Source organism: Dermacentor variabilis, chromosome 5 (genome assembly GCF_050947875.1).
Source record: "Dermacentor variabilis isolate Ectoservices chromosome 5, ASM5094787v1, whole genome shotgun sequence".
In the NCBI taxonomy this organism is placed as follows: Eukaryota; Metazoa; Arthropoda; class Arachnida; order Ixodida; family Ixodidae; genus Dermacentor; species Dermacentor variabilis.
The window spans coordinates 137492286-137564374 of NC_134572.1; the positions used below are offsets into that span (position 1 = coordinate 137492286).

Consider the following 72089-nt stretch of genomic DNA (forward strand, 5'->3'; position numbering starts at 1 on the left):
CAGTCATTCTTCAAGATCAATTTTACTCTGAGCTTTCTTCACTTCAAAACTTGCCCAGCCCATCTCACGCCGCACAGCTTCATTTGCAGTCTCCCTGTGAGCGCCCAATGCGAGGCGTCTCACTGACTTTTGGCTGCTATCTATTCCTGATTGTACCTCTGCCTTCAAGCATATAACCGCATTTCCATATGTATACCGCGGTACTATATATGACACCTTTTCAGATACTCCGGAGCACCTCGTACCTACTAATGCGTAGGCATCCTTTTGGGAGTACCCTGTAGAAACCGCGTCTGAGCGGTAACCCCTTGTAACTGGGAAATAAGTGCGCTATTGGTCAGGTTAAGGCAGTTCGTCGTTGTAATAGTATCTTCGAAATCGATAAAAAATTAAAAGAACTGGTAACGTCGCCCTCAATTTGGCATAGACATTTGATGCAGTTAATAAGTATAGAATGAGAATAACTGATTGGAAGATGTGGTTTGGTAAAAAAATTTGTTGTGGTAGTGGTTAGGCTCAATTTATTGATCTCCGTGTGGGCGTCGGAAGTACAGAGACGAGGTCTTGCAATGGCATCAAAGAAACGTAAACTTGGTTAAGCGGATAAGCGGCGTGGAAACAATGAACGACAACGAGAATATCATGGTCGACAGAAGGAACAACGAAAACAGTGACAGAAACGCCAGGCAAGGTTAACAAGATAATTAACAGCAAGAAGCGGAAAGAAGGCAATCAGAAACGGATCCGAAACGACGTTATATGGCGATACTCGCTAAAGAAATGCTACAAAAATTCTGAGGTTTGTCCACTAATGAGAAATCATTATTTAGTCCCGGAAAAAGCGATGGGTAGATATGCATAACCTAGCAACATAGGTAAGCAAAAGCAACAGCTGAGCCAAATAATGTTATGCATTAGTAGACGATTCTCAGACTTTCTGTAGCATTTCATATCCGCACAACGTTCTGGGATTCATTATAGCCGCCTTTCAAATCCCCTTTTGCTAATTTTTCCCTGTGTTTCCATATATCTATTGTATTAGCTTATTTATACACCAAAGTTTTCGTATTTTTTTACCCGATGTATTTCCTGGCCCTGTATTGACATTATCTTTTGACTGTTTTCATTGAATGCCATAAAACCTGATGTTCTAGCACTGAATTTCAATCCCAAATTCTCACATCCATGTTCACAGGTATAAGCAAGAGGTTGCATATCGCTTTGCCTGTTACATAAATCTCCTTCTAAAGTTCTATACAGTCGCTGGCTAAGCCTTCCCTTCCAGAATCTCCCACAATATATTGCGGCCTACGTTGTCATGTGGTAATGTCTAAAAAAGCCACATTCAGTGGCCTCCTTGCTTCTGTGGATATTTCAGACACGCAGGATCTATTTGTTTCCTGCCCTTTATCTTCGTCGTCTCGCGCTGCCCCTTCAAGATGTTCAGCCAGTACCAACTCGCCCAAATGTCGATCCTCCTATATTTCAATACATTGAGTCAGAACGCATATGTTATCATCCAGACGACTACCAATGCTGCAGCCATTCTGAAGTTCTCCCGCTATACCACTGTATTCTGCTTTTGCTTGCAGTTTTAATCACCTGAATTGCAACCCGGTATATTACCGACGCAGTAAAAACGGTCGGTATGAGGGAATTGTATATTTTACCCCCTACCTTAATAAATTAAGTTGAGTGTACTTCGTCGCCAACTGCCTGGTATTCACCTATCTTGTAGGCGTTGTTGTACTGCTTTCAGCACAGCTTCCTTACTTCCAAGTTCATTAATTAGCCTAACGGAACCCTCGCCGAACCCTGTGGCTGTGCACTTAGGAATTTTGTGTTCGGCTTTCTTCTAGTTGAAATTATCAGCACCAGCTCCTTTTTCATCTGCTTCTCATTCATGCTCTTCTTTTTCTAAAAAACAACCTCGCCATCGCCTTGAAATGATTCAGCTGTTATTTGTCGGGTGTAATTTATTGCCGTGTCCCCTTCCAGCTTGTTTCTATCTTCGTCTAGGATGTTGTTGTATTGTACCTGACTTGTGGTTCATAAATAGTCTAGGTGCGGCCTTCATTTTCTCCCCTATTTCTGGCAACCAACGTTCACTTCCTCATTTATTCCTTGCTTGAACCAGTAACTGAACTATCGATTTTTTCTTCCGGCATATTTCCATTTTCTGTCTACTTCAGACTGTGGCAACTACGTTTTTTCCCCTGCCTATGCTCTTGTGTCATTGTAAATCGATTACTTCCCGTGTGTCTACGTTGCACTAACCTTTCGGTTTCTTTCACTTTTTCCAAAAAAAACCATGTTGCTTTTCTTTTTTTCTACACTTGGAAATTCACTATATTACCACTCTTTCCTTGGACATTTACCAAGTACTTTCTCCACTCTTGTGACCATATTTGTTATTTCTTCAGAGTTCAGAGTTAGACTGGTCATTCTTCGCTTCTTGCTCTCTTCCCTAACGACATATCTCACTTTCAATATGATGCGTTTATGGTCAATCCCTACGCTGCTATACCCTTCCTCGTCAATGATAATTTCACATAACATCATAAATTTCTTCTCTCATCAGAGAATAATCAATGGTCGATTGCCCATTTGTGACTTCCTGTTTGATCTGCCTACAACATATAGATCCCTTAATTATCATCATACTCATCATCGTCATAATTTAGTTTCCCTAAAGGACTTCTGTCGAGATATTACAAGGGCGGCGGATTAGATAAGGTGATAATAGTAACAAAGACATGGCTACCGTTTCCTACAAAACTCTGCCTGTGGATTCGTTAGAGAACAGAACTCAAAAAAGAAAAAGAAAACTAAGAAGCACATTGAATACAATGCAAAAGAAAATCAGCAGAAAAGTCGTAATGGAAATCAGCAATCGCAAAAGAAGGAAAAACAGAGTAAGGTCATTGTAAAGGTTAGAGCTTGAGGCCATCAGTAAGCAGTTGTTTGAAGATAGTGGGCTTACGCTCGTTGACAGCTATATCTGGTAATTTGTTCCCTACTGCGACGGCGCCAGGCAAAAACAATTCATTAAAAGAAGATGTTGAACCACTCAAGCGCTAATGAGGTTACGTTGCTCACAGAGATCTAGCATTACCTTCCATGGTTGTCGGTATCGTCTAGACCCTGTATGTGGGCGTTGATGTCACCTAACAGGATAATCTTGGCATAATTCCCGAAACTCTTAATATTAGCGCTTAAACGTTTCGCTAAGTCTTGATTCTTCTCTTTAATTTTCCCCGTCCGCAAATACGTTACGCCCAGCCAAGTTTTCTTCCCACTCAGTGTGCCTGTTAAGCAAAGATGCTCTTTCACTTTTTTGAATGTACTATTTTTCATTTGATTGCCTGATATATGAGCATTCCGGCTCCTCATCCCTTTCTTTCGGATTTAGTTCTGTTGCACCTTTCCCAAGCATAATACCCAATCACTGGCGCCCCTTCTAAGTCAATAAGGTGCGTTTCTGTAACCGCATACACACCTGTTTGTTCTCTGTTTAGCTGCTCCTCAATATCTAACCACTTTTCGGTCTGCCGCCCTGCACGTTTAGGTAGCCTATTACACGGCGAGCTCTCTTCTTTATTCTTTTCCTCATTTCCTGTTACTGACGGTCAGGCTAGTATGAGCTCCTCCTACAGGACCTCCTTCTTCATTACGGCCTACTCTGGCCTCCTGAGCGCCCGTAGGCCTCCACAGAAAGCAAGTGCGCGACCAGCAAGTCGACAGCCACATCTCGTACAAGCCTGCGATTTTGTTGAAAATCTACTTTCCTTGATTTCGTCTCGTTGAAAAGCACCGTACCTTTTCACTTCCCTGCTTACTTCCACAACCTCGAAACTTTTCTGTCGGCTCACTCTACATATACTCTCATTAGCGGCCGCAACCGCTCTTTGTGCGTTGATGTCACGTAAAGGTTCTTCCGGCACCGCACACACCACAATCTGCCCCCGAGGGGACATCTCGCGGAGGTCGTTGCACCCTTCGGGTACAAGGTTGCGTTCCTGTGCATTATACGCGAGCTTTTCTCTAGCTCTCTCCATGACCCAATGTCTGCCCTGGAAACATTCATACCACCACTCTTTTGTCGCCTTTCACCCGCCCGACAATCACCTCTGAGCACCTAGTAAGATTTGCATCGCCGGCGATTATCACCTTTTCCCTCTGTCATACCACCGATACCTTTTCCTGTCTCCCTTTGTCATCCTTTTGAGTTGAATCGGATTTGACACGGGAGTCTGACCGGTTCGTTCCTGCCTTCCCTGTGCGGTAGCTTCAAAGTCGGTAAATTTCTTTCCAGCTGTCCAAACCGCACGTTCCACGCGTACCACACGCTTTGCCGGCACTCCCGATCCTGTCACGCGGGGAGACGGCATTCTATCTAATTACATCGCCACTACCATTTTCTTTCGCGATGGCGGCCCTCCAGTTTTTCCTCGGCTGCCCGAAGTCTTTCTTCTACCGCCTTCCCTGCATCTCACTCACTCTACATTCTATTGTTTTTAAGCACTTAAACCCGCTTCACAAGCTCAGCCTGGACGTCATCCATGTTATTTGGTGTAGCACCGACATTGCAGTGTCTGTCGATCCGCTCGATTTTCCCTTCATTATCATCCTTCCCTTCGTGTTTACCTAGAGCGACGAGAACTTAGCCGCGTTAATCCATTTTGATTTCCATTATTTATCATTTCTTTATTTCATTTATTGAGTACAATTAATTTCCCCTATGTTGTCCTTGGTGTCGGGCACCCTCGGTTAACCCCTTTTCTTCTCGTTTATTACATAACGAGGGTTTCGAATCCGGAAACATCGATGCGTTCAGGTAGCATGTGTGGGTTTATTCACCGGTTACCTTCACCCAAAAGATCACGTTCTCGTGACGCCTGCGGCAGGAAGGATGTTCCACATCCACCACCAAGGTCTGCGAGTGGGGGCGCTGGTTAACACTCCCAGGTTTCTACTAGGAAACATAAATGTCCAAGGAACTGGATGGGGAAACGGCGCCGCGGTAGCTCAATTTGTAGAGCATCGCACGTGAAGTGCGAAGGTTTGGTTTCGGTCCCCGCTTGCGGCAAGTTGTTTTTTCATCCACTTTCATTTCCATTAATTTATCGTTTCTTTATTTCATTTATTAGGCACAAGCAATTTCCCATATGTTGTCCTTGGTGTCTGTGTTTGCTGGCGTACGATGTGACTAATAAAAATCTGGCCCCTCGGTTAACGCTTTTCTTCTCGTTGGTTCAATTTAAGTTATTTCTAATGTGTACAACAAGGCATGACAAAATCTAGGGGAAGGTTGTTTGGATAGTGCGTACTAGTATTAGAATTAGATGTGGTTACGCGCATTATTTTACGTTTGTTAACTACAAAAAGCTCAGGTACGGTTTGCATGAAGTAAATGAGTAGACTAGTCCTGCACCGTAAGAGGCAAGTTCGCACGACCGACCTACTCCAGACTTCTAAAACATGACAAATCACTAAAAACAATTATTCTTTCTCTTCAAACAGTAGATGACAAACTTGAGCATAGTGTGTTCCCAGAAAGTTTTTGAAATATACTCGGAGTAAGTTTGGCTTAAAATTTAGCCAATAAAGAGTGGACGAGCAAGGGAAGCCTCAGCGTGGGAACTTGTCTTCGTCATGGCAATCACAAATATGTCTGCTTGTTGAAAGGTTGGCTCCAGGCTGACGCTTCTCTTGCTCACCTCTGTTACTGAATTGAAATGTTCATTTCTTTGCAACTTCTTTGCCTTGTTTGAATGCACAAACCGAAATGGTTTTTTTACATGAAACCATAAATTGCGCTTCCCAAGCATCCGTGAGCATTTATTGGGCTCACTTAAATATTTATTTAGTGTCCTTGTTTATTCACACAATATACTCAGAGGTCATTTGAAGAATTTTTGTGTCCATAATGTTCCTCGCTTTGCTACGAATACTCAAGTTGTGTCAAATCCTTTACTGACACTCCTGAACACCAAATCTGCAGCAGAAATAGGAAGAGCGGACAGCATAACTTTTCCCCCCCTACACTTCGTGCCTCTCGCCACCGTGTTATGACAACAATGGGACATTGCAGCTCGAGCTTGTCCTGCTAACAGTACATCTTTGCCTAGCACTTATATTTCTTTATTTACTCTAGCTGAATCAACAAACTCAGACAATGGATGTATAGTGTGAAACACCTCATGCAGCGCTGTACGCAATACAAGTACGAGGGCAGCCCAGCATAAATACCGTTGTCTGAAGCTTCATTCTCCCTGCTTTAGTGGCACGCCGAACACGATGAGAAAACTTCCCTCGATTTAAGCTTTCGATTCCATTAAATAGATGACTATCTATGTTTCTGTTGGTTGTAAACTCTCTGACTGACATCATTAACTCCACCTGACATGTACGAAAATTGTGGGCATGTACTGCTTCATTCACCATTGACAATAAACAATGTAAGCTTACTTCTTTCAAGTGTTTGGCAGTTGAGGCCTTTTGGTCACCTTAGTAAAGATACATGTAGTCATACCGTACACACGAATAACGCCCCGACAGCTGGAACAAAACTCCCAAAACCAGCGAGAGAGCTGCGCGACGAGCCCCGTCAGCCGCTACCGTAGCGGCCATATTGCTCACTACTTGATGATATTAGTTTTGATTTTGCCAGCGCCGCCTCTCGGTCGCATACGTTAGTTGACAATGCTACCGCTACTCTTACTGCTTTTGCACTGTAGGAGGGACAGTTTCCGTTCTCTAAGCTTATATAGGTGTTCTGTGCTGTGGCGCTTTGGCGCGTTTCAAAGTTCAGCACGTCGTACGTGTTCTCAAATTCAACGCGTTTATATGCTGATAAAACTTGAACTTGCTCTGCGAGTTTTGCCATGGTGGCCGAGAGAATCGGCTGAGCGTCTCTTATCGGGCCACAATACTGGAATCTGTAAATGAACTGTTCTGCACATTCTACACAAAATGTGTCGGGATTAAACGCACCGTTCACTAAAGTAATGTAACATTCGGCTGGTCCCTGTCACGCTATGACTCCATGTGCAACGACGTGGAGCACACTCATCATCTGACCCAGAGAAAGCATGAGCAAGCGGAACTTGCACCCTCTCGCCAGAGCAGTCGGAGTCTGGAAGAGGAAACGTGTTTGCATTTCATCGTTTGTAAACAAACAAGGGGCGAGGCGTGGGAGCATGTCCCCGCGGCTGACGCCATGATAAGCATGGAAGCTGCAGGACCCACGTGACCGGAACTCTATCTTGGTCGCGTTCCCTGGTCGGACGTGAGACGCCTGCGAGAGCTCCGAGCTGGAGCACGGTGCTCAAAACGAAGCAGCTGAATGTGTTCAGAAGGCTTGATTTTGACCAGTAGAGCGTAATGCACGCTTCCAGAGGGCTCTGGAGTGTTCGAAAACAAACTGCCGAGTGTAAGAACAGGAAGCTTCGCTTACCTGCACAGACACTAGGGATGTCTTCTACAGAATTTTCTTTCCCGACTTTTTTCTTTTTCTCCCTCAACTCCTCGTGCTTCAAGATTCGATGGCAGTAATTAATACCGCCTGATTTAAGCGCCTCTTTCCATGATCAATGGGTGTGATAAATGAAGCTAGTAACCCTTCGAACATAATGGAAATCCTCGGAGGCAAGCGCCCGCGAATTAGGCAGTTACGGTGTGGTCAGCATGCTTCCCTCTTCTCTGTCAGTTATATTTGACTCTGTTCATTAATAATCCATTATCCAAGTCAACGAGACTTATTGCTGCAGACAATGCAAATCTTTCCTTTCGCATAACATTACGGTGACCGAATATTTGTCCGCGTCCGTGTCTCATTGTAACTGCAGAGGGGAATACATCGACACGTGTGTCGTGTTCCTGGTGTTGTTTTCATTCAGACACATACGTTCTTTTCAATAAATTTTATTTCTTGGATGTTCAGAACAGCGATGACGGTCGTGCAACGTGGTTGCTGGCCAGACCGTTGAAGCTTTAGTAATCCGCAAGATTTTTGTAATCAATGCGCGAATTTCATTCGTAAACAGGGAAAGGGCTCGAAGGACATAGCCGACGTTGTCACGACAATCACGTCTTCGTCTGAAACATTGAAGCAGCTGCTGGCGCCGTGTTACCATGAACACATGCATGCTCATTGACGATTATGCGTGCCGCGCTTGATTCTGTTCTCCTAAGCGAGGTCTTTTACGCAAAAAGTGATGTTATGTGACATAACAATGTGTCCTTTTTTCGTGCCTTTACAGCTGTCGAACAACGTAAGTAGCCGTGTGAAGAGTCATTTTGTGGAAAACGAGTAAAATAACGCCTGATACGTGTGGTTCCGTTCTGCATTGACTGTGTACAAGATAATAGCATCTTTATTTTCTCTCTTCCTCCTCTTTCCAATCTCAAGGCGGATTGCGTACTTCAAAGCCATGCAGCATACTCCCATTCCCATTTAGACAGGGAAGGCTGAGTTAGCATTCAAGCGAGAGAATTATTATGGCTAAAGCGAAAATTTTAATGAAATATACTGTTGCTTATAGTCAGCATTTTTGTATGGAACTATTGGCGTATTTCTATTATTTTTTTGTAGATAATAAGTCCACAAAATTGAGACTTCTTTAATTGCTGCACTTCCTATAAGAAATTCACCTGGCATAGTATAATGCGGTAATATCCTTGCATTTAATGCAAGGAGATTAATGAATGAATTAATTAAGTTTTAATGAATGGAATTGCTTGCCATAATACCAGCTGCTTTTCATAACGTAATACACCGCACTGCTGAATTCTTTGTTCCCTATTGGGTGCCAGCTACACTTGACAGCCAAAGACGCGCCCTCTTTCAGGCTTTACAGTTCTTTATTATAATGACGGTGATAATGGAGTTTATTTCGGTTGAATGCATGTAACTTTGACAGAGGAAATAAAAGGTGCCATGAAAAGAAATCCGAATTTCGTTTTCCATTTTTTTTTTACCCGCCGTGGTTGCTCAGTGGCTATGGTGTTGGGCTGCTGAGCACGAGGTCGCGGGATCGAATCCCGGCCACGGCGGCCGCATTCCGATGGGGGCGAAATGCGAAAACACCCGTGTGCTTAGATTTAGGCGCACGTTAAAGAACCCCAGGTGGTCAAAATTTCCGGAGTCCTCCACTACGGCGTGCCTCATAATCAGAAAGCGGTTTTGGCACGTAAAACCCCAAATATTATTATTATTTTGCAAATTTTAAAGCACGAGCCGTTTTGTACTGCATAAAAGGCGGTTTGGGAGGGAGAGGGTTTATCAGAGGTGATGAACCCAAGACTAGTGATACGTTCACCAACCGCAGAAAGTTTGTTCGCAATTGCGAATGGCGCAGTGTCGACCTGCAGCTCGCGGATAGTCTGTATAATAACCGAGTTGCACATCAAACTGTCATTCTAGAGATCATGCGGACGTGAATGGCTTTTTTCCTTTAAAAATTATGGGGTTTTACGCGCCAAAACAACTTCTGATTATGAGGCACGCCGTAGTGGACGAATCCGGAAATTCCGACCACCTGGGTTTCCTTAGCGTGCACCTAAATCTAAGTACACGGGTGTTTTCGCCCCCATCGAAATGCGGCCGCCGTGCCTGGGATTCGATCCCGCGACCTCGTGCTCAGCAGTCGAACACCATACCCACTGAGCAACAACGTCGGGTTTTTTCCTTAGACAAATGCGGCAATAGCGACATTTTTTGTGCCAGCCATCAGTCTACAGCTTTAAGTGACGAAGGCAAAAACAGAGCTAAATTAGATATCAGTGAAGAACCCTTCGCTAGTTTCACCACGTCGACGTTATGGTAGTTGAGGAAGGCGATAAAATAAGCGATGGGGTGCAATGTAGGTAAAGGGCTTTGTGAACTTCTCCCGCACGCCCTCACGATAAAGTGACCACGCATTCCATTATGGGCAATGCTAAATCTAGTAAGCCCCTAAACTCTAACATCCGGACCTGATCCTGCGCTTCCGCAGAGCTGTAATGTAGTGCTGAATTATTGAAAATTGATTCCATCAGTGGGCATAAAAAGTTATGCTGACGTTGATGGCTTTCATGGAAAAACAATGAAATTGTGAGGTTTTACGTGCTAAAAGCACGATCTGATTATGAGGCCCACCGTAGTAGGGGACTCCGGTATGACTTGGACGTCCTGGGATTGTCTAATGTGCACTTAAACCTAAGTACAGGGGTGTTTCCACATTTCGATTCCATCAAAATGCGGCCGCCGTGGACGTGATTTTTCTTGTAAGCGGGCATTTCACCTTTGAAGTTCTTTTACAACGAGAGACAAATACGGTTTTTGGTCTTGAACCATAGTGGTTTTGTCCGTGGCTGCTTACCTAATGAACACGTGGCTTTGAGAGACAGGTGTGTGTTCGTAGTTTTACGACAACGCACAGTAATTTGTTACTGTAAATATAAAACTTTGCGAGTAGCAAACTCTATTGTTCTACCAAAGTTGCCCTAAGAGGACTTTATTTTCTTGTGATGAAAGTTACTTTTCTTCGTACGTTTTTCATTTCACGACGCAGAGACTGGAGATGGTAAGAATCTAATCAAAGTTACTCATCGGTATAAGGCTTTGCAATGTTTCTGCTAGAAAATTAAAAGGTTAACTGCAATTCAATAGACGTGTAGGTAAATTTCAACTTTTTCTTGCTACATACTGAAATTGCATGGAAGGACACTGTCACGGAGCTATAGTGCTTCCACTAGGTGCTATGTTTGTGCCAGCAAAACATATTTTCTAGAAGCACTGCGTAAGTATTTTTCCGTATGTGATGCCGAGCGTGCCATCCTGCAGGCTAATCTTGAAGCCACACTCTGAACCACGTGGCTGAATTGCAGCAGGAGTAAAGATTGCTTGGCGCATCTAGCAGTTGTACGCAGTCATACGTGCTTACGACAATATTTTGGCTTATGTTCGGTGAACACAGATTTGTCTCTGAAAACGCTGAGAAAAAAATCTCGAACAATGGTAGTCCATGCAGCGACTGAGAGAGAGTCTTAAAGAAATGCGCACCCTTCATCATATCCTGCTTTATGTACGCTACAGTGCCAATTGTGATTAGCATTACTGTGAGGACTAAGACCTTAACACAAAGACAACTTCAAGCCTACAGAGGCCTTATAACATTTACCATCAGTTCGGTTTTTTAGCATTTCCGTACATGCCTCCCTGTTGCAAATGTTTACCTGACATTTTAACTAACAAACTCCTTTGAACTGCCTCTGTTTCCGCGCCTTCAAGCGTCAGGGTCGTAAGTGCACCATAGAGACAAGCGGATGTATGGTTTTAATTATTGTGTGCATATGGAATGTCTTGTGCACCTCACTGGGGGGGGGGGGGGGGTAATAAGCTTAAACTACGCCTTTTTTGTTATTCTGCGCTAGTTTTGTAGAAATAAACGAAGGTTTCCACTTATACTTAATATTTACCTCTCTGTCGTCTGGAAACGCTGATGAAAACATGCAGTTCAGAAGAGCTTAATCGGGGTTGTTTGGAATATTAGAAGCGAAATAATAAAACAATATATTGACTGCAGCGCACAAGTGTGGGAGTATTGTTAGGACACAAAAGAAAAGGGGTTTATTTAGCAGGCTTCTAAGCGAGCCTCAGACGGGTCAAAAGGCCCACCTTTGCATCCTCCTTTCTGCCGCTCACACTTTCTTCTTCCGCTCATGTAGCTACAGTTACTGTAACATTTCTTCGTGGGGGATCCGTCTTAGGGTCGACGCCAGGTGAAATGAAGAGCTCATGTTGATACTGGCCACAGTGGTAACATTGCCAATCGGCCAAAATGCGGTGTTGTTCGGCGCATATTCAAGGCTTAAAGCATGCGGCAGTGCTTCATGACGCCAGACCCTGAAGTGTGACTGGCCTTGCCGATTAGAAAATTGTACAATTGCTCCGGTGTGCCCTAAACAGATGCGGGGCATCGTCTTTCTCGGACATTCTTGTGTTGGCTTGCTTGCAGAATTTCAAAATATCCTCAATGTAGGTAGGAGAAGTCTCACCTCGTAGCTGTGCTCTCTGTGCCAGGCTGTGCTTGCGCGTACCTTTCTTTTTGCGTACGAATCACCGAAGCGTTCCTATAGCTAATCGGCGAAACTCTCCCACGTCACTAGTATTGATTCATGACTTTCAAACCGCATTAGGGCTGTGTCAGTGAGTACGAACTCAACGTTTACTAGTCGGAAGTGTTCCAGTCGTTGGACTTGCTCACTCGTTGGTAATGCCTAACCCACTCGTCCAAATTTTCATCAGCTTTCCCCGTGAAAACTAGAGGTTCTCGGTAGTAGTGCCGCCTACCATCAGGCATTGATCCCAGAGCGGCAGGCATCGGTGCCTGAGCGTTTCCATCGTTGGATACGTCAGCAGGCGATGGTGGTAGTCCGGCGAGGCGACAGTGCGGCGAAGAATAAATGTTTCGGGGTCCATCATTACTTCCATTACCCCGCCACCTCTACCCAAATTGTTACCACACGAAAGAAACGAGGTTTATTTAACACGCTTCACACTTCTAGCTGAGCCTCAGACAGGGGCAAAACGTCATGCTACCTCCTTCCCCCCGTTCACACTTCGTCTTCCTCTCATGCGACTGCATATGCTGTAATAGCATACCAAATTACTGCGTGAAAGGGAGTCTCTCTAGGCTTAGGCTATATTTACGCTAATTTAGACTTCAGAATAATGTTTAGCACCCAGAGAAAGCAGGCGTGTACACGGCTGGATATGATGAAGTACGCGATAAGACACTGACGCCCATTTCAGGACGTGCTTCGTAATTTACACTACAATCGTTCATCGCAGCTGTGTTCGCTTTAAAAAGTTTTATTGGAAGTACAGCTGTCCCAAACATACGTAACTTGTTTTTATTATTTGTATGTTCCCATGGCGAACGCTATTTATAGGAAACAACCAGAAACCGCCTTATCTCTACACTCTCCTAAATTGTGAGATATCATCGTTCCATTGAGTTGCTTCCTGATTATTATTTTTTCATGCATTTGTGTCAGCAAACTTGAGCTGCACCGGAACCCAAATCCTTGAAAGCAAGAACCCAATACTTCATCGAGGCATCCTATCACATTCGAGATCCTTTAGAGAGTATGTCACGTGCATGTCACTGTAACCGAAAGCGTACAGGCGTGCCGCTGCAGCCTAACGCCCGTATTAAAAAAGTGCTCTTTCGCTAGAATTGTTCGTAAGTAAAAAAAAATTCAGCCGATCATGATGCTGTACATATTAGCGAAAGTGACGCGAGAGTGGCAAAGAGCAGTTACGAACGAAAAGCTTCGTGAATTTCGTCCCTGTTTTCTTGAACATCACTATCGCATGTGTGCAACAGTTGTTACATTGAGATGAGCAGTATTTTAATGCACAATGTTACATTTACAGCTGACGACGAGTAAGTTGCTTAACTTTGCCTAGGTAGCTAAACCTATCGCGTTTACTGTTTTCGCGACTGCAGTGTTATTTCGGCATGACACGCGGTAATGAAAAATGATGCTTTCATTTATTGTTATTTTGTGCAAAAATCCGCAACATACGAAAAGGTACTTGTAATATCTAAAAGCCTGAGAAATGTTGTAAGCTAGCTCTAAGGGTTCCGGACGAAACTTCAAGCCCGAAAGAATACGTAATTTTCACCATGACATTTGCACGCTGAAGCATTGCATAACGTTTGCAGTCATAGTGCTTGAAAGCATTACTTTGCTGTTCGCGCAGGCATTTGGTCTCTTCAGGGCGACTGGAAAAGCTTGTATCATTTAGGAGATGGTGATTAGCCTAACATAAGCACGACCTACAATAGCGGACGAACTCAGGCACCGAAAGACATTTTTCAGGTGCAACATGCCTCATTTATTTGACTCGTGATCTAACCTGCCCGTAATTCATCACTAGACCAGTAATTTGATATGGATACGCGCTTCGGGCTTGTGATCCGTGACTTATATGCCATATGGCAGTGGCAGTCTTCGTAGTTTTGAATTTCAACTGAACACTGGCCCCGAAAACAAAATTGCACAGAAAACAAACAAGAAGAGAAAGCAAAATTTAGACTCCGATATGAAACGTCCACGAATATATTACTCGTAGCAGGTGGAATCGAGAACGGGGTCCTTATAAGAAAGCAGCGACAGCGTTGGGCACCTGTCTTCGTATGCATCTCTTCGCGCTGCAACACAGCATGTTGCACTAAAATCTCGCCCACCTGTCCATCTTGCAACAAAAATTGTGAAAAGGGCCGGAGCAGGGAGGAGAAAGCAGTAAAGGACGCGGGGGACTCCGGTGTTTACGGTGGTCTCTCGAGCTTTCTCTACGGGGTGGTAACTTCTAAGCTTTCCGGCATTTTAAAGAATCGCCTGTTGCAGACATCATAATTCTAGTCCTCGAGAAGAATTATTCAGAGAGGCTGACATTACTTACATGAGAAGTCGATACATACATTCAACTAATTAAACGAAAAAAACACTAATAACTTATTACAGCGCATATTGCAATTTAAGAATTGTAGCCGGTGAGTTTAAAAGGCGTATCCACTTGAATTTACAGAATGACAACAGAATATAAGCGCAGAAATGTGCTGTGCCGCCTACTTATTTAACAAAACGGTCTCTTGTGCATTAAAGTACAAAAGTAACTGGAATTTTTCACGTATTTTCCGTGCTTTAAATTGGAAAAATCAATAGATGAAGAAAGAGGAAAGGACAGGTGGGACGCTGGTGAACGAACGAGACAGCAAGAAAAGGCCCTGGGCGCTAGAAAGAGCAGTACTTAAAGTGGACAGCAGGGCTAGTTTGAATATAATTATTCTATGTATTTCCAGCGCTTTGAAGAAATAGAAACAAAGTAAGAGTACATGGAAGACGAAAGGACAGTACGACCTGTCCTTTCGTCTTCTCTCGATTTTTCCGACTTAATTAAAGCAATGTACACACGTAAAATTGTCGTTCTTCAAGCTAGCCCAGCTGTGCGCTTTATTTACCTCAACGCGCATGTATTTCAACTCGCACTTCGGTAAATAAGATTTCAAAACTGTTGTCATCCTGGAGATTCATTTCAAGTGGATACGCTTTGCAATATCGTCTGTTACAATTCATAATTTACTATATTCGTCCTAAAGTAATTTTTTAGGAGTTGGTGAATTTCTATTAATTGGTTGAATATGTTTTTCGGTTTCTCGATCGGGTAATGTTCACCTCTTCCAGTAATCCAGCTCAAGAGAGAATAGAGACGCTATCTGCAAAAGGTGATTTTTTTAAATTCCGGAAAACGTTGAAATGGTCGCCCCATATAGTCAGTACTCTAGTGCAGGTCCCATAGCCCACCCAAGTATCTCAGTGAAGAAACTTTCTGACCAACAAGAGGTTCGTCAGAAGTACCGGCATGCCTAGGTCGGTGGCGGGAGTGGGGGGCTCTGGCGCCGACCAGAAATGATGGCTCCGTGTAGTCTGTACTCTAGTACAGGTCTTATAGCCCACTCAAGTATCTCAGTGAAAAAAATTTTCTGAGCAACAAAAGTTGTGTCAGAAGTACCGGCATGCCTAGGTCGGTGGGAGGAGATGGAGGCTCCGGCCTCCACGAGAAATGATCGCCCCGTATAGTCTGTACTCAAGTTCAGGACTCATAGATCACTCAAGTATCTTAGTCAACTAACATTCAGAGCAAGAAGAGTTGTCTCAAATACCGGCACGCGTAGGCCGGCGGGAGGAGATGGGGCTCTGGCACTCACCAGGGATATTGTTGTGCTTCTTCCAGTGCCGCCACACTGCACGAAACAGTAGGCTTGAACGGCAACTTCCATCTACGCGACTAATAATGACGTAAATTGCATTTATTAGGTTTGCAAAACATCAACTCTTATATTAACCGTAAATGGCCTTTACAAACCTTTAGTTGGGTGTGAACGTCATTGATTATTTTGTCGTCGTGTCATATTTGGCTGCAAATTGGCAATCACCAGAATAAATCAAGGCTACTAGAAGAAAACTCGCCTCGCCAATCGTTCACCCACAATAGAAATGTTAGGTGTCACAGGAATTTTTCCACAATTTCGCGCGGGATTGTTGAAGATGCACGTAACCATTTTTAGTGTTCTTTGATGTTATGCTGTGCTGCATGCTAAGCTTACAACCGTTAACCTGGAGCCGTTAACTGTTATACGTTCACAGTCACTTCAGTTCATTCCGCTATTTCACGGTGCACACGCATTAACAAATTACGACTATTTCAAAACGCGTGTAGCTAAGTATAGGTGACAATCTCACGGTGCTTAATAATGTTTTGTATTTTACAGTACCCCTTTAGTTCTTTATTATCTGAAAACCATCGAATGGAATAAATAAGAGGCTAAATGGGACTACATATTCTCGCACAACAAAATTTGCTTAATATGTGAGACTAAACGTATGGTATACGGATCCATCTGGCTTGCCGGACAGAGTTTTCGTCAACGTACGAGGCGCCCAGTGACGTTCCGTACCGTGCAGCAGAATTCCCATTTCTATGCATGAAAACTGCGAAAATTTTCCCTAATTAATTCCTAAAATTCCCCGCAAATATCCCTGCATATGTATATATACCTAGGAGGAAACTGAAATTTTGTTTCAGTGTATAACCTTAACAAAGGCTGGTCCACCAGCCGAAACGTCAGCAATATATTTTGAAATAACAATCTCCGTCGTACTCCTTTCTTTAGTGAATGAAGTTATTCCTACACCACTAATATATATATATATATATATATATATATATATATATATATATATATATATATATATATATATATATATATACGTTCACTTCCATTAATTTATAATAATAATAATAATAATAATAATAATAATAATCTTTATTTCCATCGGGATGATGTAGGAGGTTGTGGGTAAAAGCTGCTCGTAAACAGCAGCTTGACAAAGGCCCACAGCCCCCTTCTATAGGGCAACAACAGCAAAGCAGGGAAAGACACACACAAGTATGCATATAATCTCTTCGCAATTTAGCAGAGCCAAAAATAACAGGACCATTTTATAAACGAAATAAAATAGAAACAAAGAAAATAGAACAACAATCAATACAATAAGTGCAGGGGGTATAAATCTGTACAATAAACACAGGATTAAGCATACACATTATAGGAATACAGGTGGAGTTAGTAATACAGGAATGTGTGCAGTGAAGCTGTCGTAATTCACGTTTAGATATTTTAAGTAGGTCAGTCCCGGATTTCTTGCAGTTGTTTAATAGAGTTGGAAGTGTGAAGGATAATTTTTCCATTGTTTAATTGGTTCTAGGACTTCGTACAATCCACTCCTCTTTATGACGGGTAGCGTAAAACACAGTGCTCTTTTTCAGTAATGACAACTCATGCAGAGATTCAAGGTGATCTTTTAGTTCGCGCTGGAATGCAAGTGCTAGCTTATAATTGTAAAGATTGAATACTGGTATTATGCATGCTTTGGAGAAAAGACCTAGCTAGTGACTGTCGTATGGTAGATTAAAAAGTACTCTGATAAGCTTTTTCTTGAAGTATAAAGATCCTTTGCAAATTTGTATACGTGGTTGTGCCCCAGACCAAGAAACAGTAATTAAGATGAGAGTAAAATAGGGAATTATAAAGCAGGAACTTTACTTGATACGGGAGATATGATCTGTAATGGGAAATAATGCCGACTGCTCGAGCTAACTTAGAACAGCATCAATGTTACTATCCCATAGCATTAAGTACAGTAATACCAGTAATACAGTAATTAAATACAAGTAATATCCCTTGTGCTGTCCTTGGTGTCTTTGTTTGTTGGCTTCTTACGATATCATCTATATCACCTCAAACACCTGTCGCAGTGGCTCAGCGGCTATGGTGTCGCGCCACTGAGCCCGACGACGGCGGATCGAATCCCTGCTGCGGCGGCCGCCTTTCGATGGCGAGAAATGCAACGTCCGTGTCACGTGCATTGGGGGCATATTAAAGGTCCATTCGTGGTCAAAATTAAGAAATCATGATTTTGTTGGGTGAAACCACAGAATTTATGCAAATGCGTTTGTGATTTCGAAAATATTAGAGTTTATTCAGCATTTCAGCTGAACAGCAATACGAGAACTCAACTTTGAATGTGACACTTCCGAATCTTGGTTCCCGACATACCTTCCCCGTAGACAGAGTTCCGTAGCACGAACTAACACTGGTGGCTAGCCCCTTTTTTAGCGATCCAGAGTAGGTTATCGAATATTGATGTAAGAAACTGCAGTTCGAGTTTTGTACTGAAACAGCAGACCAGATGTTCAACAATGAAGGCTATTAGAATTTGAAGCCGACCTGGTCCAAGTTTTGCCTGTGCACTGAAAACGGTGTGCTGCTGTTTGTCAAAGTGATTGCTCGCTGAAAGGCATCATTCTAATGTTTGCTTAACAATTATAAAAATTCCCTGCAATTTCGCAAAGATTCCCTTCCTCCTCTTCGTCCAAATTTGGGGAAGAAAATTCCCATAATAGGGGAAAATTGTCTGCGCGGAACATCAGTGCTGCCCGTCAGTCCCGCGCAGTGCCGCGCGGACGCCAGCGCCGCACTTCCCCCTGGCTGTCGTGGGGCGAAACTCGGCAGCTATCACTACCTCTCCCTCATAGATGGCGCAACGGTGGTGCAAGAGCTTGCGCGAGCTGGTGCTTCCGCACGGGACTTTCACGGTTGCGGATAGCAAATCGTAGCTGGCGCTGAGGGAACAGTCGCCGGGGGCACTGATGAGCGTGCCGAGAGAAGGGCGTATGTCAGGTACGGGCCGTCGATCGGCGTCGAGTGCACCCCGGCAAACACACGCACTCACTTTACGGCGCACAATGAAGCGAGCTTGGTGGAGAAGCCGTAGCGCTAGTAGCAACTAGTCAACACAATCGTTGGATATGTAGTAATTGCAGGAATTGTCGTATTTGCTAAAATATACGCCACACTCCGCGATTCAAAAGCTTAGGATATATATATATATATATATATATATATATATATATATATATATATATATATATATATATATATATATATATATATATATATATATATATCCGAAGCTATACTGCCATCCAAAGCCATACCTTTACCGCTCACCGAACACGGCAATAATTCGGAGAGGGTAATGTGCTTGAGTTGCCTAACGCCTTCTCTTTCCCTTCGGGGTCCTTTATTAAAAGCATTTGCTGAGTCATGCACACGCGTAATATTATGCCAACGCATTTGTTTCATTCTCGATAACTCGTCCCAACAATTAGCTGTTTTCAAGCTGCCAAAAGAATGATGAATAACGCGCTCTTTTCTTCTGCAACAAAATACGTAGGTTGGCAGTTCTTATTGGTCTTTCATAAGTGATACGTTATTCATTCGTAATAGAGCAACTGACTGCTGGACGGCCATCGGCGATGGCGTACCATGGTGTAACAGTATTGTTTAGGTATTCTATTGATGAGCGCGAGATCGTAGGTTCAATTTCCTGCCCTGGTGGCCGCTACCTTAAGGGCCACAATGCCACCATTGTCGTGCAAGATGGGCATGGTAAAGGCGCTGAGAAATTATTCTGACTTCTCTAATGCCGCGCCCCTCATTGAACCCGCGTCGCTTTGAGACGTTATCATCAATCGATGAGTCGGCGTGGCGTCACCGACATGAAATTTACTACTGCTCGAAACTTGGCCTGCTGTGTAATAATGCATGCAAAGTCCCGTGGCGTCGTTTGGACTTTATCAGACTTCATGTAGATATTCTTATTTAGGAATAGCGTATAGCCGTGTATCCCACATGTTGAACAATTTCACAGCACTTGTGAAAAGATCTGATTCATTATACAGGAGCCCACAACGCGTTCACAGGAGATTATAAGATATTAGGGTTTTAAAGGGTCTGGAGCTTTTTTTTTATATATGGTGTTTTACGCGCGAAAACCAATTTCGCGTTTCGCCCCCATCGAAATGTGACCACCGTTGCCGGGATTCGATCCCGTGACCTCGTGCTCAGCAGTCCAACACCGTAGCGACTGAGCAACCCCGACGGGTGGCCTAGACCTTTTTAACGGGATCAAAGGATATGAGGGTTGTAGGGCATCAGTTCTTTTTTTTTTTAAGCGAAGCTACCTTGGGATCCTGCCCCTGAGTTTTCGTGGTACAAATGAACTCATGACGGATAAACTGGGCCAACCGTGGATACATAATAATGTGATTAGGGTTCAATGTTTTCGGCCTTTATTTTCTTAAAATTAGGGGTCCTTTTCGTGCTTTTATTTCCACGCGGAAACTTTGTTTTTTTTAATTGAATATGTTTTTCAGCTGAATTTGGACCCACAATATTTTATCGATTTTTTTTTTTTTCGCGTCGAGCTTCCCGTTACTCTTTATTTCTGTCGAATATTGGCTTTCCGCATTCTTTTGTTGATGCTGAAAAGGGCTGTACAACTGCAGATCCTGCTTTGCCACGTGCTTTTTTCCTCATAAAATGCGCAGAATAACAAAGTTTTCCAGGAGTTGTCTATAAAGAGCCCAACACCATACGCTGATGTGTCTATGCAGGAACATAGCGCGAGTGCACTTGACATTCGAAAGCACACAGACACACACATAAACAGCATATCTGAGCAGGCCTCCCGGGAAGCTATCGCTTGAATTTGATAACCGTGGCCCGAACGCTTTTGCCAGGTGTATTTTTTTTTTCGTTTTTGATAAGACTGGTACAACAAGTAGCGCTGTAAGCTGCCAAATTGTTCTGTTCCCCTAATATCTTACGTGTGGCCGTATCTTCGCAGCGACGAGTCGGATGTGATGCGTCTCGTCATGTTCCTCCTCTGCGTTTTCGGCGTTGTCCTCTTACTCGGCGCCGTCCTCTACGCTATGGATAAATCGGGAGGTGAGAGTGGCATCAATTAGTGACGACCTTGATGCTGCTGCTGCTATTTTGCAAAACAAAAACGAAAGATGTGCAAACAAAAGATGGCAGCTTTGTTTTCTCCTTGATGCTCAGGGTTTAACGAATGCACGCCGGCATACGTCGCGTGATGTACTTCTACGATAACCAGACATGGCATATGTGCGACCAGTTGCCCATAATACAGCTCAAACTAGAGATACTGTATACTTATAAAAAACTTGAAAACGTCGCTAATGGAAGCACAGGAGTGAGCCACAAGAAGAGGTTCTTCTGCCGCGCTTCTTACCCTAACCTGCTTCTGAAGCCAACCGCACGTTCAATTACAGATGATTTTTTTTTCATGACTCACACTCTTCACCATCATCTGTCTATAGTGCTACTGTGCATTTGCGCATGCGCACACACTGAGTTTTAACCTTTTAGAACACTTAACACCCTTAAGACGCACGTTCGGTAGCACATTGGACATGCATATCGTCCTCTCGCTTTCTCGTTCTCTTTTTCTTTCTGTATTATGAAGCCGGAAGCAGGGCCTGTTCTGCCTAAGTAGACTCGCAGAGCACCTACAGTGGCTCGTTCCTGTATTACGTCTTTCTCAAACGGATCTCCAGTATTGAACGCACAATGTCGTGTGACGTGCTATGTGACAAGGGGCGATATTGACCTTTTTCGCGGAGTAGATTGCTCTATACAAACGAGATTGCGCCATCGGTGTCACGCCGCATATGTTGCCTTGGCGAAAGCGCGCGAATGCGAAACCATTGCCGTTTATATTCTGCTACTGTGCGATCAGTTTTCAGTATGCAACTGGGCGATCACTAACGCAATGTGCTCCGGTCACGTTCCAAAATGTGGACCGGTAAAGACGTGTGCAGTGGCTAGCTGCAAGAATAGCGACTGGAATATTAGGGAATGAGTGAATCAGTGTGGCCAAATTGATAGACCCCTGCTACACAGAGACTGCCCGAGTCGCTGGCCCTTCGCAATGCATAGCTTTCCTCAAGGATTAAAAAAAAGTCACTCCTCTGTCAACATTATATTGTGTATCATGCATTGGAGGCATGTTAAAGCAACGCGGGTGTTAGAAATTACTCCATAGTCTGCCATACAATCTGCCTCATAACCAAAGATTGGTTCTGTCACGTAAGACCCCAAAGTTTATTATTTAGCATTGTATCGCTAACCTCAAAAGAAAGGAGTTCAAACCCAGAGCGCCGGCGGGCAGCGTTCGTTAAATGGTGGCAATGGGAGAAGCCCCGCTTCCTGTCATATTTTCTTCCACGTTATCTACACACATACACCACAGCATTCAAAAGTACGGCCACACTATCGCCCACGTGTCGACATAAAGTGAATGGGCACAATCAGTGAGTAGACGGACTACACTGAAAACACACGACAGCTTGTGGCTGAACATTTCTTTACGATCCTCAGAGTAAGCGTGTGACTAGCGATAATGCGTCTTTGCTACAAGCTATTACGAAGAAGAGAATGTGTGCGTTCAATGCCCTTGTGCGCAGAAAGAACAAATCTATCGCAACTGAGCACACCCCCAAGCGATTAGGCAGAAAGTAAACGATCAGGTTGTGGCTGCACCCAGGAATATTATTGAGTCAAAAACGTGACAAGCCGCTGTCTCAGAGTTATTGGGAAACAAAGTACCAACATCACAAGACACTCATCCGCATTTAATTCCGAAGCGGAAGGTTTGAACGACTCGGAATACATTTCTAGCCCTGCTTTTAGATCAAGCACAGCATACGCTATTCATACCCCTTGGCCAAAGTGCAATGGCTTACGAAAACACTTGCATGTCCTCTGAAGGTGCGGTCAAAGCTTCTGTCCAACCAGTTACCTTCTATACGATATCCGCCGAAGCAGCGGTATGCTGAGCCGCACGGGCCTTATGCACATCCCTTGTAAACAAGGAGGCAATTGAGGCAACTGAAAAAAGCAATGGATGCCTCACCACGTGATTAAACATGGCGGCGCCCACGGGATCGCCGTGAAAAGGGCCTATAATGTACAAGTATTGCGCTCTGGTTTTATTCCAATCTCCTGGCGTCTAGTTTACGCAATCGCCGATGCAAGCACGGGCGGTGACCCATAAGGTCGTTTCAGCAGCCCACTCAAACGCTCTCCTCGTTTGTAGGAGGCGACCTTTATTTGGTTTCAAAGAGAACAGCATAGCCCACCATGACAAGTGTTTCTCATCTAACGGGCCGAGAAGAGGCGAAAAGTGCGCAGTTTAGCTGAGAGTTCAGAAGCGATGGAGCTAGCACGGTGAAATTATATAACCAGGTTAGAATAGTGGTGCCATTTACGCCGACTGGTCCACTTCCTTTTGCTTAGTTTGCGATGGCTCGTCGATGATTGAAGCGGCGCACGACGGGTCGCTAAAGGATGCCGTCAGGACGGATGCCCTGTGAAGCAGGTTTGGCAGAGTTATGTCGTATGTGTGCTGAATGAGCTCGACACCGTTATGCTGCCACGCGAAGTTTTTATCAGACGCAAAGAAATCAATTCACTCCACAGCTCCGAGCAGCCAGTTATAGAGTAATCGGTGGACAGCTATCCTCTCTTTCTTTCGAAACGGGGCAGTCTCCAGCTATGCACTCCAAAAAAAGACTTCACTTGTGTTCTACGTAACAATTCATAGTAGAAGCAGCGGAAGAATTCTGTACTGACCTGTACAGTACCCAGAGGAGTCACGATACCTCTGTTAGAAGCAGTAATGAACAGGCTGCAGAGACTCCTTCTATAACTAGCGATGAGGTTAGAAGGGCCTTGCAAGACATGAAACAGAAAACGGCGACAGGAGAAGATGGAATAACACTCGGTATAATCAAAGATGGAGGAGACATAATGCTTGAAAAACTGGCGGCTCTCTATACGAAGGGTCTATCTATTTCAAGGGTCCCAGAAAACTGGAAGAAAGCAAACATTATAAGAATCCATAAAAAAGGAGACGTTAAAGAATCGAAAAACTATATGTCCGTTAGCTTACTCCCAGTATTATATAAAATATTCACCAAGATAATTTACAGTAGAACAAGGGCAACACTGGACTATAGTCAACCATGGGAAACGGCAGATTTCAGGAAAGGATACTCTACAACAAATCACATCCAGGTCATCAATCAGGTAAACGAGAAATCCACAGAGCACAATCAGCCTCTCTATATAGCTTTCATAGATTACGAAAAGGCATTTGATTCAGTAGAGATACCAGCAGTCATAAAGACATTCCATAATCAAGGAATACAGGCCACTTACGTAAATATCTTGTAAAATACCTACAGAGATTCCACATCTATTTTGCTGCTACACAACAGCGGTAGGAAGATACCTAAAAGGAAATGGGTCAGACAAGGAGAACACAACCTCTACAATGCTATTCACTGCATGCTTGGAAGAAGTATTCAATCTAATAAACTGGGAACGTTTAGGAGTAAGGATCAATGGTGAATGTCTCAGAATGGTTCGGTTTGTAGATGACATTATCCTGTTCAGCATCACTACAGACTATTTATAAGAAATAATTGAGGACCTTAACAGAGAGAGAGTCTAAGTGTGGGGTTGAAGATTAATATGCGGAAGACAAAGATAATCATGAACAGCCACGTAAGCGAACAAGAGTTCCGGATTGCCAGTCAGCCTCGAGAGTCTGTGAAGGAGTACGTTTATCTAGGCCAATTACTAACAGGGAGCCCTGATCATGAGAACGCAATCCACAGAAGCAGAAAGATGGGTTGGAGCTGATACGGGAGACGTACAATATCAGCTCCTGACGGGAAGCTTACCATTATAATTGAAAAGAAAGGTGTACTATCAGTGCATTTTAACGGTGCTCACTTATGGGGAAGAAGCTTGGAGACTGACAAAGAAGCGTGAGAGCAAGTTAAGGACCACGCAAAGAGCGATGGAACGGAGATTGCTAGGCAAAACGTTAAGAGACAGAAACAGCGATTTGGGTCAGAGAACAAACGGGTATAGACGATATTCTAATTGACATTAAGAGAAAGAAATTGAGCTAAACAGGTCATGTAATGCGCAGGTTAGATAATCGGAAGACCATTAAGGTTACAGAATGGCTGCCAAGAGAAGGGAAGCGGAGTCCAGGGCGGCAGAAGATTAGGTTGGACGATGAAATTAGGAAATTCGCGGGCTCTAGTTGTACTCGGCTGGCGCAGCACAGGGTTGATTGGACATCGCAGGGAGAAGCCTTCGTCTTGCAGTGGACATAAAATAGGCTGATGATGATGACGCTTATGGATTCGCACACCTGCCTTCGGCGAAGTTTCCGCGGTATTGTAACGTCGCGTGACAGATAGGTGAAGTAGGCGTCGCCCGAGTACATTTCGACCAATCGCGGAAGGCTAATGGTGACAAAGGCGTAGAATAGGAAATGAGTGTTTTATTGCGGTAGCAATTATATGGATACTTGAGGCAAATTTTTGCAGTTGTCGCCGCCGTCGCCGCGAGGTTCCGTATATATTTAGGTGTGTGCATTCTATATGCCACGCCATGGTATATAGCATGCGGTATGTGCGGGTTATATTGCCACACCATTCTTTCACTAAAGTTACTCATACCAGGTCCTAGATTCTTCACAATATTATTCCTCATAATTTTGAGAATGGCAGTCCACAAACAAACGTCACGAATCAAAACACAGACAGCGCATGTATTTTATCTTAAATCTACACAGACCTAAATATTAAAGGTGCGAAACATTAGCAGAGCTCAAATCTGAAAGTGATGTAATCTTATAGGCGCAGCTGTGCACTACTTCCGGGATCCCCCCAGGAAAGAGGTTTGAAATACTCGGTACGGAAAAGTGGTCGCAAAGTCACTAAGGACGACGTTGGCGTTAATTAATAAACGTAAACGAAAATGTCTGATGACAGGATTCACACAGAGGACCGCTAGCGCAGCAGCTCGTTTTTAATTAGATTACGTTTACTTCATACTGTGACTACAGCTACGAGTCTTAGACTTCGTGTATCATCCTAATACGTTTCTATCGCATTCATTGCTTCGCCATTATGGCTAAGCTGTGAAATTTTTATATGCTTGGCCTAATCATGTCTGATCGGAGTGTACACACTACCTTGAGACGGGCAATTTTCGCGGTTTTCGTGACGCTTCGTGACTGGCAGATTTTGTGGGTGTGGCCCCAATAAAAGGTTTCACCAATCGCGGCGAGGTAATGAAGAAAATCAAACAGAAGCACTTTGGAATATCTTTGCGCTATATCGGCCAAGGTTGCGTCTTTTCTGAAGAACTTACCGTTTTTTAGAAAGAAGTGTTGAGGTGTCAGGCCAACCTTGGCGAGTTTCTTGCTCCACCATTTTTCTTACTCAGTGTAAAAAGCGTGGAAACAGTATAGAGCATATGAGAAAACTCCCCTAAAGGACATGGCTACTGTTTTTGTAGATGTCTTTCAAGAATGCGAGATAAACGATTGTTTACTTTGCAGATGACGCAAACGACGACTCGTCTATCTCTGGTGGCAAGAACTCCACCATGGTAAAAGGGGCAGGCGCAGGCCCGACTGGTAACGCAGTTAAACCCGCTCCACAACCGCCAAAGTTAGTCACCAAGGAGCCCATTTCACCTCGGACTTCGCCTCCTGCAGCGTGGTCGACGGCTTCGGCGGCTCAGCCACCTTCGACCAGTGCTGAACAGATACTGCCGACACCAATGAAACCCGAACCTACCTCATTCAAGCCTGCTTCCACACCCGAGCCGACCACGCCAAAGCCTACCATGCACAAGCCTACCGCGCCGAAACCAACCAAGCCGCAACCAACCAAGCCGCAACCCACTACGTCGAAGCCTACCATGCACAAGCCCACCACGCGGACGCCAACCACGCGGACGGCAACCACGCCGACGCCAACCACGCCGAGGCCTACCACGCGGACGCCTACCAAGCCGACGCGCACCTCCCCGACGCCCACCACGCCGACGCCAAGAACGCCGAGGCCCACCTCGCCGACGCCAAGGACGCCGAGGCCAACCACGCCGACGCCAAGGACGCCGAGGCCCACCACGCCGACGCCAATGACGCCGAGGCCCACCACGCCGACGCCAACGACGCCAAGACCAACCACGCCGACGCCAACGACGCCAAGACCAACCACGCCGACGTCAACGACGCCGAGACCAACCAGGCCGTCTCCAACAACACCGAAGCCTAGCAAGCCGAAACTTACCACGCCAGAGCCTACCATGCCAATGCCTACATCGCCAAAGCCTCCTACGAAGAAGCCAAGCGGGGATTCGAGTGAGCCACATGAAAGTGAGATGCCCTGTTTACCGAGGCGCTCTTATGGAGTGATATATTGCAGTCATTATAGACGCGGCAACAGCCAAGGCTGGCTGGTTGGTGCTCTGCTTAGATACACCTTTAGTTCAGAAATACTCTAGCCATCTTTTACTGTTGTTCACGGTCAAAATCATTCACCTCTTGGCGAGGTCTTTCAGAAATCCAGGCCACTAGAGGGGTAATTGCTTCATTATTGGCCCATACTTGAATTTGCTATGAAAACATGACGAAGAAAACTATTTAAGGAGTTGGTTTAGCATAATGAAAGCAAGATGCGCTTAGCATGTGGCTCCTCATTTTTTTCTCCACGCCCTTTAAGAACATGTTACATTCAGTAACAGGCGGAATGTTTATTGGGCATGTGAGAACACAGCCCACACATGAATAGTAGTCTGCGAAATTTCTCAAATAATTCCCAGGTACCTTGATCTGAGTTCTAAAGACAGTGCTGTTTATTTATATCATAACTTCTTCCGCCGCTCACTTCGTTTCTCTCGCCCTGTCGAGAATGTGTATCGCTCATTTTAGGTATGTTTTTTTCTCTGCCCCTGTCCACGCGGCAACTTAGCGAAATATCTACCAGATAAGTTTTCTCGCTCATTTTCTTATAGTGGTTCAGCGTTTCAGGTGCCTAAATAGCGTCGCTGCTCATGTATTTTGCCGCAGTACCTCCCAAAGCAATCTTCCGTTCGATAGACATCTAACCCTATCCACGGATAAGGGGGTGGACGCGCTGATGCAGTTGTTGGCGCTATGAGTCCAAAATGTTTCAAGCAATTCATGTTTAATGGTAACATCTAGTGAACCACCAGTTTGCTCGTTGAATTCTTCGCCTTGGAATATGGTTCCTAAATCATCGGCAGCAGATTGAATTCCACTGAACTGTATTTTTTTTATTATCAAGGGTTCGACAAAAATCCGTCTGTGCGTAACATGGAAAATGAAGTGGCTGCGTTCACTGAGCAAGTCGAGATAAAAGAATGAATGTAGAAACTTCACTGGAGTTGTCTTAATATGCGTAAGGATACCCCCGAGTTTCAGTTCGCCCGCCCCAAAATTTAGGTTGGTGGTCCGCCAAATTTCAGTTGGCGCAGCCAGAAACTTCAAGTTGGCCCACCCCTAATATAGGCTTCCCCGTGCATTTTCTGTGCAGCGCTGTGTATCCCTATGGGCGTTCTCTCTGATGAATTTTATTCTTTCTTGGCTCGAGTATTTCTTATCGCTTATAACGCTACCACTCTTAATACATGTACGCTATTATGACTATTGAAGATCCTAGCTTCGCAAATTACGGATTTTTGTGCAAATACAAGGCATTACTCTTTCAGCGTGACGAACAAATTTTGCTGGGGTACTCGCCAAAGAATGCTTAGGCATTAAACGTCTTACTTCCCCTCGAGAGGCGAAGCATTGACGACAATGGCAAGGTATAAGGCGACCATGCGAAGTAATATTCGTAGTTTTATTGACGGCACATATTTTAGCATACATTCGCTTACTAAATGGATTCAGAAGCGAGGTGTCACGCGCGCTCAGGCAGACACGAACAGGTCTCACTCGATGACCACGAACAGTCGCTGTCACAACGCATGCGCGATGAAGAATGCCGGTGGTGGGGAGCAAACACTTCGAGCTGCCTCTCGCTTCATGGAGCCTCGGAAGATTGGGATTATGTGGCTTCCAACACTGGGCGCGCGAAATATGGTGCGCCGAAAGCCCCCAGCCATATCGGCTCGGCCTTAGCCTTAGCATCCGCCGCAGATTACCTAGGTACAAGATAGGGTGTGTATGACCGCGTAAGCGCTCAGCCACGCGGACAGCCAATGCGCTGTCACAGCTGGACTTGAGCAGCTCACGTGCCCATACTCTGTAATTTATGACTTAGTGAGCGAGAGTAGATAGCAGATGCAGTCTTTGTCAAAAGTTTCCAGGCCACAGCGTGCACGAACACGTTGGATTTGGTGTGCTGTTGCGAGACTTGTATTTGATTCTAAGAGCTCCAAAGTTGTGAGGAGGCAAAGGGACACCATTTGTCACCACCGACATCATTTGAGTGGCAGAGCTGCTTCAGGAGTGTGTACCGTTTGCGTAGTCCTCAACGTGTTCGCGCCCAATGTGGCTTGTGAATTTTTGATAGGGGACTGTTCATCTCCATCTAACATGTTGATAATATTAAAAACCGCGCCATATCTTGGCGTAAAAAAAAGGACGAACGGTTCTTCTGCTTCTTTCTTTGACGAAGAACATCACACTGTCTCTTTAACCACTTCGGTATTTTCGTCTTGACTTGGTCTGTGATCAAAATTCTTTGTTTTGTTCTCTGACAAGGTTAGCGGTTTCATTCTTTAAATAAATGTTCGGCTAATTAACGGTTTGTAAGACTACGCTACGTAGTGTGCAAATGAGCTGTAATGAGAACAGATGTTTACTTTCAATAGAAAACAGGACTAACAACTAAACCCGCTCTAGTTCTGGCCAGGTTGTTCGAGCATTCGATCCATTTGGACGAAACAGTGCCGAAACCCTTGATTTTTTTTTTGCTGAATTCACACCTGATCACGTTTCTCACATTATCGAGCAAATCTCAGCATTATATACAGCCGATGAGTAGGTTTCACGCTTCCAAAAGCACAAGGTTTGGGGTGCTACTACCACAGAAGAGTTTCCTTTAACTTGTCAAGCCGGCTATAATTTCGCGATTTTGCACCACCTGAGTTCGAAATGAATGTTGAATGTGAAAACGGGGGAGGAGCGGTGGGAATCGTTCACACAGTACGTACGACTTCGTGCGAATGAATAGCTCTCGGGTTGGCAATAAAAAAAATATATATATAAGAAGGCGTATTCTGGGAAATGTGCTTTTTGGCTTTCTCTACAACGTTTTTGTAGCTTTCCATAACGGTTGATTAAATGTAAGTTCGCAACATCGCCAAGCAAGTCATAATCCCCTCTAACAGTCATTTCGTTCTGCAACTGCCAAGACTTCCGAAATATTGCAAAAGGCTTTAGATTTACAGTGTTAAATTCATGTTTACATTTTAAGATGGTAACAGAACGTCAAAAAAGGCAGTGGTTCGTCTGACTACAATACCGGGTAGGCTACCGCGGACCGTTATTAACGCAGCTACATGACTCTATTCGACACAAGCTCACAATTTCGGGGACTCCTGCTCCAAACAATCTCTTGTTCCTCAAGGGCCACGAAGACTTGCGTTCTTTTTATGGCACCTTACACATATTATTACCCTGTCACACGGCACGTGTCATGTTATTCGCAGCGAATGAGATTACGTCTTGATGGTATTTTTGTTGTCTCTACACGGGCATAGTGAATGACATTCACAGCTGACAATGACATTCACATTCGCCCATTGAATGAGTTTCCCGAACTCATGCAAGCGTGGACTTATGTAATCTCGACGAAAGGGCCTTGGTAAAAATTACGAAATCGGTAAGTTAAAACAAAATGTAATCAGAGTAGAGGTTGTCATAATTGCTTTCATGAACTTTTTAATAATCTTATGTACAGTACGACAGTCGAAGTAGTTTGTGCAGCTACGTTCTTGTTCCCAGTCTCCGACTGGATGCCAGCACCCCTTGTCGGCCATGTTTACAAATGCTCGTCAGCTTTTTCCCATTTCTGCATATTGGTTTCAAAGTGGTGCCGCGCTAAAGCCTATCTACCAACCACGGAAGCCAGCTCTGCAACTTCGTCAGTGGAGAATGAGAAGCGAAAAGCGAACTGGACCGATGACGAGACGCGCGCGCTGCTGAAAGTGTGGCAAGACCACGTCACCAATTTTCATGTCGATTATAAATTTTACATGTCGATAGCCGACTGCCCGTGTGCCAATAAAGATCGCCATCAATTGCGAATGCCCTGTTGTATACCCGTGTAGACGGGGAACGCAAGACCGCAATGACACTCGGTAAGAATGTAATTTACTGTGAATGACATTACACATTTCGTGTGACAGAGGCATTACACTGTGCGAATATTCAATGCTGAGGACACCTCTGCCCAAGAAGTACACTTGGTCAAAGCGCGTCAAGGCCTGCAGGATGTCCAGATGGTTTCTAGAAAGTGACGGCTGGTGGGTCATGGACGACCCTTCTATTAGTCTCGTTTGTAGTAACCGCATGGAACGGACCTACATGCTTATATTTAATTTGAATGCGAGGCTATGCCCCGTGGCAACTCAAGCGGAAAAAAAAGGTCCGCCGACGATTACGATACTCCCTAACATAAAATTTGGGCGCAGCTTTGTGCTTTTTCATTTCGCGTTATATTGGCTGGATCGGGCAATCTGTCTCGTACGGCACGTTCCAAGCGGAGCCAAATGTGGCGCGACGGCCTCGCCAATCAGGAGATCGCGAGAGGCAGCGCGTGGCTGAAGCGTGGGCGCGATTCAGAGCAGCCGCCGCAGACAGACCTCCGCTCGTGCAGCGCTTTGTTGAACAGACGACGCGCAGAGTGCCTCGATGCGCGCGCTCTCCCTCGAAGGGAGCGGAGGCAAGCGAACGCATCGAGAAACCCTAACGACGCGCCCTACTCTGGCGCCATCTCTTATTCATCGTCGTCATAGTCCGTCTGGCACGGTACTACACTTTCCTTCTCGCACTTTTGCTATACCCTCCCCCCGTTTTCGTCCTCGCGCCTTCTTTGCTCTCGCCGTCTTTTATCGCCCGCTGCGCTATGCGTTCACTCTCGATCATTCGCTGTGCTCGTTCGCTCGGCGACGACGTAGGCCGCTGACGCTCGACGGAGGAACGGACGCCTAAATTCAGCGCTCTATAAAAAAAAATTATTCAGAAGACTGCTGGGGTAGCCAAGCGCAAAAACTACAGTGGAGAGGTCACACGCCACTATCTTGAACAGAGAGGTTATCTTTCTCGGGCTGTAGTTTCTTTTTTCCTGTCATTAATCCTTCCCGTGCGCTAGAAAACGTCATCGTGGCTTAATAGATCAAGTGCTAATGTAGCAGTGGTTGCAGAACGAAGACATAGGAAACCTGCAAGACAAAGTAAATGGCAAAGGCGGATGCTCTCCAGGGGCCAATATTTAAGCGCTCCCATGGCCCGTTGCGCTATAAGTATTCAAGCAAGCTTATGACTTTTAGTGCTGAGCGTCGGATTCATTGGGCGCTTTAAGTGACAAACGTCGTGTTATTTCAAAGTGGAAAGTGTGGTTTACACCGGCTGCTTGTGCGCACAGGGCAACGCATGAGTCGCGAGTCGCTCATCTGCACTGTGAGCGTGGTAAGAGAGGATAAGCTGGGCGTTCCAAAGGACGGCCTCTGCAACTTCCTGTTCTACGACTCTCTCTACCGCCCGCAAGGCGGCACTCTGCTGAAGGAGCCGGGCGGGCCGCTGGTAAAGTTCCTGAGTACCGCCGCCATCTCCAAAAAGACGGACCACGGCTGCTCTGTGGATATAGAGTGAGCGTCCCGATGCACACGCTGTCGATTGTATTGGACGCGGAAGTACACATGTCGTACGGCTAAAAGCTGGGTTTCATGTACACAGCTTTTAGAAATTCAGGTAATACAGCGCCCTTCGGGTCTTTTTAAGCTGAAGTTAAATACGCAGGGCGACAAAGGCAGCATGACAAACATAGATGTCCGTCCGTCCTACGCTCGTCCTTTTATTTGATAAAGGAGTACCAACGCGAAATTTTCCGACTGTTCGTTTTCGCATAAAGGAAAGACCGTGGGCGTTGAAACACCAGGAAATGGGCTGGCGAGTCCCCCCCTCTCATGCAGAGTGCCCTAAATAATTTCCTATTTTAACATTTATACCGAGGAGTTTCCGTTTAATTTGCCGGCAGGTGCATGTGTCGTAACGGCACGACACCGAAGGTAGTCACGTAAAAGCAGGACATTGGATTGTTTCGGTGCTCGCTCGTGCTCGATTTGCCTGTTTGCTACGCTGATATATGCCACCGAGCACTATCAGAACTGCTTTGAGGTGGTATGCGACCGCATGCCCAGGCTTCAGATTCGTTCAGCTGAAGATGCCATTCAACCAGCCTTTTAGGACACTTACGAAAGCGTACGCAAGCGTGAAGGCACGTGGAATTTTTAGGAAGATTTGTTATCAGCCCCTAAAAATTCATACTAATACTACATTGGCTACATGCATGCTACTCTATTACATGCTCGTCCATACGCTGCAGTAGTTTAGAACACGAAGCCTTGCGTTTCGATGTTGGCTAAACCGTAGGATATAGATGCTCGGTTACTTATTCAGTCAGGACGATTACAAAACGAAGTACGGGTTGCTTAAAACGAAAGCGAGAAATGCTGCCTCGTGTTAAACTGCGCTAGGAACGCCTCTCTTTGTGACACCTTTTCATATTATAAGTGAAATGTGCTGTAGCTCGATGTGCTGGGCAGCAGTTTATGGCTGTGACCGCTTGGCCCACCAAGTTCCCCCTTGGAATTTTGTTGAGCAGATGAGCAAACTTCATTGAAGAACAGCGCTGTTCACGAAAGGAGGGCCACTCAAGTGAATTAGGGATACAAACAGCTGGTCCCCCTAGTGGCTATGAGTTGGAAACAAGCGCGGTTGCATTATGAAAGTCTGGTTTTTCAGGAAATACTGCTGACAAATGCTATAATTGCAAAATGTATCCAGCAAATAGATTCAACACGTCCAGGCCCACATCTCACGTGCGTGGTATGCAACCGCGACCGAAAATTCTTTCCAAATAACGCGAAACTCTATCTCGTTTGGCCGCATTTCTGTGAGGAGAAAATCTGCAAAGCAACTGCGGAGTCGAATGGAACGGCTGTGCCGTAAATTCCACTTTCTTAACAAAAAAAAAAAGAACAAAAAAAACCCTAGCAACTTTAACTGAAAATCTTCTTATATGTATGCCTATTGGAGCAAGTGATAGTCAAAGATAGCGACGCTGTAAACGGGTGTTCTCAAGCACTTCTCAAGGGGCCTGATTTGCCTCTGCCCAAAATCTTTCACTAAATCTTGCAACTTAGACAACCGACTAGCTGAATTCAACGTACATCTAAGCTTAAGATCTACTACAAGACTTTATAAACGTCCTTAACTGTATCTCGCACAATTCTTTCCGTATGCCCAAGAATTTTCAAGTTTTCGTTCAAGTTTTCCCTATATCTGAGCTCCAACACCAACACCTACGTTATATCGGACGCATGTTCCTGCATACTTCGTCGGCTCCACTGACGCCGGCGGTTGGCTCTGCACACCGACAGCCTGGTAGGAACGCTTTGCGGTCTATTCTCTGACATTTGATGCCGACCATGCCCCCCTCCCCTCCTCCCCCCCCAAAAAAAGAAAGAAAAAGTAAGAAGTGTTGTGGAATTCGTTTCAGAACGTCACTGTAAGGTCAGGCACCTGGCACTCCTCAACGCTTTCTCTTGTTAATGGTGTACCTGCAAGTATGTGAAATAGTGAACTGCCTCCATAGCAAATGTTCGCGCGACATTGCCAGTTGTGTCAGAGGCTCTTACTGTTTCTTGGCAACGAACGGTGTACGCTCATTTGACAGCCAATCTATCGTCTGAGCTACGCATATGAAGGGGGCAATCATTAAATATGCGGGAAAACCATTACGCATTCTTGTAGGAGGCTCACGATTGCGTTCCTACATTAATGAACATAATCATTCCCCTCATGTATGTAATAAAAAAGCGTCATGTTATTCCGCATAGCGCCTGAACACTCACGAGGCGTTTTCCATATCCGCACAGTTGGACTGTGAAAAATAAGCACATCTTTTCTCTAGCTCTGAATCTCTCAGCAGCTGCCTAGTCGTCCTCAACGTGTTAGTGATTAGTGTTGCGTCTGGAATATACCTAGTTGTCCGTGGCATATGTAGTACGAGTTACAAAGTCCTTTACATGAAAAAAAAAATCTGATCAGAAATTAGCTGCATTCAGTGCAGCAGGCTGACTGATATGGATGGCGCGTTCTCTTTTCAGTGTCGTCACGTACCAAAACGCTCTCCTTTGTGTAGCTGTCTGACTTAAAATCAAGAAAAAAATGTTTCACCCCCGTGCGATGCACAATTGTGAAATATACCATGACCACCAATTAAAATTAAGCTCAAGTTCGCTGATGTCAAAGAACGCATTTGGAAAAAGCCACAGAGTTACAAGAGTTTTTATTTCATTCCTTGATAAGGCTAGCGTCAGCTTTTTGCTATATGTTGAGGGCGATTCACTTAGAACGTCCTGGAAATGCCGCAGCTTACCGAATTTTAATGACACACTTTCTTCGTGGCAGCAACGTGCGAGCCTTCAGCGATCACCTGCTCCTGCCGAGGGGGAAGAAGAAAATTAAAGAAATGGGCGACCAGAACGTCCTCGACTACGGCTTCCTAACAATAGATCATTCACGGTCGTCCGTACAGAACATCCAAGAAGCTCTGAGTGCCCTCAAGGTATTTGCCAGCACGGACTCCTACTTGTAGTAGTACGGTTTGCTTTAACGCGACAGTGTTAAAAACTAATGCCGCAGAAAATCCGGCGGCGCCGTCAGCGTTCCGCGTCCCGCGTCGACCATCTTTACGCGAAAAAGCACTCCGAACCTCGCATGCCCAACCACGCAGGCCCTCCGTGTAGCGCAGAGATGTTACTGAGCTAACTCAATTTCGAAAAGAAAAATGCGTCAGAAAATTGTAGAGTACGACTCATACAACCTACAGACATGCTAGCGTCGGATTGTAATTTGAATATAAGAGAAAAAAATTTTGTTATGCCGAAACTCAAACCCTCTTTTCCAGCGTTTCTACCATTCTCAGACCAGCGCGCCCCATTCCTTGCGAGACCTGCAGATGGCGCTCGCCTCCGCGTATTTCCTGCCCTCGCAAAAGGCCGCGTTTCTACCAGAATGCGCGTGCATTCGTGTATAGCATTCGCCGACAGTGTTTTCCGGTAAACATTACGGTTACATAAGCTGCAGTGGCTGGGAAGCGTGAGAAGCAGTCAGGGATATTTGAAAGCTATCGCATTCCATCTTTAAAACCGAAGCTTAACCGTCCTCCAACTTTTCTTATTCTGCACGTACGGCCGTAACACCCATAGCGACAAAAAGTTAATATCATGGAAGTATGACAGAACGAGCAAAGTGTTAGAATGCTTGAATCAATATACAGGGCAGGAAAACAAAAAAAAAAGGGCGACAACTATAAATTGTTTGTACTGGTTCTATTACCTTCGTGGTTGTTCCATGTAGGACCAAGAGCCAACGAAGAGTAGCCAATAAATGTGATGAATATGGCTGGCTGGAGGCATTCCATGGGGACGTGGCACAACGTAAATGCAGTATAGCAGGAGGAAGGTACAAGCTATGAGGACAAACGTTGTGATGGTCGAGTCCATCCGTGTGCTGTGCCTTGCATTTTGGTTGTGCCGAAACACGATGACGAGAAGCTAAAAACTGACAGTTATAGAGTATTGCAAGCTTAGGTTTTGTAGGTTTCAACAGGGGTGCAAGTCGAACGCTAGAATCACTGAGAGAGTGTTTTGTTTTTACAGAAATGACGAAGGAAACTTTCTACCGATTTCCAATGGTGTTTCACGTTTGAGCGGCACGTCATCTTTCTGGCTGGAACACTAACTTCAAAAAGACGATTATACCTTTACACTACATCAGTATACTGATCTCACACTCCATCAAAAAGCGCGCGAGATATGTGCTACCTCCAAATTTCAAAGCATGTTTAAATAGAGACAAGCAGTTTTAGCTTTGTTAACCGCCAGATGTAAGCGAGAAGGTAGAATCATCTGGACATCATGCAGGAATGTCTGCCCGCAAGAAACGAATGAAAACTAACGTGAATGCTTTATAGTAGGAAATGTTTGAAAGTAAGTGATAGAACTTGCTAAATTGAGTATTCTTTTCTTAATAAAATCTCACTCCAGAAAAGTCACTGTTCGGACGGGTCGCCTTACGGGTACTGAATTTATTCACCTTGGCTGTAGTTTGTACTGTTACAATTTAGTCTTTGCAGTTTCATACAGGAAAGGACAAAAATATGTTAGTGCTCATCACAATTACGCGTTATAACGTCCCGTTAGACAACGAGAACTTAACTAGAGTTGTACGAAATTCTGGGTCCAAACGCATTGTCCTTGTGTGGTCTAGATAGTACAGCTCGATGTGTCCGCCTCAAGCAGAGCACAAAGTTAGTGCTGTTATATATTGTTATATATTATTTTGATGATGACTTTTGAGAACTTGTATACGTTACGGTTTCTTTCACCACCTATTATTTCTGATCAAAGCCGATGGTGCCGGCTGCCACATGTTTTGAAGGGTAACGTTGGCAATGAAGCAGCCAAAAGTATAGTATTTGTTTTGTTAGTACATATCAGGCGCCAAAAAAGAAAGGAATAATATAGAAAGGTTGTTTAAGATAAAATAGAGCATGACCAAATTGGAAGTGGAATTCTTTTTACTAAAACAAATCTAATGTGAAATATTACAATTTTCTCAGCGCTTGGCTAGAGGTAGTTACCGCGATGAAATAAATGAGCAACTACAAACAAGGCACAGAGGAAAACACGGCAGGAACACGAGTACTTTCGTCTGCATGGTTCCCACAACAGTCGTTTCGCGGAGGTTAGTGCGGGTTGTTTGCACTCGGGGCAGGTGTGGCTGAAGTTAAGGGAACCATGCATGTCTTCGTCAGCCTAAGCATCTTGCTTAGTACCTCCAAAACGAGAACGACCTAGAGGAAGGAGCAGAAGAAACACGTGAGTGTCAAGTTACGCTTTGTTCATTATTCGTTGCTGTGAGCAGAAATTCTAAACGAGACATCGCTGCATGAAATATTTCTAAGAAAAAAGATGCCAATATAGTTACAGAAAATTATCAGCTATGCCTCGGTTCTGCACGAACAGTGTGTTAAGATGGCTCCATGTTCCGCAGGCTGTGACGAAAGTAGTCAAGGAGGTGACAGGCAAGACCGGCTTTACGGTGCTGGGCCTCTACAGCAAGGTCAAGACCACTTGCCAGACAATTTTCGATATAAGCGGGTGAGACAAAGCGTGTCATTTTTTTTTTCAGTGATACAAAGTAAGCGCAAAGCGTATAGTCATCGCATCGGGACACAAAGCAAACACTTGCTCGTAACGGCGGCATCAAAAAAAAAAGTTTCTTGATTGGGTTTGGCTTTCCAAAACCACGATATGATAAAGAGGCACGTCTCAGTGCGGGACTGCTGATAAATTATGACCAGTTGGTGGTCTTCAACTCGCACATTAATCCTAGCATCAACGAGCGTTTTTGCATTTCGCCGCCATCGAAAGACGGCTGTCGCAGCCGGGATTGAGAGCAATACCTCGAACTTTGCAACGCAAGGCCATCAGGCTATCACGGTGGGTTGATACATTTTTAGTGGAAAAGCAATACTTGGGTCATTGGGCCTTTTGCCGGGGTCCGGCGAAAGTGGCACATTTATGACAGGACCGCTAAACTGTAAGCATAGTATGTATGAGATCAATGTAGAGTATAGAAAAAAAATGTGACAATGTATGGAAAGTGCTTATGTCGACATATCTAGGAATATAAAACTAAGATTTAAAAAGATAATTCGGATTCGAACCTAGGCGACCCGCAGGAAGCTTTGCAGTGAGAGCCAGAGGTGTTAACTATACCCCGCACCCGCAGGCGTTGTCGGCGATACGAAGGAGCGCCTAGATCGCGCGGATTGCCTAGCGCTTCGTGACGTCACAAGATGGGGGGGGGGGCTTGATGCACCTGTGGCGCGGTGCGCCTAGTGGTTCGTGACGTCACGGGAGATGGCTCATATCTTGTATATAAAAGGGCGCGCGCATTGGCTTGTCTCAATTGCGTGTTGCAAAAATTGGGGAGCCCGCAACACTTCCGGGGGCTACTGCGAAAGCACTGAAGGCAACACATTGGGGGACTGCATGGGGGACTACTTTAAGAAACTGCATCAGGGAACGAAAAGGAATCGTAATAGTTTTCCAATGTAGTCCTCCACTGTGCCGTGGATCACTATCAAACTGTGGTCTAAACCCTAGAATTTATTTTTCATGGTGGTGGGACGAAGGTTTGTGAATTTCTAATGAGTCTTCAAGATCAGAACAATGAGATGTAGTCATATTGCGCATCTAGGCTTTTGGTGTGTCTTTCGTAAGGAGGATGAAATCATCAGCGCAGAGAACGCGCGCAAGTTAAATATTAGTTGTAGACATTATGAGGAAAGGAAAAGCTGTACTTACTTACGTCGGGCATCACGTCAAACGTGGTGCTGCCTTCGGCAACTCGTCGTGTGTAGTAATACTGAGCTTATTCAAGGGAAATGAAGCCACACGGGGTATGCGGTTATGAACGCTCGATTGTGTGTGTACCAGTGCAAAGTGTAAACTTTTCCTTCTCCGCTTTCAATCAACCCCCCCCCTTCCCCAGCGCAGGGGCTCGCACTGGTTAACCTCACTGCCCTTCTCTTATGACTTCTCTCTCTCTCTCTCTCTCTCTCTCTCTCTCTCTCTCTCTCTCTCTCTCTCTCTCTCTCAATTTATCCGAAGATCAACATTCCTGATTTCATCCATGTCTATAACGTACAGAACCGGAAAAAATAATTCGCGTGCATAAGTGATAGCGCACTCAAAATTTAAGTTTAAGGACTTAAGTTTAAAACTAAGAGGCGTCAGTGTAGCATATATACCACGTCAGGCATTTCAGGGTTGGAAGAAACCCAAATGGTGAACATGAATATGTTGCCCCCTACACAGGGCCTCCTGTCGTTTTCAGCTTAAAACCCATTAGCAACGGACGCTTATTGCCAATAAAACTCATTTACTATTGTAACAGAGAACAAAGCCCAAAGGTCGGCAGCCAGTCGTCCTCGTTTTCTTTGAAAACATATGATTTTACCACGTTCTAGTTAAACGTCAGTGGTGAAAAAAGTTTAGTTTTCGTCATGCGTATGGCGTAACGTGTAGCATTCTCGCGTGCTGTTTTCCGGACAACTTGTGTGATGCCGTTAGAAGAGAGCTCTTGAGCAGCATCCAGAGAACTGTCGTGTTGTACTTCCGTAGGTCAAGACACTGGCTTACGGCTTGTTGGGGTCAGGCTTGTTGGGGTCTGTGAGTTTCGTTCTTTCAGGAAATTGAATTGCCAAAGGTAATGGAACCTGGAAGTCTCAATGTCTTGTGCCCTTGTGCCAATGAAATCGATGCGTGTGCCCACAAATGTGGGCAACGTCTTTGGCCTCCACAGTAACGGATCTTGATCCACACACTCGAACAACTACCCCAGATATCGAAGGTGACTCATGACCAAAATTAAGAACGCATACCATTTCTCTGGCGTGGGAAATAGCTTTTGCTCTTCTCGCTTCAATGAGGACGTTGTTTTATTTTTACTGCGGTGAATTTTTATAGAAAGCCCATCAAAGTCACTCGAACCAGGTCACAAGAGATTAATTAAACGCCTAGGCTGATATTATTTGCACGAAGAACCGAAACAATCAATTTGCGAATTAAACTAATTAAGATATTTAGTGTCACAGCGACAATCTTTACTGCACATGTTTATATTAGAAAGTTTAAGCAAATCGCCATAACACTGTAGTTAGGTGTTTCGAAACAGTCATGTAAGCCTAAGTGTTTGGCTTCAAACTATTCCTTGAATTAACCCGATTACTCATACAGCAATGCGAAGTGCGCCCCGCAGTGCAACCTTATTTTGATGTAGCAGAGAGGCGTAATAAAAAAGCTGCCATCGCATTTTCCTCTATCTGTGATCTTTAATTGATTGGCGCGGCGCGAATCTCCTGAGTGAATGCATAGTCACTTCAGCAGCAGGGGCTAGAAGGACCGCTTTATCGAGCCTTATCACCTGGCATCCTCTTACACCACCATGCTATATGAAATGCGTAATCAGGTGCATTCAACGTATAATTTGGGGCCAATTATTACGGCTTACACGGCCGTTTTGAAATGTTGAAAACCAAAACTAGACCTTCGTGGCGGTTTCCTTCAACTTTCCAATAAAAAGATGCGCCGTAATGTTTTCAATTGATAATTTAATTATAGTAATTTGTTTTTTTAATGAATTGATTGCTTGAATATGTCTTGCCAATGATGTCTGCCTGGGCACACAATCTGCAGTAACGTAATTCGAGTAACTTTGATAGCTTATTAAAAATGTGTTCGAAGGAATAAGAAACAGATTGTAAAGCAACAGCTACCGCGTATATCATTTTTCATGTAAATTTATTTATTTTTATTTATACATACTGCAGCCCCTTTATGGGGCTATTGCAGGAGTGGGTTAGACAAAAAGAAGTCATACAAAAAAACAAGTAAACAATAACATATTAAAAATTCACAAGAAATAACGCAGTTTACAGAAATGAAACTCAAAATAACAGCAACAGTGGGAGTCAGTACAAAAATGAGAATGAGTCAATACACTGTAACAACAAGAAAATACATAAAATCAGCTGTGGTTAACTTTTAACAGGATATCGTTTAATGGTAGTGACCTAATTGTTCCGGCAATTAAGTTCCAGAATTCAATAGTATGTGGGAAAAAGCTGTATTTAAATTTATTAGATCGAGCTAAGTAAGGCTTAAAATAAGGCTCTGGTGACTCCTACTTACCCGAGGAATGTCTGAAGGAATATATATGGGATATGAGACACGATAAGAAACACTGATGATGCCATGCAGAAACTTCAATGACTCAATGTGACGGCGTATGGATAAAGGGGTTAGGCTATAAGAATATAGGGCACGAGAGGGTGAAATATAGTGATCATAGCGACGATATGTGAACCTAATAGATTTTCGTTGTATGCTCTCAATGGAGTTAATGTCGCACTCCTTATGAGGGTTCCAGACAGGAGAAGCATAATCTAGGATTGGGCGAATTAAAGTTTTATACATTAGTAACTTAGTTTCCTTTGGAGTATTGTTGAAATTGCGCCTCAAATAACCGAGCTTCCGAAGTGCTTTAGTGCACATAAAATTGATGTGTTTTGACCAGGACATGTTAGTGGTAAATATGACGCCAAGATACTTGTATTCTGAGACCCTGTGCAAGGATAAGTCGTTGAAAGTGTAAATGATCAATGAAGGAGAGGCACTATTCGAAAATGACATCACAGTTTTAGTAAAATTTATTTTCACTTGCCAAGTGTTGTACCATGTACAGAAGCTGACAAATGAGGAATTTAGTTCAAGATGATCTTCTGGTGTGTTAATCACGCGATACAAAACACAGTCGTCCACATAAAGGCGTATGTGTGAAGTGACGTTTCGAGGTAAGTCATTAATGTATAGTAGAAATAGTAGAGGACCAAGAACCGACCCTTGGGGTACACCAGATGACACGTCAACAGAAGAAGAATTAGTTGAATTATAACATACGAATTATGACCGATAAGAAAGGAAACTGGCAATCCAACTAACCAAGTGAGAATTTTTCAAGATCATCTTAAGCTTTATTAAGTGATTAGAATGCAGTACGGTATCGAAAGCCTTGGAAAAATCTATAAATATAGTGTCGACCCACGTGAAGGATATCACGTGTCATTCAGGGTACTTTGAAGTTTTTTTCTTTGATTTCAGCGGAACAAAACGTTGCACGCAGTCACTGACAACAGTTTCAAATTTGCTGACTAGTTCGTTGATGTCACCCATGTGACTAATCGTGTGAAATGCATCGAACGAAGAAGCAAGAAAATCGGTGATAGCAATATCGTCAGCGCGAGTGAAATAAGGAAATGTGGTGAAAGCCGACAGGGGCGCGAAAACAGGACAGTTAATAGTAGTAACTACCACAGTCTTGTGGTCCGAAATTCCATCAAAAATCATCATCATCATCATCAGCCTGGTTAAGCCCACTGCAGGGCAAAGGCCTCTCCCATACTTCTCCAACAACCCCGGTCATGTACTAATTGTTGCCATGCCATCCCTGCAACATTCTTAATCTCATCCGCCCACCTAACTTTCTGCCGCCCCCTGCTACGCTTCCCTTCCCTTGGGATCCAGTCCGTAACCCTTTTTGAACATCGGTTATCTTCCCTCCTCATTACATGTCCTGCCCATGCCCATTTCTTTTTCTTGATTTCAACTAAGATGTCATTAACTCGCGTTTGTTCCCTCACCAAATCTGCTCTTTTCTTATCCCTTAACGTTACACCTATCATTCTTCTTTCCATAGCTCGTTGTGTCGTCCTCAATTTGAGTAGAACCCTTTTCGTAAGCCTCCAGGTTTCTGCCCCGTAGGTGAGTACTGGTAAGACACAGCTATTATATACTTTTCTCTTGAGGGATAACGGCAACCTGCTGTTCATGATTTGGGAATGCCTGCCAAACGCACTCCAGCCCATTCTTATTCTTCTGATTATTTCCGTCTCATGATCCGGATCCGCCGTCACTACCTGCCCTAAGTAGATGTATTGCCTTACGACTTCCAGTGCCTCGCTGCCTATTGTAAATTGCTGTTCTCTCCCGAGACTGTTAAGCATTACTTTAGTTTTCTGCATATTAATTTTTAGACCCACTCTTCTGCTTTCCCTGTCCAGGTCAGTGAGCATGCTTTGCAATTGGTCCCCTGAGTTACTAAGCAAGGCAATATCATCAGCGAATCGCAAGTTACTAAGGTATTCTCCATTAACTTTTATCCCCAATTCTTCCCAATCCAGGTCTCTGAATACCTCCTGTAAACACGCTGTGAATAACATTGGAGATATCGTATCTCCCTGCCTGACGCCTTTCTTTATTGGGATTTTGTTGCTTGCTTTATGGAGGACTACGGTGGCTGTGGAGCCGCTGTAGATATCTTCCAGTATTTTTACATATGGCTCATCTACACCCTGATTCCGTAATGCCTCCATGACTGCTGAGGTTTCGACTGAATCAAACGCTTTCTCGTAATCAATGAAAGCTATATATAAGGGTTGGTTATATTCTGCACGTTTCTCTATCACTTGATTGATAGTGTGAATATGGTCTATTGTTGAGTAGCCTTTACGGAATCCTGCCTGGTCCTTTGGTTGACAGAAGTCTAAGGTGTTCCTGATTCTATTTGCAATTACCTTAGTAAATACTTTGTCGGCAACGGACAGTAAGCTGATTGGTCTATAATTTTTCAAGTCTTTGGCGTCCCCTTTCTTATGGATTAGGATTATGTTAGCGTTCTTCCAAGATTCCGGTACGCTCGAGGTCATGAGGCATTGCGTATACAGGGTGGCCAGTTTCTCTAGAACAATCTGTCCACCATCCTTCAACAAATCTGCTGTTATCTGATCCTCCCCAGCTGCCTTCCCCCTTTGCATATCTCCTAAGGCTTTCTTTACTTCTTCCGGCGTAACCTGCGGGATTTCGAATTCCTCTAGACTATTTTCTCTTCCATTATCGTCGTGGGTGCCACTGGTACTGTATAAATCTCTGTAGTACTCCTCAGCCACTTGAACTATCTCATCCATATTAGTAATGATATTGCCGGCTTTGTCTCTTAACGCATACATCTGATTCTTGCCAATTCCGAGTTTCTTCTTCACTGTTTTTAGGCTTCCTCCGCTCCTGAGAGCATGTTCAATTCTATCCATATTATACTTCCTTATGTCAGCTGTCTTACGCTTGTTGATTAACTTCGAAAATTCTGCCAGTTCTATTCTAGCTGTAGGGTTAGATGCTTTCATACATTGGCGTTTCTTGATCAGATCTTTCGTCTCCTGCGATAGTTTGCTGGTATCCTGCCTAACGGAGTTACCACCGACTTCCATTGCACACTCCTTAATGATGCCCACAAGATTGTCGTTCATTGCTTCAACACTAAGGTCCTCTTCCTGAGTTAAAGCTGAATACCTGTTCTGTAGCTTGATCTGGAATTCCTCTATTTTCCCTCTTACCGCTAACTCATTGATCGGCTTCTTATGTACCAGTTTCTTCCGTTCCCTCCTCAGGTCTAGGCTAATTCGAGTTCTTACCATCCTGTGGTCACTGCAGCGCACCTTGCCGAGCACGTCCACATCATTTATGATGCCAGGGTTAGCGCAGAGTATGAAGTCTATTTCATTTCTAGTCTCGCCGTTCGGGCTCCTCCACGTCCACTTTCGGCTATCCCGCTTGCGGAAGAAGGTATTCATTATCCTCATATTATTCTTTTCCGCAAACTCTACTAATAACTCTCCCCTGCTATTCCTAGTGCCTATGCCAAATTCCCCCACTGCCTTGTCTCCAGCCTGCTTCTTGCCTACCTTGGCATTAAAGTCGCCCATTGGTATAGTGTATTTAGTTTTCACTCTCCCCACCGCCGATTCCACGTCTTCATAGAAGTTTTCGACTTCCTGGTCATCATGACTGGATGTAGGGGCGTAGACCTGTACAATCTTCATTTTGTACCTCTTATTAAGTTTCACAACAAGACCTGCCGCCCTCTCGTTAATGCTATAGAATTCCTGTATGTTACCAGCTACATTCTTATTAATCAGGAATCGGACTCCTAGTTCTCTTCTATCCGCTAAGCCCCGGTAGCACAGGACGTGCCCGCTATTTAGCACTGTATATGCTTCTTTCGTCCTCCTAACCTCACTGAGCCCTATTATATCCCATTTACTTCCCTCTAATTCCTCCAATAGCACTGCTAGACTCGCCTCACTAGATAACGTTCTAGCGTTAAACGTTGCCAGGTTCATATTCCAATGGCGGCCTGTCTGGCGGCCTGTCCATCAAAAATATCACATTCAAAACCACACTGATAAATATTTGAACCGTGAAAGACCAAGTCAGTCACCTCTTGTTGCGTCGTTAACAATTTGCTTTAGATCGAAGAACAAGGAAATGTTCAGCAATTCTGCAAACTGTACCGATTGTAAGCACATTCAATGAAAAAAGAAAATATTTTGTAGAATATTGTTCAGCAATTTGGGAGTAACACCATAAGAAGATTGGAAGTGAGTTTCCCCACCAAGCCCTCTATGGCTTCGTTTGAAACTTGAACAAGACTGTTGTCGTCCATGAATACTTTGTTTAGCGCAAAACGACAGACGCAAGAAAGACGACCCCCCCCTCCCCCCAGGACAAGGCGCTACTCTCAACTGACATCATTTCATTGCGTCACTCCTTTATAAAAGGAGTGACGTCTATAAAGGAGTGACGCAATAAAATCATGTCAGTTGAGAGTAGTGCCTTGTCCTGGGTCGTCTTTCTTGTGTCTGTGGTTTTGCGCTAAACAAAGTATTCATAGATTCGCACCAACTAGCCCACCAACGCATTGTGCTGAACTGTTGTCGTCATACGTAGCCATGGATGTGCATTGCGTTTGCTTTACGTTACCGGTGTGTTACCGTTGTAGCCGGATATCTGGCATATGTGTCTCCTCCGACTGAACTTTCAAAGGAAAGCGAATAGCATGCCAAGCTTTTTCATGGCCCTCTGTTTCTTCTGCAGCCCAATAAATGGCGCTTGCTGCATGCCATTCAGTGTCAGCTGAAGATATTTAGCCAGAAACTTCATACTCATTACCAAAACACCAGAAAAAAAAACGTTTTTCATTTGTTGACTGTAGGAAACTCTCGTGCATTAAAGAGATATAGATCAACTACACTGGCGCACTTAAACAGTGTAGCGTGATAAAAAGCATATCTCGATGTCGGCCTCCACAGTCCGGTGTGGGATAACGTAGGGTAATGCTCATCGATGCGCTGTTTCTGCTGCTGTGCAGGCAAGAGTTCAAACCATCGGCAATAATAATCTTGGGCCACATATCCTACCCCGATCGGCACATTTACGGGTGCCGCATCCTTCCGCCAAATCTGTACGGCGTTCAGCGACAGGTGCTGAAAGATATTGGCTACGGCCACTTATTCGTGAGTACCACTTCCCGGCGCCTTTGCTTCGATTGTTTTATGGAGAGTTGACTCTCCTAGTGCGGTGGGTACAGGAGCCTACATTTGCAATTTGTTCCTTCCAATGGGTATAGAACGCCGAATCTGCTCGAGGGTGGTGTCTTCTTTTGGGGCCTAAAGTGGAAGCCGGGGTTGCATACGTCATAAATAGGTATAAAATACTTCTGGAATATCAGATCACTGTTTTCTCCGAATAGACGCTCGTTAGGAAAAAAAAGAAATAGTAGAAAATGGGCCGCAACCAAGCATCACGAATTTTCTGCTTCAGATTCTCTTACGTCGTAGCAAGTGGCAGCGCTTGAGGGAGGCGTTGCTCTTTTAATGCAATAGCATTATAGGCCGACTGCACGTCCTTTGTAGGTATTACGTTTCTTTTACAAATGTATAGGCTGCCAAGCCAGTGCATTGTCACGCAGCATCTCAAAGCGCCAGCTGCCACGACGTAAGAATACGAGGAACTTGCACGTGACGCAGGTGTCACGCGTTTCAAAAAGCTACTTTGGCACTACAGAAGCATGTATGTCGTCACGTCAAATTGTGATACAATTGGGCTGCTGTGTTAGACGACATATATTCGATCTCAAGATCGATCGCGCATTTATTTACAACAGTATAGGCAGACTTCACCAACATTGGCAGTATCTAACAGAAAGATCGAGATGTGTTGATCACACGCGAGTGGGTCACATTGTGCACATAATCATGAAAGATATGAGGTCACTTTGATAAATGAGGGTGTTCGAAGTCGGCCGTGACACAAGCAAGCATAGCTGTCGAGACGTCACAGTCGCATTCTGAGTATGCTATGTTATGGGGTGCTAAGTTCTGTGCTGGCCTATTAATTTTACTATTTTTTGCTGTTACTACCTATTTAGGACAGAAAACAGCAAACAACGACATCCAATCACCCTTTCCTTGACCCTTGTGTAAATGGCACGTTTTGTTAGGTAGGAAACTGCAATGGATCCTCTTGTTCAGCCGAGTAAGAGTGTGTCGAGATAGACGCTGATGAAAAAATCCTACTACGGGTGCAGTGCTTACAATGCGTATTCTCTGTTTAGAGACAATGAGTTGTGTGGTTCATCACGCATATCTCTAGTTTAGAATTAGAATAGCTTCTATAAAGGTTTATTGTCTTACATGTCTTGGAATAACCTTCAGGTTTTAATGAAGAGATATTTGTGGCTAAAAGACTTCATCGGTGCGGCAATATTACGATTAATTAAGAACCGGATTGCCGGAGGTAAAAGCTCTCGAGCACCGAGCTTCGGGTGCACGTCAAAAAACTACGCATGGTCAAAATAATTGCGGGCGTCCCCGTAACGGCTTCTATATAGCCTGTTGCTTCGCACCGTTAAGGCCTTGAATATTACTTTTCATAAACTCACTTGAGCAAATATCCACGCAGTTTTCTAGATGTTGAAAATTATTGGCCCTGCACTCTTGGTATTATCATGTTCCACCCAACCAACGTCGTCCTTGTAGACATCCCTTTTCCATCCCGACTCACCGTTCCTTCTGAAAGGTGGAGCTTACCGCTTTGAGATGGCCTCTCGGCTTTCTTATGAATCATAATGCTCCCTTTGACTAGATTTCCTTGTTTTTTTTTTCCGAAAAACAAAACAGTAACAGTGATTTCAAAGACACGAGTTCGCTTCGTGGTTGACCACTGCGGCTGTAGTGTGCTTCGACCAAATCGGCAGTTTGATTTCGTGAAAATAGACCACTGGTGCCACAAGAAAAAGCGCCCCCCAGGACAGACAATAAAAGACGAAGACAAACGTCCTTTTCATGTGTTTGTCCTGGTGTCCACTGTGATTTGCAGTAACATGAAATACCAAACAACCCAGTCTCAAACCAAGATCTGTGTCTCGCAATGTCTGATGTCTCTTTAACTGATTCACCAGTCTGGGCATGCTAAACCGAAATGAAGCTTGGAAACCCCAACAAAGCAAGCAAGGCAGGTACTGCTCCACTGTGACAGCTTGACTAATATCCGCTACATACCGTTGGATACGGACCCTTTTCCTGGCATCACTCAGGCGCACCAACCACATCCAATCGCCGTGGCATTCCAATTATGGTGCGCAGGGGTGCGTCCACCACGTTGCCGGACCCGTGAGACAGGTTGGCGACCCCCACCTCATGCGCCGCACGTCAAGCTATTGTCTCTGCCCTCCTCCCCTCCTGCTTGACTCTTCCCGAAAGTGCAACGGGAGCCTGGCATGGTTCGAGGTAGATGATCTTGGTCCCGAGCAAAGCTGTTTTGCAGCTCTGAAAGGTCGTTCGAGAGCAACCAGTCTCCCCCAGCTGAGCGCTTGCAGGCCAGGAGGCAATGCCGGTGGCAAGTCAGCCATCGGACAGTGGAGCCCTTGGTGCGACCAGGGCCGAATGTGACGGTACTTGTACGGGCGCCTGCCATTGAAGAAAAATGAGGACACCTGAGCTTGATCGACGATTCGCCGAAAATTACGTGAACCCGAGAGTCCAAAGGGGTTAAAAGCGAGAGACAAGAAAAAGAGACATTCATTCATTCCTTCCTTCCTTCCTTCCTTCCTTCCTTCCTTCCTACCTTCCTTCCTTCTTTCATTCGTTCGTTCTACGTGCCACGGGCCGCAGCGTCCGCTTTGCTGCCGGCCGTCCATGACTTAATGACTGTTCATTACTTTGTGTTATTAGTGTAAATAATGCAAATACACCTTCAGTTCTCAAAATACTCCTCAACGTCGGCCAACTCCCGCGCTCAACGCCAAGATCTAATAATACGCAAGCTTTGCAAAAACAAACTAATCAAAGAACCATTGATTACCACTGGCTCCATTAGCGTACCACCACACGTTCTCGCTAAACGGTCAACCATGCTTGCATATTCCAATGATCTTTGATTTGAATGGTTTTTGAAATTGGATGTGTCAGAGGAGCATGAGTTAACAGAGCTATTGGTTTGCCTACATGACGAACTCCGTCTTTTGTCATTGTCATTTTTTTTTCACAGCTATTTAGTATTGGTGACAACGGACGAGCTTCTCACAGTCGGAACTGGCGCTCAGCAATCGGACGTCCGACTCATACTTTTTTCTATTCTTATTAATAGTTACCAGAAATATGTTCTGCCTGAAGAGGCATTCGGCTAATCACGTGATACGGCTCTGGTGATAGCGCATCACTATCTCGGCGCGGTCGAATCGATGTCAAAAAGCGAAGTCACACTTAACGAAGGGTCAGTTCAGTTAACCAAGCAATAAATAGCAGGTAAACAAAATGTATTGCTCTTAATGCTTAAGCATTCTTTGGCGAGCACCCTAGCAAAATTGGTCCTTCTTTTAACACCTTATATCTGCAAAATAAAAACATAATTGGCCACGTTAACACGTGTAATCGTTATAATGGTGTAATAGTAGAATATTCGTACTGTTAGAAAAAAATACTGACCGTGACTCGAACCGTGGATCATAGCGTCTCAGAGAGATGACTGTGTGAGCCGCACACACACAAAAAAAAATGGTTACGTCGCAGCGTCAAGGTTGTAACAAAAAAGGAAAATAAAGAATTTAACACATGTAATTGTTATAATATTGTAATAATAGCTGATTGGTAGCAATGGGTAGACATGCATAAGCTAGCTAAATAATTAAGCAAAAAGGAAGTAGCGGCGGAGCCAAAGAAGTTAGGTGGACGCTTTGGGTATAGGAGGCGCCAATGTAAGTCTGTACAGTATTTCGGTCTAAGCTCATGGCTCTTGGCGGAGTACGTAAGCTGATGTAGTTGAGCTAAGTATAATCACTTTATAGTTCTCGCTGCTTTGCATTAAGGAAGGCAGTGTTTTCTTTGTGACAACTTCGTGTAATTTACGCTTACGAATGTAGCTAACATATTGCACATTGCATTTCTTCATATAAATTGACATACTCGCTAGATAGGGCTACGAGTAATAAAGCCGGGACTTTCATATAATTTTTCATCATTAATTCAGGAGTTCACAAACCTCGATGCTTAACAAAACTACCTCGTATAACGTTTCTCGCTGGCTATGAAGCTCGTTGATGCCTCAATGGTCTTATAGGTCGTTCTTTTTTTTATTGGAAAGACCGCAAGAACACAAAGAATGACCTGGCCTCGCAGGAAGACGGTGTAGCCCTGGGTCGGTGCATCGAGGAGAAAATCAAGTTCACGGGTAACATACCCGTGAAGGTCTCGGTGACTCTCAAGGGGCGCCGCTACAAAGCCAAGCCGGAAGGAGACCGATCGATTGTCGGCATCGGAAACTTCGATCTGCTACGCGAATGCGGCCGGTCTAAACGGGATGCGAAATACCAGCAAGACGCTCCAGCAGTCCGGGTATGTCCGCGTAAATCGCTCGAAATGCCACCCGCGCTTTGGCACTTGCCTTGGGACAGCCGCTTCCTTCTGCTGCTTCAGCGTTTTGGTTTCCCTGCTCCACGTAAACTGCATGCCTTTGCTGCACAAGCCCATCTTGTGAAGAGCCTTGGGCCAGTCGAGACCGTACAAGACCGTACGCATTCGCCGGCACTAAGTTGAAGGGTGTGTGTGGTGATATTGTCAATATAATGAACTGAGGCGCGTGTCATGTGCTTGCGCATGACAGTAACAGAACCGCGATTTCTTAAGCCAATTCGATCATTAAGAAAAAGCTTTTCACAAAGCCTCGTAAAGCGTCAAAATAGCAACGCGGCCCCAAATATTGCCTGTCGAGCAGATACTTGCAGCATGCTCGACAATTGGAAAACAGCGCACGCATAAAAGCAGGCAAGACGGGAACACAGCGGGAGATGATACCACGGGGATTATGCAAAACAAACTTTCGTGGAAAGCAGTTTGATAAATAAACGCATGTATATTTAAAAAAATGTGTGTTGCGCATGTCGACTACGTAACCATCAGCTTCGTTGCTTTCAGCGCCTGGAACTTGTCCTGGGAATGTTCCATTCTTTCTTAAGTAGTATAGCATAGGTTGAACAGATACGCTGCGCGGCTAGTTTGTGAATCAGTCCGTTTGATAGATAATTGGTTGTAAATCATTTGCATATATTTCCGCTAGCGATTTGCCTAAAGAAAGAATGACTTACGTGCGCGCTTGCTGCTGTCGAATGCAAGAAAACCACGCTTTCCATTCTCATGCGAACCTTGTGTTGCCTCACTCGGTTGTGCTCGGTGTTGGTGTTGCCGTACGAAAAAACTTGAAGACAAGCAAAAACAAAGATATCTTGCCGGGATGCGGGTTCGAACCACCATCTGCCGGCATAGGAGATCACCACGCTAACCGACTCAGCCACTGTCGGATCGTCATGCGTGCTCTTTAAAGCGCGGTTCCCTGTGCATGAAGAAATAGACGTAGCGCAAGGCGTGAGCCAATCGCAGGCGTCCCCTCCCTCAAGAGAAGGGAAAGGGCGCAAACACGTGTTCGCTCGCCTCGCGCCAGCGGTTTTCCCCCAGTGCAGATGCACAGTCAGATGGGGAGGCCGCGTTCATTTCGTTCTGCCGAAGAGCAGGCTGCGTTGAAGGAACGGCAGCAGAAGCGAGCCGCGCGTCAGGTGTTCGGCCGGGAACTCGCTCGAGAAATGTATCGTCGTCAACGTACCGTTCTCGCCGTGAAGGAGCGCGAGGCAGAGCCGTTAGGATAACGAAGAGCCGCGGACTCCGAGTTTCGCTTGCGCCCCTCTTCACAATAGTGGAAGGGTGGTCAATTTTTTTTACAATGGTTTCATCTGTCTTTTTTGCTAATGCATCTTCTGTTTGTTCCCCATTTACGTTGTGTCTAAAATGTCTAGCAAATGTAATGCCATTTGTGATGACAATCCTTCTCATTCCTTATTATGCCGAAGAAGATAAAGATCGAAGGCAAAACCGACCGGCGGGCAAGTAAACTCCCGGTCTACTAAGTTCATTCATAGCAGACAGGTATACTTCTCAAAAGAAGGTACTTATATGCTCGAGCACATCACGCGCCTAAGTCATAGCGGCTCGGAATGGAAAGGATATTGCCAAACTGCTTGCTCATTTCAAGATATACACGAATAATTGATTTCACTACTGCGCAGGGCTAAACGTATGACGGAAACAAATAGCTCGTTTCTTTCTCAAGCATAATTGTATGACGTATACAAACGTTGGATGATGATATTCAGAATCTGTATCGCAATCGTTCACCTTTTGCCATCCAGTCGCAACGTGATTTACTGCTTGAAAGTGGTTGCTAAGCGTCAAAGCTTCTGGTTCTGGCGGTGACATAAGAACATTAGTAAGTTTTTTTGTAGAGTTCAGACAACAGCTGTTGGCCTCTGCCATTCTTTCCTGGCAACTCAGAGGAGCAGTGAAAGGCACCCGCTTCGTTACCAAGTGTGACCTAGTTAGCCGAATGTGCCGGTTCTCATCTTGTTTTGGTCTTGGTCGGTGTCCGAGTTGCGTGTTTTGTCTTGGATTTAGCACTGAAATCACGTTAAAAAGCTTTCAAGACAACCCTTACCATTCTGTCACATTAATAAGATATGTCCTGCTTATTACATCTTATACCTTGCACTTCTCGTACACACAAATCGCGTGCACGTGCGAGAGGATGCGCAGAAATTAATACGATGTAGTTACCAACCTGCCATGATCGAACCATCTCCACAGCTGCATTTTACTGAACCCATTACGGAGAAACTGCATATCCCTATGAACACTTTCTTTTTTCCGAAATGACTTACCTGTGTCCGCAGAATGTTCTCTCTTTTTTTTGCACATAGTTCTACAGTAACGGGATGTGTATAGAATGTACATATTTAGTGTATCGTTCATAAACTGCTTCCTTGCGTTCAAATTGTGTGATAATTCGGATGTCCGGTATTGATGAATTGATTTAAATAAACAAAGCACCTGAATTAAGCAATAATTGAAACATCTCGTTCAAACGTTCAAACCATAGCTTCGACTAGGCACTTATACAAATAGAAGAGATAAGAAATCTTTAAGAAAGAGTGTCTCTTGAGCCAACATGACTTTTTATTACTAGTTTATTATTGTTATTTTGCTGTGGCTGATTGTATTTTGTCTCTCTCCTTGCTCCGATATAGTTATTGTATGGGCATCGTCATAAAATTGATAGTTTCGATGTTCTCCTTTATTTCTATCTGCAGGTTTGCGGACAATCCGAGCAGTATAAGAAGAACATAAATTTCAGTGAGCAATACCAGAGCGTGGTCACGTACGACAAGGTGAAAGGATTCACGATCACCTTCGACAATGAGGCCTCCCTTCGTAAGAAAGTGAGCAAGTATTTAGCGCGGAGTTGGTGATGGTTGAGGATCGTACCATTTTATTTTTTCGCTTATTTGATTTTATCTACAGGCGCCTGCATCATAGCGTATACTGACAGGAAAGTGTTTGGCTTTGACTTAAATTCTGTATTGCCAAACGTATCATAATATACACACAGAATTTATTACCTCGAAACGCTTATTAAAACGTGGGAAACAGCGCAAAAGCCACATAGGCGTTTTTGACACGCTGGGGCCATGTTTCTTAGTTATGGATAGCTCGGCAAACCAATTACTAAATTTAGTACGTTAGTATGTTTTTTTTACTTCAAACATCATTTTATAATTTTTTTGGTACGAATGCAACTTCACGTGTAGAGATATGAGTGATCAAGCTGTTTTAATACCGCTGGTTGTGAAATGCTGTTCGGTTTTTAATAATAGAATGGTAAGCTGGGCCCGTTTTTTACAATTTAATTGTAAAGAACTCGCGTACTAACACACAGATGATAAAATAAAGGAAAACACGGCAATTATCTAGACTCGGAACTGAAGCTTTATAAGAAAAAAAAGCAAGGAAAGAAGCATGTATGGAAAATATCACGTCGCGCAAGAAATACTGCGTTCGCAATTATAAGGTCAAGATCAACTCCGGGCAGCGAATCCAGTCCCATGCGAACTGTAAAAAAAAAATGGAAATAAAAGCAGTAATGAAGCAAAAGGGCCCTGCCAGGTTAGCGACAAATATCCGTTTGTTTTTCTTTAATGTTGGGCTGATTTATGTATGTACATTGACATCTGGCAGGCCTTATATCGGCCATAGCATACGTCGCACCAAAGAAACACTCCAAAAGCATGCGCAGACTATGAAATTAAAAAATAAAGCAAAGAACTTGTCTCTTTTCCAGCAGCACTGACTAAAACGCGGTCCTGATGTATTTTTAAATACACAGAGCTGAGAAACAAAGATAAAAATAAGTTATCGAGTCTTTGCACTAAAAAAAAAAAAGACTAAGAGACACGTGTATTAGTAGGCCCTCGTTCGGTATGCACTACGGCCAGTAAAAGCAGATAACGCCGCTATTTATTGGAAATTCTTCACAGCGCCTGGAATTAAGCGACGAGTTGTCTACGGCGTCGTGCCGCCACATGAAGTCATGGTCGTTCCCGCTGATAATGAGGTGACGTCACGAACAAGTCGTGAATGAAGCCATAGGCGACAACGTTTCTTTGAATTACTTAGTGCATGTACCTATAACCTAAGCCGCTAAAGCCCCTTCTTCATTCTTACCTTCTTTCTTAGTAAGCCTTTTTATATACTGATACGTACACACTCAAAATTTTCACACCCTTATGGGTGTAATGCGGGAGTATTCATATTTTCACCCTTGTTAACACCCTTGAAACACCTTTTCTTAACGGAAAAGGGTGTTCAGCAAGAAAACACCCTTGGAACACCCCAGTCTTTCTAATTTACACCCTAAGTATAAGGGAGTAAGTGAACAAGCTTACAGTATATGATAAATGAACACTGCCAGTTAAGGCGTTGATATTGGCTATACATGAAACGCGCGCTACCTGCGCTTGAATCAGGTAGCTGGAATGATTAGATCGGGGCATCTAGGCAGCAGCCCACTGGCTCCGAATAGTGGTCAAAAATGAAGTTTCCCACGAATGTTGATATCGAACGCATGACACTAACGCGCAGACTTTGCATAGCCAGATATCTGCAAAAGGCTTCAATGGCGAAATATCTACAATGCTATCACTGAATACTTAAAGGTGTGCGACCAGTTAGACTGGGAATGGTTCGGAGTGAGGGCTAACGGTAAATAGCTCACCAACTTAACGGTTTGTAGATGACATTGACATACTCAGCAACGCTGCAGACTATTTGCAACAAACGTTTGAGGACCTTGTCGAAGAAAGTGTAAGAATCTGATTGAGAGTTAGTATGCAGAAGAGAAAAGTAATGTTCCGCAGCCTGGCGAGAGAACGAATGTCATGGTCGGCAGTCAGCCTCTAGAACCTGCGCAGAAATACGTTTATTGAGGTTAATTACTCGCAGGGGCCTCTGATCAAGGAAGTTAAAAATAAAAAAATAGCTGGAGAGCTTACGGCAGGCATTACTAAATCATGACCAGGGAGCTTACTGCTAACCATTTCTTTCTACCGCTACTAACGTATGGGGCCGAAACTTGGAAGTTACCAAAGAAGCTTGGGAAGACGTTTAGGACCGCGCAACGCGCGATGGAATGAAAATTATTAGGCATGACGATAATAGACTGGAAGACAGCGATATGGATTAGAGAGCGAACGGGGATAGCTGATATTCTGGTTGACATTAAGAGGAAGAAGTCGTGCTGGGCAGACATTGCAATGCGTAAGGGAGAGAACGGCTGGTCTATTGGAGTTGCAGAATGGGTGCTAAGGGAAGGGAAGCACAGTCGAGGACGGCAGAGAATAATTTGGACGTGATGGAATTGGGAAACTTGAAGACACGTGGAACCAGTTAGCACAAGACAGGGGTATTGGAGATCGCTGGAGAAGCTTTCGTCCTGCGATGGACGTCAAAATAAGCTGCTGCTGATGATGATGTGACGACATCCATGCTAGCTTCGCGGCATGTCATTCATGTTATGTCATGCATGCGTGTCATGCACGTTCTGGTAGCTCGATTTGCGTCGATTGCGGGGGAGGGGGGGTGGCTAGTAGCGGCGTAGCCAATTGGGGCATGCCGGGCACTTGTAACGCTCACTAACAGTAAAATGTTTGCTGCTATGGCAATGGCCCCGCTCCTTCCCTTCTCTACGGTCAATTGGGACCCCCCCCCCTCTCACACGAAAAACTTTTCTGGCTACGCCACTGTGGGGAGGGGGGTGTAAGATTGCTCTAGACCCCTCCCCCTAACTTTTCAACGGAAACGGGGAACGGGAGGGCAGCTGCCACCGGGCCGCAAACCTTAGGCAGCCCAATTACCGGCTGCATTTTCCTTTGGACGTGAATACTGCTCTAATGTCATTACACTGTAGGATTCGTGGCGGTTCGAGGGCATGCGACAATAAAGAAAACACGTACAGCCATCAGCAAGTGTTAGCTTGAGCAGATATTTGGGAGCTGGGCAAGACTCTCACAAAAAAAAAAAAGAAGCTTGGCACCCCTCTTACAGGCATTGTCAACTCTGGGTCCCACCGCTGACTGCACATTTCCGGTAAAAAAAATCCCGCAGGAACTCCTCTCGGATTTGTCTAAGTGTGCGTAAGCATTGTGACTCTTCCTCATCTACACGCAGGCCATGTCGTTATCAATGTTATGAGACTTGATCCGACAAGTATAAGCGACAGCGCTGCGGCGACACGAGCTGCTCTGGTCGGCGGCGCAAGCAAAGTACTGCAGGTGGCGGGGCCAAGCGCGCTGGTGACGTTCCGTTCGTTTTGAGCTGTTATCGCTCTTTAGTCCTCCTCATCCGCGTCGAACCATTATCAACCGTTCTCCGGCGGCGGCTGCTTGTGGCACGGCCGCGCGAACCGTATCTTGAAAGCAAACTGCATTGTGGACAAAGTGTGCCCACTGCTGAAAACTTCACGCGCTGTGTTCTTACCGTTTACTTCGCTTTGAAAACAGCCGCGCGTACACCTATCTTGAAAGTGATCTGCGAAAAGAGCATAGTGCGGCATGAGCTGAGAGCTTCGTGAGCGCAGTGTTCTCGCCGCTTCGGTCGCGTTGAAGCGAGAGCTAGCACGATGGTGAATTCACTCGCTGCTGCGGGTTCTGTTTTGAAAGATATCGTGCGGTACGGACTGACGGACGGATGGTTTTTCTTGTTGAATAAGTATAGAAATGCTTACGTTATAAAAAAAATCGCAGGGTTCGCGAATTTTGCGAGAAGAACCAACACCAACCCACTCCCCCGCCCCCCGCTGAGCGATGCCGTCTTGATCGCCCCCTTCCAACCCCGGGAAAAGGGACACTACCTATCTCAGTTGAAGAAACGATGATGAAACGTTAACGTCAAGAACGGCATTTTCTAACGAGTTGTCTTATGGCCTCTGGGATTTGCGCGCGAAGCTGGCGCGCGCGAACCTGGGAGGCCATAACTGGCCGCTTAATAGCATAAAAAGACAAAGATAATGCCAAATGACACAGTTAAAAATTCAAACAAATAACTGATCTTAGCTATACTGTTTGGGGAAAAGAAATAAAAAATTAGACAGCCGCAACACACGCCACTAAAGCCACCACCGCCGGCATAACGCGGAACCAACAGTTGGCAACATTCATTCGCGCGTCATTGCTTCGTCCGCTTCGTCTCCGCAACGAGAGCCGCCATCTTCTCGCGCCTAACGTATTGTATGGTTTTGTTCTCTGCAATCCGCGTACACAGCTAATAGGTGGATGCACGTCTTCTCGGCGTCGCAATGCGGCCTGCGTCATTTTCTGGCGTTCGCGCAATCGGTGTGAAACATGTCGCATGTGAAACGTTTGATAGAAGTGCCTCACGTCCAAGTCAAGCCGCCGTACGGGTGCTGTGCCGCCGTACGGCTGTAAGCCGCCGTGGGTGCTGTACGGGTGCTGTGCGCCCCGTTCTCAGAAGCGTCGACGAGTTTCCGGCATGCGGATTTCAGGTACGTGCAAATGCGTTTCGCCCTCTTATTGAGCTCCGGAGCAAAGCGTGCACAATTTCATGTGAAAGATGCAGTGCCCGTCATCATGGTGTGAATTTCGAGCGGCAAACGAGAACTTTGGCACCGCGGCGGCTAAGTTAGCGTGGAAATTGTTTTACGTTACCGTAATATGTTGCTGTCAGTCTAATCTGCGGCTTGTGGACAGCTAGCCCATTGACTTTTGCTTGTGGCAGCGATAGGTATATAAATGGAAGCGGTAATAATTTTCTAGAGCAGAGAGTTGTTTCGCTCGATGTTTGGTCGTGTTCATGGCGTTATGAAGGCTAGAAAAATGGCTTGATCGTGCTTAGTTCCAACTCCAAGGGGCGTAACGTTGGCGCTGTATATGTTTGTTTACGGTGTCACGAGTACCACTTTCATGCTTTTGTTGCATGAGAGTGGTAGCCGCTACATGCCGCCTTGGCAGAATACAATAAAAGCAATTTCCTCACTTTCATACGTACGCAATGTGACGTAACAAAATTTCCAGCGTTTTATTCGGAGCGTAAATATCCAGTATAGTTTAGTAAGAAGCTGAAATTCTGTCTTAGCTTAGTAGGCGTGAAACAAGTGAAACTCTCATTCCTTTTTGAATTCGCCCAAACCGCACCGCCCGCAGATGCGTCATCGGGTAATTGACAGTAGCTTCGCTACGTGAGTTGTTTTATGCGCCAATATTGCCCGGTTAAGTATCCTGTTAATTTATGCCGACGCTCGTTCATCTTGGTTTTAAGCGGTTACTATCCCGAGTACCGGACGATGCCAAACTTGTGAGGTGTAGCAAACGCGGAAAATTCAAAGTGGCGTGGCTGCAAGTTCCTGTTTTTACGTTTCTTGCATTCAAAGCCAACAGACACAGTATCACTGATTTATTTTCCATTTCTGCTCTACTTGATCAATCTAATGTGACAACTGCATTTGCTCTTTAATGTTCTCCATTTACTGTGTATTCAGCTTGGCTGCCGTCCTCTCTTCAGAGGATGCCGCTGTGTTAGCTCTTTCGTATAGCACGTGCCTATAGGCCCTTGTGTTTCAAGGGCTCTGGCGAGGCAGCAGTGCTCCAAGTAATTTTACCATCCTATATATTTTCTATTTTGCATCATTTTTCCACGATGGATTTTAATGTTCATAGTATTCGTGATTAGTCATCGCCATAATTTTATAGCACGTAGATTTTACGCACTTTACAGCGACAATTTTTAGGCCAGTTTACAGCCAAGGTACATCTTCCATAATACATCGTCAACATTACCACTTGTCGTGGCGCTCTTTGGCCAAACCTAGCCCTTGCGCCATAAAACACCACACATCATCATCATCAGCTTGGCTGCCAGAATATGCTTGAATTTCTTTCAGTATCCAAGTGACGAAATATTCCACTGACGGCCGTTTGTGAAACACGCAAGATGACAAAACTGATAGCAAAATGATGAGATATTTCTTTTATAGCGTTTGGACTCGACTTTTGGTGAGGATGTCGATCGACCTTGGGTCTGGTGACAGCACACCCGACATCGCCAAAGTGCAGCCTATCAGTTGAGTGCCCCCGAATGGACCATCAACATCGGAAACTGAAGCAGAGCCAGGTAGGGGCAATTTTTACTTTGGAACAGAATACTGACGGCTGCCTCTTTTTTTAAGAACTTAATAACATAATTACAAACCAATCCTTGATCTTTGTGCAGCCTACATAGAATTGTTTTTTGTTGTTATACAGACCTTCAGAAAGCAGTTCTTCTGAACCCTTTTTGCATGCACAAATAAATAAAGAGTAGTGCACTTTCTGAAGAAATTGATGCACTGAAATGTGCGTTTGGCACAATGAGATGCAAAATAATCAACAACTTTAAAGCGGTAAAAAAAAACAAGTTTGAAACATGTTCTAACATCATAACCCGCCTTGGCATACGGATCTAAATATAACAGCAACAGAGGTGCATGCAGAGAAGTGTTTGTAAATGTTTGCAAGATATGTACATTGTTTAAGAAATTGTTTTTATTTACTTGGAGCTTCTTGGTGCCATGGCAGTGCAGTAAAAGCTCAAGATGATGCCCCTGCTCCTAATAAAGCACCTTTAGATTTTAAAATTAAATTATGGGCTTTTATATTCCAAAGTCACAACTTGAAGTTTTGGGAACCTGGCCTTCTTTAGTGTACACCTGAATCTAAGTGCATAAGCGTTATTGCATTTTACCCTCATTGGAGGGCAGCTGCCATGGCCTAGATTGAAGCTGGGACCAGCATGACTGAGAAGCATGGCATCATAGTAAGTGGGCTATAACACCAGGTCAAAATGAGAAATACTGCTTAGAACTACCAACTTCTTGACTCACAAGCACTTTGCACTAAGTTAGAGTATGGAGTACTGACAGCGACCGTTTATGTACCAATTTCTTTTTAACCTGACTCCATTATTAACCCTTTGCTGCACCTTGTTGCATTTACGCAACATTCCGATGAACGGCGTTAAACACAGAAGCGAAGTCGGTTTAGAGCTGCCTGTACACGTTGTTGCATTACCGCAGCATTCGTCTAAAAAACGAGCAGCCTTGTTCTACATCTGTGCTCATCCTTCACATTTTCTACCAAAACAAACGTGATGGAGGCTGCGCGCGCTCACGAGCATTGATACGGATAAGTTTTCCCAATCGTAAAGTTGTTTCTCCATAAGACAAAGCGAAAAAAAAATTCTTGCGCTAAGCTCCACAACCTCCTGACTCTGTAGATTCAAAAAAGCATTGTTATCTAGGAATAGTTTGTTCCTGGCGACAAAACGATGCTATGTTGCGCAAATGCAACAACGTGTACATGGTTTATTTTCTTCGGAAAAGTGAAATGGCTTCCATACGCTTTTATGGCCGAGCAACTCTTTCCGATTGTGAACGCAGCGACCTTTCCTGGAGTGACGACAACAACGAGTGTAAATCCGGTTTGATTCAATATGTGTGAAAAATGTTTTCAGGTCTAATTTTCTTTTCAGAAGGATGCGGTGCATCCGCACGCTGTCGTGTCGCGTCATCACCGGGCACAGCCTTGTATGAAGCACAGTCTGTGCTTCTATGTTCTAAGTTTTGACAATAACACGAAAACACTGCATTGTTTCCTGGCTGCACGGGAATCTGCATGACGTACTGCACGAAGTGTGGGAACCACCTGTGGTGCACAAGCAACAATTGCTTCTTAGTGTTCCACACTAAATAGTAGGTGCACCAACGATTGTCAAGTGCAAATGAACATCCGAGTATGAATCGCACTAAGTCTATTTTTCACCTTCAACTTCTTCCTTATTTGCACGTTGTTGCAAATACGCAACATACCCTTTTTCTGCGAATTCAAACTACAGAAATTCGCTAAAGTTAGTTTCCATGGGAGCACAGCTACTGTTATACTCGATGAATAATATTTTGAGGAAACAAAAAATTGTGCAGTAAAGGGTTAAAGTGCGAAGCTTCAATTAGTCAAAACCAGCCTAAATTACAGCACCTGCTCAAAACACGCACCATGTATAGCTGGATTTGGACATGAAAATGGAGTCAATTGATGTCGCCGAAAATGGAGGTGGCAGTCACACTATTTCATGCATTTTGACTAAAACATAGTCAATAATAATTAATCAATTTCTAAAATATTCTTTTCAAAAAGTTTTTTTTCAAGCATGAAAGGAGGAGCCAAATGGTGTTCTGGTGCACGAGCGGTTAGTTGCACGGCACTTCTTGCATGTGTTCACTGGCTTCTTTCAAGCTTGAAAGAAAAATTTGTTGCACCTATTGAGCAGTAGAAAGCTGGATTGGGAATTTTTCAGGATGCTCTACAATTTTCGCACTGACACTTTTGCTTTGAATATAATATTTGAGCAGTTAAGTAATCGTTATTAACTAATTACCTAATTAGGAAAAATGCAAGAATTGGTTTCACTTCCTTAAAACGATGGCAAACGACATTACCTTGGTGCTGTCCAGCTACGTGGCACTTGTACATATTTAAAGCTTGCACATGTCATACAGACCACCTGGTAATTACAAGGCATATATAGAAGTGGCTAAGTTGTGTGAGCCAGCCATGTGTAGCGAATCATGAGAAACAGCCATGTTTCTTTGACTTAAGGGCATGATAAGATTTACATGCTCGACACCTTGTATCAGTGTGTTCTAGGCCTGTTCGTAGTTTAGCTGCTACATAAAAAATATTTCTCCACGTGTAAGCTCATATGCATCTTTCAAGTATATTGCCTCGTGTGTCCAAAATAAACCATCCACGCGCTTCCTTCATTATGTCTTCATCTGTTGCTGTGCTAAATTTTTCACATGCAACTGCACAAATTTTCATCTAGTTTTCATATTTCCTCGTTGTTTGGTGGCTTTATTTCTGAACAAATTGTTTTCGTTAAATCCTGTTGCACACAGCAGTACACAGCATTTCTGCCTAGAGTGGGAATTGTTTTTTTTTTTCAGGTTGACATAAATACACCTTGCCTGGGCAATGTAAGGCATGTCCTTGGCTTGTTCTTGTCTGTCTTCCTTGTGTCCGTGGGTTTATTTGCGCTAAGCTACCTCTTCAAATACATAACACGGCCCTGCAATAATGTTTTATATTGCATTCCAGCATCATGCAGAACTGTTTACTTACCAGATTAGAATATGTATAAGTGTTGGAAGTAACAGAACTGGAAGAAGCCAGCAGATGATGAGGCCAAGGAAAGCCTACAGGAACATGTTTTAAGTTTTTTATATGAAGTATAGAAATGATAAATTCTAGGTAAGTTAAAGTGGATTAAAAGATATCCACCTGTGGGTGGGGAACGGCCCCATAACCTTCACATTACGCATGTGATATACTAACCACTGTGGTACTACGGCCGTGTTCGAGCGTCGACAATCTGAGGGGCCGTTGTGGACGGTTGAATGCTGCCTCGGTGGCACAGTGGTTAGTGCACCGCATGCCTAATGCAAAGGCTGTAGGTTCGTTCTCCCCCCATGCCTGGTTGTTTTTTTTACCATTTTCATTTCGCTTTATCATTTCTACATTTAAATAGAAAATTGCAAATAAGTTTCCACGTGCCTTCCCTGGCATCTTCCAGCTGTGATTCAGAAAAATTTTGACCCTCAGTATCCTTTCTTCTCGTTTGGAAGAACAGAAGCTTCATTTTAAAAATAATGAATTCACCTTGTTCAGCATCTCAATGTGGTCTCAAATCTTATAGCATGTGTATTACTAAGTGAAGTTTTTGTTAATATGATATAGCATGGGACCTAATTAGTAGCCTTTGTGTACATATATGACTAGTCTAATAAATAGGAGGATATTAAGAAGCACCTCTAACATGGTCTGAGCATGTGTTTAAAAAAACTAATCTAGCATGATTTCAGGCATAACTGTTGCCCCTGAAAAATATTTGGATCACCTGCATTGGCATTGTTTTTAGAGAGCACCAATACTGATTTGATAGAAAAAGCCTGGTGGAACATGAAGCATCGCTTCTTGCTGAGTCAAGGAAATATCTGCATATCTGAGGTGCATGTGTCATATGCTCGAATGCTGTTTAAAGGCTGCTAATAAGAAAATTACTTCACTTGCCTTCCAGAGATTGCTTCAGTAGTCTATGCTACTCGATCATAAACAATTTACCAGAGTGAACATTCATCACAGTTGGCTTTGCAATGTTTATGCAAAATACCACAATTGCCTACTAGACATGTGACTGCACTAAAACTTGGAATTAATGACCAGTAAGATTTATGGGACTAGCAAAACTTAGTTTATTACTCCAGAACAAAATGCGAGACACTTTGGTTTTTTCTGCCATAGAGTTTCTTACAGTAATTACTAGAGGGAACTCTGGCGCTGCAGTCGTACCACCATGGGAATGATAGGAAGCACATGGATTTGTCTGATATTCGTGCTTGTGAATTCAGACGTTCTTGTGGCTTCGTATATTATACGCTATATAAACCTCATTCTCGTAAATTTCAGCGCAGTCTATACTCTTCGAAGTGCAGAAGACGGCGCCAACACGCACAATTGCTATTAATTGCAACGATTGAGCTTGTCCAGGTAGCCAAATCGAAGGGCGCCAAGCGTCTCAATGCACTGGTATGCCCGTGACAAATTCATCAGGGCGTTGCACTCGCTTGTCGTTACATGCCTCCGTGGCTTAATGGTTTCAATATCAGACTTCTGTTCTAGAGTTCCTGTGTTTGAATCCTGTCGTCGGACGATTTTAATGTTTATTTATTTATTACACAGTATATTGTTGAAAATGACTAGTTTACAAAGTCACAAAGCCGTTTGAAGCCAAACAGACGAAGTTTAGGCAAATCCATGTACTTCCCATAATTTCCATGCTGGTACAGCCGTTCTTGTTTGATCTCCTGTGGACACTAACGTCAGAGTTCCCTCTAGTAATTATTGTATGAAACTCTGATTTCTGCGCCTCGCTCGTGCAGAAGCGGCACCACACCTGCTGCGTAAACATGCACTACCTTTCGGCCAAGTGCAGGGAATGCTGTCAACTCGCCCTGTACAAAGCCTGCACTAAGTAAAACAAATCACAACGTGCAGTTGCAACGTTGAACTGGTGGAATGAGTAGTGAAATGCAGCACCTCCTGAACTAGTTCAGAAAGTGCAGGTTAATCAAGTGAAGATTATATAGTAACAGAAGTTGAGTGATTCTGCATTACATTCACGAAATATACTTCATGATACTTTTCCATTTATTTCCTCAGTTATTAAGAATCCCTTTTGCATTGTTGGACAAAACTACAGAATGCCAACATATTTTCTAGCATTCACGGGTAGCAAACATGTCGAAACTTTTTCCAGTGTCTGGATTGCCGCTTTAGCCGTTAACCCCCAAGTTAATTCCGGAAAAATGTGCCAAATTTTTTACGTACTCAATTTTTCGGCGTCATTCTCATTCTAAAAGTATATTAATTCATTGGTCTCTGGTTAGAAATAACACAAAAAGAGCTGCTCTTGAGGGCAGCTTTCCCTCAATGCCGACTGTAACTCATCTTTGACAGAAGGGCAGCATAACATCGGGCAGAAAGAGTGCAACTCGTCATTGGCGATATTGGTACTACCTCCAGTCACTAGTACAGCTTGAGATCAGTGGTTAAAGGTTCCGACTTTGCTGCTGCCGAATTTTAATTCTGCAGCTGTTACACTTGGATGTAGCATGTGTATGTACGTTTGCATGCATTAAAATGACTTCACGCTAGAGCAAAGCAACTGTAGTGCAGAGAGGCATTAGTCATCTTTATATATTTGCTTTGTAAAGATGCACTAAGTTTATCTTTTGCAGTATAGACTTGGCGCTCATTGGCCAAAGATGCCCTTGTGCTACTAAAACCTATCAATTAATTCGCTTTTTGCAGTAGCAGGTGCTCATTCCTTTTCAGGATCGGTCTGTGAGTTTTAATTTGTTTTTCTTGAACTGTGCAATTCCTACTCACAGGACTGCATGTCATGTGAGGTGTTCCTTTTTCAATCAAGAATGTTGTGTTTGTGAAACTCGATTTCTTGCCTCAAACGAGCTTGTACAAACTGACCAAACCGATAATTCTACCTGCTTATATATTAAATGTGTTGCGGTTATGAACCCTCATAATGAATGACACATAGTATAAAAAATTTTATCTAATAAAACAATTCAATGAAATTTTTCATGTTTTTCGCGTTCGTGTTCACTTCTCTACTCTCGTGTCCTGTCTGCATGCCCCACCTCTCTTTTTTGCATATTAAATATCGTATAAACTTAACCATGCTTTTTTACCACAATGCAGGGGGAAAAGGTTCCGGTAACACCATGCATTCAGTATGGTGGCCCAGACATGTATTCAAGCAACCTCCTTCACGTGGACCAAGAACTACTCTGCAGCGTCTCGCAGACTTCCATGCGAAGCCCTCAACATTCTCGTCTCAGTGGAATGGCTGCTCATCTATCTGCGTGTCCATCACCAAGACGGCCAGTTGTAAAGCTCCTGTACCCGTTTAAGAAAGCTTAATGATTTTTTTATTTAGTTTTCACGGTTGGCCGTAGAATCTTAACATTTTTTGTGTTTCTAACGTTTTTACCTGGCACAAAGTGGTGTAATAACTTTAAACCAGTGTAATGTATTTAAGTGATGCTCACTCTAATGCCTATCTGGTTTTGTTTGTGTTTAAGAAATTTGAATGTCTGATGAGGTAACAGCATTTAAATTTGTTATCGTGGCTCGTTTCAATGAGCTGCTAGGAAATAAGATGCAAAACTTATCACACGCCAGTTGTAGCATTTTTGTTTTCATGACTAAAGTATACACGTTTGAAAAGATGGAAAGTGGGGTCAAAAGCCTCAAGAACATATTCATCCTAGGATTGCCATGTCCTTACAACTCTGCAATGGCTAATGCCTCGTACATCTTGGGAGCACATTGGTCGCAATGCCTACAGGTATACTTGATAAGAAAATAGCTTGCACTCAGATTTGTCATGCAGTTGATGGCTGATAGCTTTTGTTTGTCGTCTTCATGTTACTACTATGTATTCAGTAGTCATGATGTGCTGCGGTTTTTTGCAGTCACCTATATATATATATATATATATATATATGTGTGTGTGTGTGTTCGTCGTTTCAATAAAAATTTAGCTGAGAGTTAGTGCTCATCCTGTCTGCTTCTAGTCTGTGTCCGTGTCACTTCGCGCTACAATCCAAGATCATGTTACTGTACCAACTCGCCCAACTTTTTATCCTTGTGTTAAAGACACACTCAGACTTGTTCTTACTTATGTGACCGGTTATTTTTGTGCTTTATAATAAGATGCAGTGCTTTTCGAATGAAAACATGTGATAGTTCGTAGTGAGGTTATTTAAAAAACTGTCCTGCTTAAAATTTAATTGAACAAGCCTGTGCCATTATTCGGTGCTTATGTCTTTCTATTGGTACGGTTTTACTCATCTTCCTTTTTACTTTTAAAATGTGCAAACATTATGTAACCATTTCTCTTGAATGAAATAAATACTTCTGACATTTCGTCACAAATTTTACAATGATTTTGTTCAATTAGGTAACCTTAGACTAGCTGATTATTATTCTGGTAGCTTAACTTACAATGCCTCTGGAATATTCAATGCAAGCACATGTTGAAAAATAAACGAAGTTATTGGGTATAAGCAGGTCACTGTCAGTAAATGGAGCATACATATATTTCAGGAAATAGTGCTTGCTTATATATTGAACAGCATGCACAGCTACACATGCTGTTTTGTTCGTAAATGCTGAAACATTCGACGTGGAAGCACTTTGTTCTTTGGCTTTCAGTGCTACCTTTAAGTCATATGTGGGAAAGTACTAGTAGAAGCATCCCGTGGAGATAAATGACAACTTTGATGAATAGAGGTATAAAATGTGTGCTTAAAACGGCAAAAAACTGATTGACAGGCAAACATGCCTCTGTAGTACTGCACTTGTTACCGTCGCCAATGCATGCATTGCTTGCGCTCTATTGCATCCAATATGAGCTGCAGCGAGCTGTGGTTTCTTTCCCTCCTGGTCGAGCTGGTGTTGCGAAAATTTTTGACCAAGAAAAGTGGAGGTTTTTTTATTTCTGAAATGCATGTAACTATGCTTTTGGCTGTGTGCTGTTTCCACGGGGTTATAAGTACTGGTGCACCAAGGTGTGGGAGATCCTGTGTTCTTAGTGCAGCGCGCATTGTTATTGCGCTCTGCATCCTGCCGGCATTGTACTGTCACTGCAGAGGAAGATTACGAAAAGCATGGCGTGTGTGCCTTGCTGCAATGGCGAAACCTTAAATTGTTTGCCTGAAAGGGTCGCACGTTATGCTACCACATGACGGACCAGAAGCGCAATATGACGACGCCTCACAGATTCTGGCTCATACTGAACAAGGTAGTACCATAGCTAAGGCTAGGCAGCATTCACAACAGCTAGTCTGCCCATTAACTACATGGCTGTAGTGAACGCTAAAATACTTGCAGGGATAACACCCTTTTGGTAGGGTGTTGTCCATGCTACGCCCATATTGAAAGGGTGGTGTCTGTGTTACACCTCATTTAGAAAGGGTGTTGTTTGTTTTACACCCATAGGCGAGGTGACGTCATATTAACACCCCTTCTTTAGTGGGGTGTTAATTTGCACCCTTTGCTTGGTGTTTATCAATACACCCAAAAAAGGTGTCACCCATGGGACAAGTCATTTACACCCTTAAGGGTGCTAAAATTTTTAGAGAGTACTTACAGTAGGGTTCGCTCTCGAGACACACTACTTATTCACCGGGGCCACCAGGAAAGTAGCAATGGCTAGGGGAAATTAAGCCCCGCCTTTTGTTCCAATAGTTGCTTCAAACTGTAGCTGCATTTGAAATGGTCACGCTCAGATCACGCGTATTTTGATTCTCTACTCACGTCACCACGATTATTTCTGCCGAAGCACTGCAGTTTCCCTGTTATCCTTCTTAGCAGTCGTTAAAATGAATTGGTGATATTCCGGGACCGCAAGAATCAACAGTCAGGTATGAAAACGACGATAGTTCGGAACGCAGATAAAAACAACTATTACCAAAAAGATAATATTAGCTGTCGTCCATGCTTGCACAACATTATGACGTTGCGAACGATTGATCACACCTGTCACCTCGGTTTTATTGCGCAAATTTTTTCTGAAGGTAAATGGTACTTTGTAAACATTCGCAGTCAGAACCCATAATTAATGGATACTGCCGCGTTGCTTCCCTCATGACGGCCGAGGGAGAATGGACGCCACATGAATCCCTCTGGTCCGCCATTATGTCGTCCATTAGGGTACTGACGGTCGTATTTGCAACACGGGCTTCGTGAACGCTTAACAATAGATTGTTCAATGTTTATTTCCTGGCAATTAAGACAAGAAATATGCTACCGCGGTAATGGCCAATTTATATGCCTAGTGCCTAGAGCTAGTGTTTGATTCCAGCTACGTGAGAATGACGTCAGCTAGGAGCGGTAAAATCAATCTTCTGGATCAGTTTAGCAAACTCGTCAGAGGCAATTTCCCAGCATCTCGACAGAATATATCGACAGGTGCTTAAGCGTATTGAAGTTCGTCTCGCAAACGTCTGACGCAAACATGCCCGGAAAACATGACCACGCCCTGAGCGCACAGAATACCGATTCCCTCCCTTTCTTCGACAAGATCGTTACCAGAAATCCACACACACACACACACACACGCGCGCACACACACACACACACACACACACACACACACACACACACACACACACACACACACACACACACACACACACACACACACACACACACACACACCCACATACACACACACACACACAGACACACACACACACACACACACACACACACACACACTCACACACACACACAGCACTCGTCGCAAGCGACAACTTGAGCTTCAGCATTCACTTTCGCTTTTAGTTGCGAGCAGATTTTAGAGCTCCCCGCTCTTCACGTAGCCATGTAATCGAACGTCTTGTTGTTGTTCGTCACGGTGCCTCGTCTCTGCCTGGACTCTCTCCTCTGACCGACTTGGTAATGTTCTAGGCCGCTACTGAAGCTCTACCCCTAGGGACTCAAGTGCCCCTTGGCAACACATGCCATTTGTAATATGTTGGTTGCCCAGTTTTCGGTTGGGCTTCGCAGAAATAGTCCCTTTAACACGACATGTGTCCATAAGTTGTCCAAATGAAACGTCATTTCTGTTAACGTTTTGAAACTACTCTCACTTGAAAACTGCTCTACAACCGGTGTTGTTAGCTGTCGTTAACCAAAACTTTTGGGTTTAATTAATTGTCAGCAAAATTATTGTGCTCGTGGACATTTCACTAATGATTGTACGGAGTGGGTCAAAGTAACGGAAGCAACTTGGTGTCTACGTTGTTGACAGTAAATTTATTGTCTCGAAGAGCCAGGAGCCGGTTATAATGCTGGCTTACTAACTTGCGTTTGCTCGTTTTTACGTGGATATGCAGCTACCGATCCTATTTTCTCGGCAGGACGAGACAGTGAAAGCACACCTGCGCTAGTTGAAATAGAGCCTGAGACGCCCTTATTTATCGTGTAATAATGGTGCCGGCCCACCAAAGAATCCAAACAGAAGACCACGCTTCGTAATATGTGATGTCACACGGACGTACTATTAAATTATGGGGTTTTACGTGCGAAAACCACTTTCTGATTATGAGGCACGCCGTAGTGGAGTACTCAGGAAATTTCGACCACCTGGGGTTCTTTGACGTGCACCTAAATCTAAGCACACGGGTGTTTCGCATTTCGCCCCCATCGAAATGCGGCCGCACTGGCCGGGATTCGATCCCGCGACCTCGTGCTTAGCAGCCCAACACCATAGCCACTGAGCAACCACGGCGGGTACACTGACGTACTGGCGGTGGGGTTATGACTAGATGTAAAGAAAGAAGAAGTAATGTTTCGGCGTTTTTTCCTAGCAATACTTTATTTGCGGCAAATTGAACGAAAACAATTTTGAAAAAACAGCGTACAAGTATAAGCTGATAGAACGTTGGCATATAGTGCCCCCTAGACGCAGTTCCAGTGATTCAGCGCCTGTCATCTTCGCTTTGCCGAGACTGTAATGTCGTAACGGCAATCTGCATATGCCAGTTTTAATGTGATGCCGTGGGCGCTGCGAAGTTTCATCATGTGGTGACGCGTCCATTGCTTGCCTCAGCTGCCTCCGTTGCTTCTGTGTTTGCTATGGAAGTGCATGACGCCCCGTTGGGTCTTAGCAAACCTCTTTTTCGGCGGATAGGGTAAACAGTGACTGGATGGACGACACAATGCTTTGGCCACAGACTCAGAGGACATGTAAGCGCTTTCAGAGCTCATTACGGCTTGTTCAAACGGCGCGAGCAGCGTATATGGTGCTTGTGATAGTAGCGGAACTAGAAAGAGCTGTTCAAACATTCCTGTTCTGAATTGGATCAAGATGCGAACCTTTTGCTCTTCGTCCTTTATTTGCCAATCACTTTGAATCAGCGGCTTGTGATGTT

At 44.2% G+C, this 72089-nt stretch overlaps 1 protein-coding gene across 1 annotated transcript; it reads left to right on the forward strand.

Moving 5' to 3' along the window:
* The first annotated feature begins 20817 nt into the window (after positions 1-20817).
* On the forward strand, positions 20818-54438 carry LOC142583650 (uncharacterized). Its single transcript, XM_075694142.1, has 8 exons — positions 20818-20912; positions 26416-27240; positions 32483-32705; positions 35533-35689; positions 38182-38288; positions 46960-47104; positions 51266-51481; positions 54280-54438. Exons 1-8 carry the CDS (start codon positions 20828-20830, stop codon positions 54436-54438), a joined length of 1917 nt encoding a protein of 638 aa, XP_075550257.1. The 5' UTR covers positions 20818-20827.
* The last annotated feature ends 17651 nt before the right edge of the window (positions 54439-72089 follow it).

Excerpts from the sequence above, each read along its gene's own strand:
- LOC142583650 (XM_075694142.1), top strand. The coding sequence starts at position 20,828 with ATGCGTCTCGTCATGTTCCTCCTCTGCGTTTTCGGCGTTGTCCTCTTA. Across the intron at positions 35,690-38,181 it reads AAGCTCTGAGTGCCCTCAAG|GCTGTGACGAAAGTAGTCAA; the intron begins GTATTTGCCAGC and ends CATGTTCCGCAG. Across the intron at positions 38,289-46,959 it reads ACAATTTTCGATATAAGCGG|GCAAGAGTTCAAACCATCGG; the intron begins GTGAGACAAAGC and ends GCTGCTGTGCAG.